The 57,621-nt window shown below is 38.7% G+C and overlaps 6 protein-coding genes across 16 annotated transcripts; 2 read left to right on the top strand and 4 right to left on the bottom strand.

Annotated features, from left to right (window-relative positions):
* The first annotated feature begins 11,522 nt into the window (after nt 1-11,522).
* LOC147848920 (deSI-like protein At4g17486) lies at nt 11,523-14,373 on the top strand. The gene is made up of 3 exons (XM_087337977.1): nt 11,523-11,937; nt 12,850-13,137; nt 13,724-14,373. Exons 1-3 carry the CDS (start codon nt 11,808-11,810, stop codon nt 13,981-13,983), a joined length of 678 nt encoding a protein of 225 aa, XP_087194103.1. The 5' UTR covers nt 11,523-11,807; the 3' UTR covers nt 13,984-14,373.
* Nucleotides 14,374-16,025: 1,652 nt separating this feature from the next.
* On the bottom strand, nt 16,026-25,006 carry LOC147848919 (uncharacterized). The gene is made up of 18 exons (XM_087337974.1): nt 24,655-25,006; nt 23,933-24,260; nt 23,627-23,782; nt 23,204-23,458; nt 23,019-23,105; nt 22,854-22,932; nt 22,665-22,771; nt 22,416-22,540; nt 22,220-22,322; nt 19,037-19,419; nt 18,289-18,610; nt 18,010-18,162; nt 17,605-17,856; nt 17,079-17,165; nt 16,915-16,993; nt 16,713-16,819; nt 16,475-16,599; nt 16,026-16,327 (listed from the first exon to the last, which is right to left on the bottom strand). Exons 1-18 carry the CDS (start codon nt 24,951-24,953, stop codon nt 16,222-16,224), a joined length of 3,153 nt encoding a protein of 1,050 aa, XP_087194100.1. The 5' UTR covers nt 24,954-25,006; the 3' UTR covers nt 16,026-16,221.
* Nucleotides 25,007-28,733: 3,727 nt separating this feature from the next.
* Nucleotides 28,734-37,768, bottom strand: LOC147848918 (uncharacterized). 11 transcript variants are annotated; one of them, XM_087337965.1, is made up of 17 exons: nt 37,583-37,768; nt 37,256-37,394; nt 35,902-36,053; nt 35,740-35,823; nt 35,597-35,659; nt 35,373-35,513; nt 34,175-34,381; nt 33,810-33,920; nt 32,071-32,126; nt 31,742-31,892; nt 31,495-31,632; nt 30,782-30,900; nt 30,606-30,714; nt 29,838-29,927; nt 29,671-29,755; nt 29,237-29,367; nt 28,734-29,167 (listed from the first exon to the last, which is right to left on the bottom strand). In XM_087337965.1, exons 1-17 carry the CDS (start codon nt 37,655-37,657, stop codon nt 29,036-29,038), a joined length of 1,983 nt encoding a protein of 660 aa, XP_087194091.1. In that variant the 5' UTR covers nt 37,658-37,768; the 3' UTR covers nt 28,734-29,035. The 11 variants fall into 11 exon arrangements, 8 of the variants coding, with proteins under 8 accessions (XP_087194091.1, XP_087194092.1, XP_087194093.1 ...); XM_087337966.1 differs by having other exon boundaries at nt 30,616-30,714; nt 30,793-30,900; XM_087337967.1 differs by having other exon boundaries at nt 30,821-30,900.
* Nucleotides 37,769-44,678: 6,910 nt separating this feature from the next.
* On the top strand, nt 44,679-46,710 carry LOC147848917 (Tetratricopeptide repeat (TPR)-like superfamily protein). The gene has a single exon (XM_087337978.1). The coding sequence runs from the start codon at nt 44,775-44,777 to the stop codon at nt 46,398-46,400; it is 1,626 nt and encodes a 541-aa protein (XP_087194104.1). The 5' UTR covers nt 44,679-44,774; the 3' UTR covers nt 46,401-46,710.
* Nucleotides 46,711-48,028: 1,318 nt separating this feature from the next.
* LOC147848916 (ATP/DNA binding protein) lies at nt 48,029-52,454 on the bottom strand. Its single transcript, XM_087337975.1, has 3 exons — nt 52,312-52,454; nt 51,843-52,056; nt 48,029-51,562 (listed from the first exon to the last, which is right to left on the bottom strand). Exons 1-3 carry the CDS (start codon nt 52,408-52,410, stop codon nt 48,042-48,044), a joined length of 3,834 nt encoding a protein of 1,277 aa, XP_087194101.1. The 5' UTR covers nt 52,411-52,454; the 3' UTR covers nt 48,029-48,041.
* Nucleotides 52,455-56,506: 4,052 nt separating this feature from the next.
* On the bottom strand, nt 56,507-57,615 carry LOC147848915 (DNA-binding protein). The gene is given in 2 exon segments (XM_087337976.1): nt 56,507-57,344; nt 57,347-57,615. Coding segments are annotated over 2 exon segments (861 nt in total). The 5' UTR covers nt 57,457-57,615; the 3' UTR covers nt 56,507-56,593.
* Nucleotides 57,616-57,621: the final 6 nt, after the last annotated feature.

Genomic DNA, 57,621 nt, shown 5'->3' with positions numbered 1-57,621 from the left:
GATGTTATCTTTATTCTTATGATAATTAGATGTTATAAAAACTTGTTAATGTTTGTGAAAGAAAGAGCATTCACCAAAATGAGTCACAAGGATATTCAGGATATGAAGTAGTTTAGCATACGAATGGACATGTAGAAGGGAAAAAATCCAAGCTCTCTTCCCAGTAGACGTATTGTTTGACTGCTCTCAAGAAAACACCTTCGTGGGGTGGAAGAAGTTTTTTGCTTTTGGGTTTTGTGAGGAGAGAAGAATATTCTATGTGTTTTAACATGAACTATATGCCTAATAATGATCTCAACAAGTCACAAAACTCATTTCCACGATCCCATGGTCTATTCGTAGGATATCCTCACTCCCTCTTCCAAATCCAAAATATTCGTTGTGCAGCGTGTCTATTAAGGCAAAAGAGAGGTTATGTATCAACAATATGATTGTTGAACACTTGCATTTGCTGAGAAGGAGAAGAAAACAAGAATAAGATTCCCCGATCTATGTATAAGCCTCCTTGTACAATCTCTTTGTAATAATCCTTCCTAACTAATGGGAAAGTAGCTTCATTTTGGGGGAAAAAAAAAGAATAAGATTGAGATATCATTGTGCTTTATTACCAACTTGTGTTGATCCGGTTGAAGGTGAAATTCTAGTCCTTTTATCATAAATTTAAGAAACCATTATGCTATTTTGAAAAGAACAATCAATTAAGAAAAATTAAACTTAAGGGTGTTTATACTAGAAAAGGCTCAGGTTTCAACAATTCATGAAGCATCCGAAGACATGTTGAAGATAAATGAACATTATGAAATTCATTTTTTTGTTCTAAAAAGAAGGAGAACATGAAATAATGAGAGTTGTGACGCTCATAAGGCATGTAATTATTCAACTATTATAAACAGGCTAGATGCTAAACCCGTAGATTTGTCGACACTGTAGTCCTAATATTCAATATTTCTCACAAATATATACTTCTAAATTATACACATATGACATTCGTTTTATTATTACAAAACATAAGACGTTAATTTTCAAGAGAAAAGCATAAACATAAATTTAGACATTGCTTAAAAAACAAAAGAGGACATTTTCAATTTTCAGAAAGGAGATCATTTAACAAATAAAATATGGTTATATATGTATATGTGCACATACATATGGACTATTTTGTGGGTTTATTATTTCAATTTGAGGTTTTTCATGTGTAATACAAGGTATTACTAAAACAAGCACGTATTTATGTCTCCTATGTGCATTCGTGTATATGCAAAGTATGTGCAAGAACGAAAGAGCTTATTATGCATGACAACATCATCATACCAGGTAGCACTAGTATGCTCCCGTCACATGGCCCCTTGTGTTGGGTAAAACATCCATATGTCTCTTGGTCTCCCTTTCTATGTTTCGCCTTTGTTTCTTTTAGTAATAAGCGTTTGTCTTTGTACTTTGTCATGACACCAATAAATCAAATGTTTCGCTATGATGCTAAGCTTCTCGAGTGTAACACCTATCACATATTCGACCTTATCCCCATGCTAATATAGTCGTCCATGCTTTCTTCAATTAAATTGTAACCTTATGAAAAGAGGCGTCGTGCCAATCTCTTCTGCATTCTATTACAAGCAAACTCATAATTTATTTTTCTTGAAGTGTGGAGTATATGTATATGTGTATAAAAGTAAGATACAAAAGTTCAAAGAGGTGGCAAGACGTTGATTTCTATTTGTTCAATAATGCATAACGTTGGGACTAATTTATACTAGAATGAGGCTTTAAACTTTTGGGATGGAAGATCGCCTTTGTGACCCATTCATTTCACATACGCTAGAAACAAATTCTGCACTCACTTCTATACTTGAGATCTCTTTATCATATATAATATAAATGTCCTCTTTCTACATTAATGAGCAACCTAGACAAGATCCAAGTGAAGTAGCACAATGTGTAGTTGTCACCTTTCAAATCATAAATAAGTTCACTTTTAATAGCACATAATGTTTTGAACTTGATTTATTCACTACATAAGGAGTGAGGATTATAAAACCCAAGAGTTATGTATGATATATGTAATGAGCCTTATTAGGTCCATTATGCCACCCATGGGCATGCAACTAGAATTTCAAATATTTGGAAACATTGTTCATAAGACCCTTACATTGTCTCTCAAATTAACTCCATGGACCACACCGCTATTGTAGAGCTTGAAATAATGAATGTTACACCCAATTAAGAGGTGAAATAATAATAATATATGTTGTGAAAAGTACAAATATTCGAAACTATTATGGGTGTGTGTGATGGGGAGCCCCTATACAAGGGAAAACAATAATGCATGTCTAAAAAGAATTCAAACATTGTTTTTAGTTTGTGACTTAGATCCTATGACAAAAGCGTGTGAAGTGCACTTATCCTAATGCAAAAGCATATGTCCTTTTCGTAACATGAAAGTTATTGACCTCAAATCAATTTCATGTTCAAATATATATCATATGCCACACATATACTTGCAATTAAAATTTAACCCTTGAAATTATCCTCAATGTCAAGAATGTTGATATATGTGAATGGTAAGGTGATTGGGTGGTTGAAAATTGTTACCCATGTAGCCCTCATAACTGTGACCAATGAGATTGGTTTTGCAAATACAATGTTACATTGACCTCACAATGACATAACATTGACTCTCTATGGTTACCATATATAGTCATGTCGTTCATTTGTTTCTTGAGTTTCGCACATGGTGATTGCATATAGATCCTTGAGCTTTGAAGTTTGTACACATGTACGCACACTAGTCATGCTTGGATTACATTAATTCTCACATTACTCCCCTGACTTGAAATGGTTCATGACTCAAAAAAATATTGTTGACCACCCAAATCCTCTAATCAAATATATGAATTCATTCATTCTTCAATTGAATTCACTCATCAAAATCATTCACCCTCTCATCCATCCACCCCATTGTGCGAGCTCTTGGCGTTTGACACCAATCCTTACATGTGAAATAGAATATTCCTTTTGCAAGTTTCTATATGTCATGTCTATGTTGCCAAATCTTGGTACAGACAAACCACAACCAAAAATCAATTTGCCAAAATCACTTCAATGGAATGCAAATTAGTTTTCACAGGTTCATCACACAACTTCGACTCATTATGAAATTCTGTCCTCGATTCTACCCTGATTTGTACTAGTTGTAGAGACTTTCTCACTTCTCCTCGAGGATTACCCTAATTTCATTACAAAATTGGAATATAGAGAAAGGAAAGGATTACAACAATGTCCACAATGCATAAAACTAAAGGCACAATGCACAATTACATTTGTTTTTTCAGTCTATTTTAGAACTTGGGCCTTGTAAATTGCGTTCCTTGATTCATAACTATAAACATGCTTATTTACTAAATTTGAACCCCACATTCTCTAAATCATCCAATGGAATAGCTTTAGCAAGATGAACTAATCTCGCATATGCATGATAGCTTAACATTAATGTTTTGACCTTCAAATGAAGGTCATTAGGTTAAATTACCTCTTGGTCAAATGTGGATATTTGAGTTCCTCTATCTTTTCCTAAATGCAAGCATATGAATGAATGCAAATTGGATGTGACCACCCACTAAGAATTGCCTAATGCAAGTGCTATGTTTATTGCTTCTTTGTTTGGAATTGCCCAATGAACATTTATTATGTTTGTTTGCGTTATAAGATATCCATTCATGAGTATAAACATATATACATAGAAATTTGCTTCTCAAGTGACTAGTGGAGGGAACAACCCACTTGGTGGTTGAAAACGTCAATAAGGGTACCACCTTTACAAGACAAATGCGGAGTATCTTTCCAAAGACTAATAAATTGGAGACATTGAGCAAATTTAGGATATGGATCCCCATTAAAATCATACCATTGTCCTTTTAATGTATGGACCATGTCAAACGAAATGTTACACACCACTTCAACTCGTGAGCCCCTAATTTGATGATAAATGGAGGAGTATCGAGCCTTCCAAATGTAGTAATTTGTGTACTACTCAGTAATTCATGTAAGGGTTGCATCTCCTTTGTTCTTCCAAATAACTACACAATCACAAACGGAATTGCCTGAATTGTTCTGAACCAAGCGCTAAAAGCATGGTCTAGAGACTCATCATCATAATGGAACATAGAGCAGACAACTGATGTCCAAACCACCATTCTCCATGTGAATAATGATTGTGATTGGTAGTTGGCAAAGATTCACAATTGACGTTTCCATACCAATTGAGACTCAAGGCAATCCCATAGACAATGTTCGTGTGATTCATTCAGCAAATAACACTAATCACACTTAAAGGATACAATCATTTTGTGTAGTCACATACTAACAAGCAAGGCTCGGTGCAAAATCATCCACCACACATGAAGTACTTTATGTGATTGTTTAATTTGTTTGTGGTCTATATGGCAGGATGCTTGATGGAAGGAAATCAAGGACATGACAAGCCAAATTTTGGTGCCGATTAGCGAGAAGGCGAGATGGTTGTTATGGATGTAAGAAGCAATTTCTTCTGAGCGATAAGGATGAGTGTAGATGGTGTGGGGGTTGATGAAACAATTATCATGAGTTGGAATTTGGCGGTAATCGGCGAGATGGTTGATGTGGACGTAAGAAGGATTTTTTGAGGGATAAGGATGAGCAAAGACGGTGTGGGGGGTGAAGCAGAATATTATGAGTAGGTATAGGAAATTGTTGAAAACGAGCAGTGATTGCCAAGATGGATGTTGTGGAAAAGGAAGCTGTTTATTTTTTTGAAAGGATGAGCGAGAATGTTGTTAACGTCATGAGTGGATTGGGACAGCTAAATTTTTCTTGGTTGTCTATGCAGGAATTTCAAGGAAAATGGAGAGATGGCTGATGTGGAAATATTTGAAGCACATTTTTGTTTATAGTTTATATAACGATGAGCAAAGATGGTGGCGGAGGCAGAAGCAAAGTTTAGTGAGGGTCTGAGGAGAGTGGATTTTAGTAGAGAACTAGTCTTTTCATATGCTTGAGGAAATTAAGATTCTTGCTCACATGAATCATGAAAATGTTCTTGCAGTGAGAGAATTTATACAACTTGCTCCGAGGATTAAAATACATTCATTCGGCAAATGTACTTCACCAAGATTTGAAGCCAGACAATCTGTTAGTGAATGAAGACTGTGATTTAAAGATTGCTGATTTCAGCTTAATTCGAATATGTGGTAATAACATGTTACAGATAATCAGAATTGCTTCTGAATGCGAGAGCTTACAGTGCGACTGTGGACATTTGGTTGGCTGCATCCCCTTTTTCCTGCCAAAGATTGTGTACATCAGTTCAACTCAATCACAGAGTTGCTGGGTACTCCAACGGATGCTGAATTATCATAGTTTTCTGCAGGCATTTTGAAAGCTTGTGGGTGCATTAGATCCACAAACAAGGGCGAGGAGATACATTTCAATTCAGAGAGGAAAGAGCTTTTCTGAAAAAGCCAACTTGTTGGAAATACACTAGTAGATATGATGTGAAATGTGGCATGAGCAAAAGGCAGTGCTTGACATGGAATACACTAACATGGAATACATTGTTTACAGGTTATGTGCACTAGGAGCTTGAAGAGCAGACTCTTAATGCTTTTGAGTAGATGCAAAAGAAGAAAATCTCTCTCCTAATTCTGTCACATTTGCAGGGTATGGCCAGATGAGAAGAAATGGAGTTTTAGCAAATCCGGTTGGAAAGCTTGTAGTCATACAACCATGGTAGATAAAGGTCAAACATATTGTGAAGCCTTGGTGATGACATGGAATACATTGACATGCTTGACATGGAATACACTGACATGGAATACATTGTTTACAGGTTATGTGCACTAGGAGCTTGAAGAGTAGACTCTTAATGCTTTTGAGTGGATGCAAAAGAAGAGAATCTCTCTCCTAATTCCGTCAAATTTGTAGGGTATGGCCAGATGAGAAGAAATGGAGTTTTAGCAAATCCGGTTGGAAAGCTTGTAGTCATACAACCATGGTAGATAAAGGTCAAACATATTGTGAAGCCATGGTGATGACATGGAATACATTGACATGCTTGACATGGAATACATTGACATGCTTGATATGGAATACATTGACATGCTTGACATGGAATACACTGACATGGAATACATTGTTTACAGATTATGTGCACTAGGAGCTTGAAGAGTAGTCTCTTAATGCTTTTGAGTGGATGCAAAAGAAGAGAATCTCTCTCCTAATTCTGTCACATTTGCAGGGTATGGCCAGATGAGAAGAAATGGAGTTTTAGCAAATCCGGTTGGAAAGCTTGTAGTCATACAACCATGGTAGATAAAGATCAAACATATTGTGAAGCCATGGTGATGAGCGTTTATTGGTATGCTGATCAGCATGCGAGAATGGAAGAAGATGGAGGAACATCGGGTCTTAGCCAATGATCACATGAGATGGGAAGAAGAGTCATGTATGTGTGTCCACCGTTCTTTGTAGTCTTCTACTTTGAGTCTTTGAGTTTTTTATTGGCCTATCACGGCCACAACTTCTACGATGTTGTCAGACTAATCATTTTCTCATGTATGAAGAATTTATACTAATGAAGAATATTGTTTTGGAAAAAAAAAAGTACTTTATGTGATTGTTTCATTTCTCATAGCTCACCCATAAACTTAGAAAGAAATTTTGGGGAACGACCTAGGTGAAAACGTCTCCTGAACTAGAAATTATATGTCTACCTAACAACACAAAAATATTGGAAAATATTGAATTTATTGCTAGTAAATGGATATGTCCATGAATAATTAGCTATGTCCCCATGCCAACATAAACAAAGGTTGCTTATTGTACACAACTACAAAATTTTATTAAGTTGTTGAAGGTTGCCTTATTATTAAAGCTTCATCTCCCTTTTTTTGGAAATAAATAAATAAATAAAAATAAATCCTCATCTCATATTCACTAACATAAGCTAATAGAGTATTAAGTGAGGGAAAGTAGTTGAGGATCCTAAAATATAAGGCATAAAATCTCTTTCTCATATAAATAAACATGCGTGCATACATACATAAAATTAGGTGTGTGCAATCCCTAGTAGTTGTTTTGAAGGTTCTCATATACAAGTTGTTTTTTAAGGTTCTCGTATACAAGCCATCAAGAAACCCTCATCTATTGTTATTGAAAATGCGAAGCATGCTCATCATGTTAGTATTTACGTTTTAGGAACAATGATTTTTTAAATGGGTTCAAAGCTTCACATTTAAGTGGTGGTGATGGGTCGATGTCATATTACTATTGTTTAACCTTGGGCTATATAATAGAAAATGAATACACCATTATCCAATTATGGTCTCTAGACAATATCTTACGTGTTCTTGGTACACTATTGTGAGTGTAAACTCTTTAAGTATAGTCCATGATTTAGCAATGACACTAGGTTTTACACTATAGTTCCACTTTAGGTTTAGAAATAAACAACGATATAGATGCACATTCATCTACATTGAATGTGAAAAAACATAGCATATGCAAATTGTTGGATGAGACAATGTTGGTTGAGTTTATTGATCCATCATAATGGAAGAATACAACCTCGGGAGTTACATCAAATCAACATACCATTAAGCACATGCTAGTTGATGAACAAAACTTCATTATCCTTCGAGTTTTCTTGAAAATATGATAGTCTAGATTTCCTTTCATTTTTCTATTATGAAAGTGGATATCATGTACCTCTCATTGGGCATTGCCATTAAATGCTATCCTGCTATTATTTATTTATTTTCTTGCCCCAGTGTCACGTGTGTAGGGTTTTACACTCTCCCCTTTCATTCAAGGGAAGTGGGCAATATAAATGAGGGGAGGGGCTAGACTACTTATCCTCTGATATTTGATCACCTTGAGATCAAGTGTGACATCATTTTCAATAGCTCCTAAAATCATACGTTGTTTAACCTTATGAGAGTAAATACATAGAGCATAATTTTGAGTACCCATCAAGGCCCTTTCTTGTCGATTGCATATTTAATTTAGTGCTTCTGCCCTCGACGAAACCAAGAAAAAGGGCCTTGTTTAGATAGGAGGGTACTATGAACCTTATGTCATCCATTGCAAATAAACAAACAAGATACCAACATTTTGTTTTCATCATGTAGATTGCAAAAAAAAACAATCATTGCAGGCACATAAGGGCCAAGCAAATTTGGTGTCACTTCTCTCTCAAACAAATGTTCGTAACAACATAAGGGAGGATTAGTATAACTTTGAGTGGCAATGTAAAACCACAAGATATACAATCAAGGAAGCAAACAAAGCCAAACCTTTAGACCATTAACTCATTTTGGTCCAAACCTTCCACAACTATGACCGTCACAATACTTGGGAGGAGGTAAGCCTCCAAGAGATGTGAAGGATGTATACCACTTATTAGCCAATCTAAGGTGAAGTTGACACTTGATGAATGCCAAGTAGAAAACAAGGGCATATGCATTCATTATGCGTGGAATTCAAATTAAATGAATAAGAAAAAGACGATCAAGTTCAATTAATTGAAAAGCCACTTTCCTTTTTGCAAGTTCTATGAGAGAGTGGCCAGAGGTCTTTAAGAAATCATAAATCATGTTTCCTAAGAAGGAAAGGAAAAGAGAAATCGTGCAGAAGTTTTTATCCCCTTACATTGGTCTCCAATGTTAAACAATGCCTAAATAAAGTGCAATTGGAGAGCATGTAATGGGAAACTATTTTGCATCATTTGGAGAACGTACTTACAATGGTTTCTCCTCAACAAAAGAACATGGGCAAAAAGCGTAGAGAGCACATATTGACTTCCCTACAGAATTCGTAAACATGATGATACTAATATCAAATTATCTTTTGATGGTGGCAAGTAACCATCTGTCGATTGTTGAAATTGCCTGTGATATCTTCCATAGATTCTTTCTCTTGCAAATTGAGTAGGATTTGTAAGTTTGCAACTTGCAAACTTTTGGAAATGGTTGTGGAGTATGCAGTTGTTGAAAAAAGTTAATTGCTTTCGTTGGTTGTTAATTCATTATGCTCTTCCTATTGGTGATTGGTTGAGGCAACATCAACAATATGCTTGTGGAATGCATTGCGGTGCACCAATTGAATCTATTTTGCATGTGTTTTGGTTATGTCCCAAGATCAAGCAATTTTGGAATAAGTTGTTTTTGCTGCTTAGACAACATTATTCTCGTTCAATTTTCTCTCGGGGTGCAATATTATGGGGTGTCCTCCATGGAGATGTTATGAGGTATGAAAGTACGCGTGCTTCTCATGTCTTTCTTTTCCTTTGGACACCTCTCTCTCAACTCATTTCCTTCTTTTATTCGATGGTTCAAGATTAAAATTTTGGTTATTTGGTGTACTATTATGTCGTTGTCTCTTTGGATAATATGGAAAGCAAGATGTGATTATGTTTTTAACGATGTTCACATACATCTCCACACTATGCTTATTGAATTTTGGATTTATTTGTCCACACACTAAGTGGTCAATATGATTATTTGCAAGATTCGGATGATGTTCAGTGGCAACGAGAAGTGGCCTTTAAGGACCGATGACAAGGACTTCACTTATTTTCGAATACAATTGTTGGTCTAAGGTGGAATTATGCCATACCTTCTTTTATGTTGCATAATTGATAGTATTGTTCTAATTGTTTGATATATGACATCGTTTGTTTGATCAGATTCTTATACAATAGAAGTGAGATGAAATGTCTCCAGTTTTCTCCATATACAATTTTCAAGTAATATACCAAGGTGCATCTTTCTTTAAAAAAGAAGAAGTTTGGCACTTTCATGGCATTTTTTGAAGTCTTTACCTTGAACCTTGAATTAAATAATTGTATATAGTTAAAGGTACCAATATACCCATGACTTTTGCAACCGTGGAGGGATGCCTATCGTTTAAAGTTATCAGTCACTTAAATATTTTATTAGGCACAAACTAAACAATCAACCTATTAATCACCATGAGTGAAACTAAATAATTAGAAAATAAGTAAATGATTTATTAGTATTGAGTCAACATAAACAAAAAAAATCAACCTAGTTGCTAATCTAAACAACCAACCAACATCTTGTTAATGTCAAAAAATTGAGGAATATCCTAGTAAGTATACAATTAGGGTGTATTTGTGTGATTAATGCAATTAGGGGTATATCAATGTTTCCATTGTCTCTTCTTTGAACTTGTTTATAATCCCTTTGAGTTTTACATCGTTCCCAAAAATACTAGTTTAATGATTTCTCTAAGCTCCTTTATTCCATATGTAAAATAATTATGTTGCTTGCAAATTTGCAATACCTCTAATACTATGAACTAATAAACCACTTGCATACTTAGTGCCTTCACACGAGCTTGCTTTGTTATTATGGAATTATTTCATGACTAACATGTATACTAGTGGGATAGAACTAAAACATAGACACAAGAAATGATAATCACGTTCAAATGTTTGGCCCTATACTTTGATTGTATGTATGGGCATTGCATAGGGACATTCCATATACGTACATAGATATGAATATATGATGCTATATTTACATTGCATTACATGTAAGCTTATATGGTCCTTTGATGAGACACAACACAAAAGAAGAAGAAATGTAGAAACAATGTCAATGTTTGCGAGGCCATGATTCGAGGCACAAACATGAGTTGATTTGATCAAAACAATAACGCACCTAAGAAAAATAAATATATAGTTGGATAGTAGTTAAGAATGACAAAAAATCTCATAGATATTGCGAGGAGTGGGGTCTCTCTTTCTTCTCTATTGGGCGTTGGGATACGACCAAAAGTTACTCTTTTCTTCACGTCAATTGAGTGATTGATAATTCTCATATTCCCAAGCGAGAGAACAAGTCATTAAGAATGGATGGATGTATTGTCTCGGTCTCAACAAGCTACACTGGCTTTGGTAGAGACGATGAGATGACACACGTTAATAAAATACACTTGTTCGCGGTTGATCCTTTTTATGAGCTATGTATATATACAGTGCAAAGGATATTATGTGTTCTGTCTCTTTTAATAAAGGCCATTGCATTGGGTTTCAAAGCCCCGAGATTCGTGCTTCCTTTATTACACTATAAGGTTTTCCCTATAGATTTACTAGGGGGTGCAATGTAGGGGTTGAATGCATGACCTTGCTACTACTACTACTACTACTACTACTACTACTACTAGTGCTGCGGAATGCATGGCTTGAACCCATGACCTTGTAGTCTCTGCCTCTGGACGACTCACCGGACAAGCTTACCGTCCGTCCGTCCGTCCGTCTTGTCTCTTCTTTTCTATTCTCATCTCATCTCATCTCTGCTAGACCAAAGCCAGTGTGTTTATCTCCTAATTATATATAACCTTTTTACCCTAAAAAACATTTCTCCTCCCTCCTTCTCTCTGTCTCTGTCTCTGTCTCTGTCTCTCTCATCGTCAACAGTTCATTCTATTTTTGAGGAGCCTAGCTTTAATGCCCCCCCCCCCCCCCCCCTCTCCACATTTAGTGTGGGTTCTTTCGCACAAGAGCAGAAGATGGATTGCATTGATCTCTCGTGAGCCTCTTCTTCTCAGCCTAACCCGCCTAACCTTGGGTGCTTTGTAGAGGTTAAGGAAATTACGGTTTTCTGTAGAGATCAAAAAGAGAAGTTGGGGTTTCCTTAGAGATAAAAAAAAGAATACAAGGATTTTCTGCAGAGGGTGAAAGATAATTAGGGTTTTCTGCAGGGAGTGAAAGAGAGTCAGGTTTTTTCGACAGAGAATTTGAAGAAAAAAAAATGTTGAGGAGATTAATAGGGAGGAAGAAGAAAGCAGGAGTTCCGATCTATCTCAATGTATACGATCTGACGCCCATGAACGGCTATCTCTACTGGTTTGGGATTGGCATATACCACTCTGCTGTTGAAGGTAAATCGCATATCTTCCTTCTGTATGATTCTACCCGTTCTCTCATTTTCTGTGATTTTATGCTATACTTTTTAATTATTTTCTCTCGAATGTTGATTTTTTCCATATTTCTGGGTTTTTTTCTTTTACATTGCGTCTTCTCTATGACTACGAATTTTCTATCTTCTTTATTGCGTTTTTTGGCGCTACCTTCTGGCATTTCCATATTTTCTATCTTCTTTTTACGTTTGCATTTTTTGGCGCTACATTCTGGCATTTTCGGCGTTTCGTTTCTTACTTACTCTCTGTTTCTTTCCTTATCACTGTGTTCTGTTTTACATTTTCTTTGTTTTCTTTTGGAATTTTCTAATCTACTTTTGCTTCTCATTTTTTGTATATCTTTCAAGAATATTAGTAGATTATGGCAGATTTCCTGTGTGTAAGAGATTTGCTTGTATGTTGATCTCACTTGAAGGACAGAGATATAGCACTACTATTTAAAATGCACAATTTTAAGCAAGATATGATGATGATATGGGTGAAAATATACTTGTATAGAGAATTGGGCGAGAAACTATTGCCTTAATGACACAGTTAATCCTTTATATCTCGGATAAAACAATGAACTGATGCACTGAGATTGTTACATACACAATCTCTTGTGTTGTGTAGCTTCTTGTTGTCTGGCGTCTATTATTGTGGATTCTGGTTTTTGTGATGGTATTCTATGCTCTAAAAGTTTCCAGGTGTCTTTATTTTAGGTTCTTTAGGGTTTTCATTCTATGCCCTAAAATTGGCCATGAGCCAATTGATATCTACTTGAATAACTAGGCTCTCAAGGGTTGCATTTTAATCTACTTGAATCGAGCAAAAACCTTGAATAAACAAATGCATGATGCTCTAATGCATATTATACTGTTGTTTTCATTTCAGCTCATGGTGTGGAGTATGCATTTGGAGCACATGATTTCTCTTCAAGTGGCGTGTTTGAGGTCGAACCTCGTAGCTGTCCCGGGTTCAGTTTTCGGAAGTCTATTCAACTAGGAACAATTGATCTTGATTCCAAGGAATTCCGAGAGTTTATGGTTCGTATAGCCAATGAATATAATGGTGACACCTATCATCTTATGGCGAAGAATTGCAACCATTTCTGCAACGATGTTTCAGTTAGGTTGACTGGTATTCCGATACCTGCTTGGGTCAATCGTCTGGCTACATTAGGTTAGTGGTAATTGGATACCTTTTTTTGGTCTCTTTATCACTTACCTTTATTATCTTGGAAGTAAACTTAAACCCACTACATTAGATTTTTGGCAATGTATATTTTGTTTTCTGTTTAAATTTGACCTCTAGATAAATTTAACTTCAAATGATCCTATACCCTAAACCTTACTACTGTTATGGGCAATGTAGATTTCGTTGGACTTTAAATACAGTCTCTGAACGCTTATACCTCTAAGTTAAACCTAAACCATGTGACATTAGGTTAATGGCAACAGAGTTTCATTTTTTTTACTCTATAAACACTTTCGGCTACAAACTACTAAACCTTCTCTTACCAGGGAATTAAGTTTTGTGTCTAAGCATATTCTGCTCTGAGAGGACCCTAAACCCTTGATCAGATTACATTTAAGTTAGTGACAATGGAGTTCTGGCCTCTAAACACTTTTAGCTCTGAACTAACCCAAAACAAATAGTGGTAAAGGATACAAGCTAAACCCTATTACATTAGATTAGTTTTATGGGGTTTTATTTTTTAAACATCTGTTTTAGCTTCAAATTAACCTGAAAGCCTAAACCATAACAGGTACATTATGCAGTTGCTTGCTCCCTGATAGTCTGGGTGCACCGACAATTCGGTATCCACGTGAAATTGAAGGCCATAAAAGAGGATGCAAAAGCAAAGTGTGCAAAGGATGTATACATTTCACAGATTCCTTGGCCATAGCATCACCCAAAAAACATCAGCTTTTGGTTTCCTCATTCTTACAACCTTTGAAAAGAAGAGTCTCACCATGGAATTCGAAACGGCCTGCCCCTGTTGAGTGCAAATTCATGCAACTATGATGTGTTGCGTGATGGTATCACTTTACTTCCCATCGTAAACACAACAAGAATATCAACAACAACAAGAATATCAACATGGAATCAGAGTAAATATTGAAGAAAAGTCACTTGGGAAGCCCTACACCATAAAATGCCCAATTCCCTAGATAACCAAAACACTAAGAAACCCAAAACCCCCCAAACCGTAAACATCTGTAGTAAAGAAAGAAGCCTTGGGCGTTCTTATGTTGCAAATCCTTGTTGATACTTGGAAGCAAATCTTATTGAGACTATTCCAAGTTATATATAACATTTATATGATTGTCATTGATGATTTGTGAAAGGTTAATATGTGGCGGGCCAAGTGGTCTATAAGGTGTTTTGAAGACAATGTAAGGGGATTTGGTCTTGGTTATGATTCTTATGAGGAAATACCAAAAAAATGTTTTGAGGGTAGCACTTCATTTTTTTATTTGATGGCTTACAAAATTGATAAGTATGTGGTATTTGATATATGTGATGAGATGTTTTGATATATGTTGATGGATAGGTACCACGCAATACTAATGTTTATCTTCTTTTGGCAATTTTATCATATTAAATAGTTCATCCTAAAGTGAGGAATTGTCTACATTTCTGCCTTTCATGGAAGCGTAGTGTAGCCAATGTGATTGCATGAGCCATGTAATTTGTGCATTCAAGAATGTGAGTGAGGTTTGCCCCCTTTCTTGACCATACTAGGTTTTTTGAGATTTTATTATTGTTATGGAGAAGATGTAAACCAAGGAGACACTGTCCCTAAGGTATTATTATACATGCCTTTAGCTTGTTCATAAGTATATTATCATTAGGTACCATTACTTAATTTGAGGAATTGTCTTGATTGTGGGCCCAAACGAAGTTAAGGTGATAACTTGACATGACAGTGGTGCTAATTGTTTGTAAACCTTTATGACTCTTACATCATTTGGAAAATGTATCACAATCGTACTGAGATGAACTTTTGCTAATCGAGACGAAAGATATTGATGTAAACCAAGAATAGCCTTGGACATTGTTCCTAAGGTATTATACATGCCTTTAGGCTTATTGATAAGTATATTATCATTAGATATCATTAATTAATTTGAGGAACTGTCTTGATTGTGGGCCCAAACGAACTTAAGGTGATAACTTGACATGACATGAATGCCAATTGTTTGTAGACCTTTAGGATCTCTTGCATGATTCGGAAAAAGGTTTCAGAATAGGTACTAAGATGACCTTTTGCTAATCAGGAGGAAAGATATTGATGATCCAAGGGCGTTAAAAAGAATTAACACACTTGTGACTATTAGAGAGAAATGAAGAGGCTTGAGGGCATCATGTGTTTGATTGTAAGGAATAGTACTTACAAAAACAAGTTAATTGAGAGGGGGTAAGATGCTCATTCTACAAATTGGATGTGCAAAACCCCTTACGTACACTTTAGAAATTAATTGTCAGTGATTTAAAAACTTACTACTTATGCATTTGATTTAAAAACGTACCACTAAAAATCTAATTGTAATTTGTAAGTATTAAGCAAAAGAAGCATTTACAGAGAAGCATAGCTAAAGCCTAAGATCCATTGTGACGTCTAATATTTGAGATATGAACCAAAATGTAAATCTTACAAAAAACGTAGCTTCCTGTTAAGGGTGTAGCAACTTAAAAACTATTGAGAGAAACATAAAGAAAATAAATCTCAAATTTGACAAAGCTCATCCATTGTAGTTTTAGCCTCCAACAATTTCTTTGATATCCAAGCACGCCCATTATGTTTCATGATGAATTGCATTTCTATTTCTTTGTCCTTTCTATAGCTATTGTAACAATTCCTATGAACTAAAATTATACACTATGAATGGACATAATTTGGCGTTGATATTTAATTGAGTTTCATATTTAAAAGTAAAGTAGACATTTACTTTAAATATGAAATATCATTTTTCCACGATTGGCTGTTAATATCATTTTTCTCATTGATATAGACATGAAATAACCAATGATCGTTCATTCTCATTGACATCAATCATATATACGAGATAAAACTGATTATTCTTTCATTGACATTAGACATATATGAAATTGTAATTGTAGACATTGCACATCAATACCAAATTGTTGTTTCATGATTGGATCAAAACAAATGGATTCAAGTATACCAGGGGTTTACAAATTACCGCCTAACTTTCGAATGATACAAAGGCATGCTGTATATATTGAAGATAGAAAAATTTAAGAGAGAGGTTCCATGCTCATTCGTAGGCCATTCCGCATTGTGGGAAATGTGAGTCCAGACACCTCATCAAGTTGTCCATCTTTGTTATCTATTCGTTCCCATCTGCAATGTGAAAACAAGACAAAGTGGGACATCAAATAAAAAGATATTGGTAAAGCATTACCAAGTAATGTAAGAAAATTGAAACTTTACATTTGCCCAATACATCAAATGAAAAGATCTTTGTAGAATTTCTTCTTCATCACTTACCTGTAATGTGTTATCAAGTAATGTAAGAAAACTGAAACTTTACATTTGGCCATTGCAGAACCAAGGCAGCTTCGAATTCCTCCACCAAAAGGCATTAACAAGTGAGGACTGTTATTGGCAATGTCCTGGGCCAATTGCAAAATTGAAACATAATGATGCATCCAGATAATTTGTGATGTGTCCATGTAACAAATCAATCTAGATATATTTGACATGTAGGTCTAGATTCTTCCTTCACCTTCCATCGCCATGGATCAAACTTGAGGGGATTAGGGTAGTAGTTGGGATTGAGATGCACCATAGAGAAATTAAGCAACACCATCCATCCCTTCGGAATGACCATATCTAATGCAAATTCTTACTGTTAACACCATCCTATATAACTGTCATACCAATGAAAAGAAAAATCGAGGAACATTGGAACAGTCGAAATTTTTTACCTTGAAATTGAATATCTTGGAGCGTTTCTCGTGTTACGTAGTGCACTATACTCGCAAGCCGTAGTGTCTCCTTCAATACCTATGATTCACATGTATTGAGTGCTTTGGTCTCTATCAATGAGTGATGATATGACAGACAATTGACCACATTACAATGTTCTTACCAGATCCGTGAAGTGCATTTGTTTGTAATCGTTCCATGTCAAAAGCTCCCCATCCTTTTTACACTCCCGAATGCCCAAGTGTTCTTTCTGCATGTGTAAGGAACCAATAATGCTTTTGTATAAGGAATCCACACACACACAGAGGCATGTGCACAAACTTTCTTGCCCTCATGAAAGACAAAGTGTTCCTTCTACATATTTATAGAACAAATAATCTTCTTTGAATATGCAATAATCATACACAAATGAAAGCATGCACCCAGGCACAAACAACTGTCGCCAGATCCGGCGTACTCACAAACACATAAATATATCGATACAGGCACACATGCATGCATTCATATACACATTCACACATAATCATCACTGCCTAGTACATTTCATTGATATGTGAAGAACTGTACATTAATTGTGGCAAATAGGGCAAATAAAACTCCAGAAATAGATACCATGTATGTATGTGAGCAAACACATTTATAGATGTAGCTATGCACATATACGGACAGTATGAAGATAATTTACTGACCCGGAGCTCATCAACAACATGTGGATTCTCTGAGAGGAATTTGAGTACATTTGTGAGAAAGACGCTGGTAGTTTCAAAAGCACCCAAGATGAGGAAGAAGAGGAAGTCCAAAATATCTTGATCATTCCAAGGTCTTCCACATTCGTCAGTTGTCTCGATTAAAGCATCTAGGAAATCGGAGCTGCATCGTCCAACACAGTTTCTTCTTTCTTTTAATATTTCCCGAAAGTGATCGATGATCCTATCCCGAGCCTATATTCAAGAAAGGGGTCAGTCAATGCGTGCACTCTTTTGAGGATACACATACACATTGTCGTGAAACTACATTAATTGAGCCAGTATACAGCAGACTTCATTAGATTGGCACCACATATGTATGGCTACAGTGTGGACATTATTTATTACCTTGAGAACCCTGTGATATGTGGTTCCTGGAAAATCTAGTGGAATTGCAGAGTATCCTTTCATAAGGAACATATAACCTTCCATGAGTTTCTTTGTTGTCTCGTTTGTGGCTTCCAAACTAATGAGTTGCTTCACAATGTGGTTGAAAATGAACTGGGTCCACAAAGGAAAAAGGAAATAAAGAGTGAAAAATAGAGATGAAAAAGGAAACCCCCCCCATGAATCATCACATAACACCATAAAGAGAGTTGAGCTTCAAACAAAATCTACATATTCTACCTGTTTGGCCTCATGTTGGGCATCGATCTCGAGCTTCCCATGACCCCATGAGTGAAGAACAGAGAGGGCCTGCTCTTGGATGGGCACCCAATGGTGTTGTTGAATCGCGGCCGGGCCCAATCGTGAAACCGCAATCTCCCGTAGGCGTTTGTGACGTGCCCCGTGCACTATCAGGATGGGCCCCACGATCTTGGTAATGAATATGGGGAAGTAGACATGGACCAGTTTCTCCTCATTCGAGAGTAGATATTTGTTCAGATTCGGATCCATGGATACGAGTGTTGGTCTACCCATCAAGTGTGTCTTGAACACTTGTCCATATCTGCATCAGCAACTCCTTAAGGCATGAATTTAATACTTGACAATACATACACACATTAGGGCCAAAATATAAAGAAATGTCTGATTTTCCCGGGCACATTCAGCTTCATCATTGTAGACCAGATTCCTTCTCGGACTGCATTATCATGGAATTGTGTTTTGTATCTAAAAATTCCAACAATGAAAAGATTTGTTTGGGGAAATGGTGGCCTCTTTGGGACATACATACATCGTAGGTACATACACACAAACGCATACATTTTCATTCATTTTCCATGGATATATACATACACCCTTACATTTTCCATACACACAGCTTGGCATGTATTTTGTATGTAGAAAGCAATGAAGAGAGCTTGTTTTAACCCAAATGTGGAACCAAACCATTGGAAAGAAACCACTGGTCTCAGTGGTTTTGTTATTGTACCTTTGTAGCCTTGAGGAGAGGAAAGGAGGAGGAGTGCCTATGGGGCAACTATTGAACAGAGCAAACTGAAGAGTTTCTCCAATCCATGGTAAACCAAGACTCCCAGGAGGAAGATGATCATCTGCCTTACTCTGTTTCTTTTTCTTCTTCTTGTCATGGGTCTCATAATTAGTCTCACCGTCTTTCTCATGGTTTTCTAATTGATGCACATCATTATTGTTTTCCCTCAATGGAGATCTAAACAAGCCATCAAACTTTGTGTTTGAATAGAAGGTGGGTATACAGAAATAGAGCAGAAATGCTACCATAGCTGCCACACCAAGGCTAAGGAGGGCATGGAGAAGGGAAAGGTTATCGACGAAGGGAAACATTTGGAATGTATTCTAACTCTAATTCTATGTAGAACATGTATGATAAATCTGCCCAAATATATGTACATATGTATTGAGATAAGCCATACCTACTCTCTCGACTTAGCTCTAAATAATTGCCTAGGTTTAGCAATAAATAGTCATCCAAAAACACTTTGTATCTGGTGTGTGTATAGCTACAGTAGCAAGTGGCAATCATTGAAAATGTGAGTGAGTGTGTGGGGGTATTGAATGCTCTGATTTACACACTTGGGAGCAAAGTCCTAGGCCCAATGTGAAAAGTGTGCCGTGGCATCCTATGAAGGGACGTTGGTCCGTCTTTAACTTCACATGGGGTAGTCGAGTTGTTAGATTATGACTCAAAATCTCCTTACATTCCCTTGTTGGTCCAAATTATGCCATGTACAGTAGTATCTACTTTAGGAAAATTGGGCGATAAAGAATTTTGAAAATCAGGTTAGGTTAACGAGAAAGCTTGATTGCCCATTCAATTTAACACTGCACTGCACTGATTGCTTAAAGAGTTGGGCTTAATCATCCCATCAACAATGGCGAGTCGACTACTCTCCTCCCCCCAAAGACTGTATGTGGGCACACAATCATGTCAATTAAATGCCACTCTAACTACTTTCTTGAATTGTCATAAGCCTGTCTCTTTAGCTCTTTCCCAAAGCATGTCAAATCCTCCTCGCCCATCCCTTCCCCCTCCTTAGAAACTCTTTCCTTCTCTGCATTCAAGCACTTCCTCAACCCATACTCTGTCAGATGTCAACTTCCACCACACATCTGATGTGTGTGAACAAAGAAAACACCCCCCCTTGGGGATGCCTCAATTAGGTGTGTATCAATCTATGCCAGAAAGTCCACCCTTCTAAGCAATTTACGAGACACATTTCTTGTATTGAATGTAGTCTGATAATCTGTCATATCCTACTCACTCTACCCATCTATCTATATAGATTGGTGCAAATTTGTAATACAATTGAATGTTTTGATATATCCCCCCCTCCCCCCTAATTAGGTGTTGATTTTTTTTTCAGTTGAGTTCCATAGTTAATTTGATTTTGACAATGAGTCCAGTTATATGAATTAATTGACTTTGATTGTTGAGCTATAAATGTAGTTTTATTGTGACTTTGATTATCAATTGAGCTATATGGTTTATTATGACGTTGATTATCAGGTGATCAATATAATACTTTATTATGGCTTTGATTATCATTTGAGAGGTGTGTAGGTTACTATGGCTTTGATTAGCAAGTGAGTTGTATGGTTTATTACTTAATTATCCCATTTTGCTAATGCATTTGCCTTTGGTAACTTTGTCTATTCTCTCTCTCTCTCTCTCTCTCTCTCTCACAGAATCTAACTTATCCTCAATGCAATTATTTTCAATAGTAGATACTATGGCCAAACAATACTATGCAAAAGTAATAAGCATGTCGTTTGCGAATCACCAACTCTTTAGGGTGGATTATAGAGGAAAACTTTTAATGAAGATGGCAATCCAAAGCCTAACTTATGTGCAGATTTTGGCGATTTTATCTTATTAACTAATTCGTCGTGGACTGAGGATTTGTCTACATTTCTCACTTTTTTGCAGCAGGCAATCTAATTTGTGGATTCAAGAATGGGAGCGTGAGGCCTCCCCCATTTACTGTTGTTATATATTGGAGAATTCAATGTAAAAACTGAGAATGGCCATGGCCATTGTCTCAGCTAAGGTATTATATAGCTTTAGCTTATTCATAAAAAATATATAATCATTAGATATCATGAATTGATTGAGTAAATGTCTCGATTGTGGATTAAAAGAACTTTAAGGTGAGAACGTTACATGGATATAATTGATGTCAAATATGGTTTGGTTTGGTTTGTAGATCTTCGGGCTCTGTTACATCATTAGGTAAAAGGTATCATATCGGAAAGATGCTCATGCTACAGGTTGGATGTGCCCAAACCCCGTACACTTTAGAAATCAACCAAAAGAAAAGGAACCTTGTTTATAATTTGACTTGCAAAACAAGTGCACGGACAATGTCCTGCAAGCCCACCAAATCCAAGATCCGATCCAATTAAGGCAATCTGGATGGATGAATCTACACAAGGTAGTGGCTCAAGTGAGTTTATATTAAAGATTGCGCAATAACTATTTTGGCGGGTTCAAAATTCCATTGTGACGTCTAATAATTGAGATATCAACCAAAATTTAACTCGGAGGGTCTAGTAGTGTCAACAACAACAAAGAGAAACATTTACAAATTTGATGCATGGACGACATAACTATCAGTACATATATATAAGATCCATTGTTGTCTTCCCCTATGAAATAAATCAGCATTGTCCTTAACTATCACTAATTTAATATTCAATAAATGTGTTTTATGATGAATTCAACATCTCTTTCTATAGTCAATGGAACAAATTTTGTGGTCTCAGTCATTAATTTAGTTAGATCATTATGCCAGTTGAATCGGCATGATTTGGCAGTGATATTGAATTGACTTAGATATTTCAACATAGATGTAGACCTTCATTGAGGTTATTATCAAATTTCTCATTGACATTAGGCATATACAAAGTAACCTTGATTGATCTTTCTCATTGTCATTAGATTGCCTATACGAGATCATAACCTTGATTGTTTGATTGTGAATTGTAATGATAGACGCAATGTATCCATATCGAATTGTTGTTCAGTTATTGGATCAAAACAGATGGATTAAAATTTATTGTTCTTTTTAACAAATTACGGCCTTAACTTTCAAAGGGTACACAAGCATGTTGAACATGCTAGAAACAAAAATTCTTAAGAGGTAGCTTCCACTGTCATTCGTAGGCCATTCCGAAGTGTGGGAAGCGTGAGTCCAGACACCACATCAAGTTCTCCATCTTTCTTACCTATTCGTTCCCATCTGCAATTTGAAGACAAGAGAAAGTAGGACACCACGAAATTGAATTCAAGACATGGGTAACTTTAGGTACAGAATTTCTTCTTCATTACTTACCTGTAACGCGTCACAAAGTAATGTAAGAACACTGAAGCTTCACATTTGGCCAATGCGTTACCAATGCAGCCTCGAATTCCTCCGCCAAAAGGCATTAACAATTGAGGACTGTTATTGGCAACATCCTGAGCCAAATCACATCATTGAGAGACATGAGGATATTGTCGAGAAAAATTGTGATGTGTCCATGTGACGAAATTCAATCTTGATATATTCAACATGTAAGGTCTGTCTAGGTTTGTACTTCACCTTCCATCGCCATGGATCAAACTTGAGGGGGTTGGGGTAGTACTTGGGATTGAGATGCACCATAGAGAAACTGAGCAACACCATCCATCCCTTTGGAATGACCATATCTATTGCAAATTCTTATTTTTAACACCTGCATCCCAATGAAAGCAAAATGCAGGAACATCCAAAACAGCTGAAAATTTTTACCTTGAAATTGAATATCTTGGAGTGTTTCTCGTGTTACATAGTGTGCTACACTCGCTAGCCGTAATGCCTCCTTGATTACCTATGATTCACATGAATGGAGTGCTTTAGCCTCTATCAACGACTAACGATACAACCATCGAAGACTTGCATTTTACATGGTCTTACCGAATCCGTGAAGTGCATCCGCTTGTAATCATCCCATGCCAAAAGCTCCCCGACCTTTTTACCCTCTAGAATGCCCAAGTGTTCTCTCTGCATATATAAGGACACAATTAATTCTTTTGCATAAGGATTACCCACATACACCTATGAGTAGAAGACACTGGGAGATATGAAGAGAACAAGCTCACCCGGAGCTCGTCAACAACATGTGGACTCTCCGAGAGGAATTTGAGTAGGTTTGTGAGAAAGATGCAGGTAGTTTCGAAACCACCGAAGACGAGGTAGAAGAGGAATTCCAAAATGTCGTAATCACTGAAAGCCCTTCCACATTCATCAGTTGTCTCGATTACAGTGTCCAAGAAATCCGCGTTACGTGGTGGTCCGACATAGCGTCTTCTTTCTTGTAATATTTCACGAAAGTGATCAATGATCCTATCCCGAGCCTATATTTAAGAAACGGGTCAACGATCACATGTACACTTTGAGTATGCACATATGCATTGTCAAACATACGCCACTTCGATGACTTCTCGGGAACATGCATCAAGACTCCATATAAGGTGGCACATACATATAAATTGGCTACTGTTTAGAAGTTATTCTTTACTTACCTTGAGAACTTCGTGATAAGTGGTTCCCGGAAAATCTAGCGGAATCGCGGAGTATCCTTTCTTAAGGAGCGAAAAGTCGTCCATGAGTTTCTTAATGGTAGTGTCATGTGTGACTTCCACACCCATGATGTGCTTCATAATGTGGCTGAAAGTGAACTGGTTGGTGGCCACAAAAAAGAGAGAGACAAAGAGTGATTAAAAGAGGACTGTACTAGAACCCATGAAGAATCATATGATAGAACACAATGAAAGGGGGAGAGTTGAGATCATGATTCCCTCAAAATTTAACATACATATATGATCTACCTTCTTGGCCTCATGTTGGGCATCGATCTCGAACTTCCCTTGGCCCCATGAACCAAATATAGAGAGGGCCTGCTCTTGGATGGCCACCCAATGATGATGTTGAATCGCGGCTGGGCCCACTCCCAATGGAGATGCCGCAATCTCCCGCAGGCGTTTGTGACGTGCCCCGTGCACCGTCAGGTTGGGCCCCACTATCTTTGTAATGAATATCGGGAAGTAGACACGAACGAGCGTTTCTTCGTTCAAGAGTAGGTATTTGTTGAGGCCCGGGTCCATGGACACCACTGTTGGTCTACCCATCAAGTGTGTCTTGAACACTTGCCCATATCTGCCATCATCAATTTATTCAGGCATGAATTCTTTCCTACAGTTTGAGAAATACATATAAAATGGGAAGAATTGATGGACTCTGATCTTCCCTGGAACTTTCAGGATTATGACAGGCAAATCAGATACTTTATCGAACCGCATTGTAGATGGAATTTTTTGAATCATCTAAAATTGGCCAACAATGACAAGTATTTGTTTCTGACTTCATAGGGAAGTGAGTATATGCATGCATTCATTTTCCATGCATTACATTTCACAATCATGTATACATAATACAACTTGCCATGTATTTTCCATCTAAAGAGCAATGAATAAAGTCTACTGTTTTCAGCCTAATCTGAAACCAAACCATGTGAAAGAAACCACTGGTCTCAGTGGGTTTATTATTGTACCTTTGTAACCTTGAGGAGAGGAAAGGAGAAGGGGTGCCTATAGGGCAACTATTGAACAGAGCAAACTGAAGACTCTCTCCAATCCATGGTAAACCAAGGCTCCCAGGAGGAAGATGATCATCTACCTTACTCTGTTTCTTCTTCTCATTGCTTTCATAACTAGTCACGTCATCCATCTCATGGTTTTCAACTTGATGCCATTTATTATTGTTTTCCATCAATGGAGACCTAGACAACCGACCAAACTTTGTGTATGAATACAAGGCAGGGATGAAGAAATAGATCAAATAAGCCACCATAGCTGCCACACCAAGGCTAAGGAGGTCATGGAGAAGGGGAAGGTTATTGACGTAGGGAAACATTTGGAATGTAACCTAACCCTAATTCTACGTAGAACGTGTATGATAAATCTCCAGATATGCATATGATATATATACATACATACATATATGTATGTATGTATGTATGTATGTATGTATGTATGTATCTGTATTGAGATCAGCCATACCTACCATCTGGATTTAGCACTAAATAGTCATCCAAAAACGGTCTTCCTCTGTCGCTACAGTCGTAATGGAGAATCATTGTATGGGTATGTGTGTTTGTGTGTGTGTGTGTGTGTGTGCATTGATTTATCTGATAATCAGGATTGTGCTCTTACAATTGGGGCCCAATTTGGCATGATGTTCTCCTAAAACTTATCCCCAACAGAACCACTACTTTGTCATAAACCCCAACTACTTTCAGGAATTGGCCACAAACATAATAAAACTGTCCCTTTTCGATCGTTTACCAGCATTGAATTCCTCACCATCTCGTCCCCCTGAATCATCTTATGAGCATTCAAGGACTACTTGAGCCCATACCCGGTGACATTGTCAACCTGAATCTCAACCACAAATCTATTGTCTGTACAAAAGACATCTTGGGTGTCTCATACAACAGGTATGGCTAAACTCTACCACTCTGGTGTGGAAAGCAAGGAGCAACGGACAACTTGCTGTTTTTCTGCAGAGAAAACGATGAACAGCACACAGAAAAAGGCAATCGCAAAATATTGTTTGGCGGGCACACACACAAAAAAAACAGGTCGTTTTATTAGCTTATATACCTAGTGATAAATACTAATAATTACCTTTTTGGCCTTTCTCACTATCTATCAATCTCCCACTAAAGGCCAAACAAGGGATCAACAAAGCTGACGGGAAGATTGCCCAAGATCTACACATCCTACTTGATGAATATGTTACACAATATACAATAAGTGTGTCACTTGCAGAGCTAAGTAATTCCCATCAAGTGACAGCAATGCTCCAATGCATCACGCGATAGAGCTTTAATCAATGCATATGCCGCATTTTCTTGAGAGACAACTTTCTCAAGACTGATGTAGCCAGCAGTTATGCATTCTCGGATGAAATGATATCACACTCCAATGTGCTTGGTTCTTTGCATGGTATACTGGGTTTTTCGCCCATGTAATGGCACTTTGACTATCACAAAACAATATGGGTACAAGTTTAGGTATGCCCATGTCACAAGCTAATCTGGACAGTTATACAACTTCTTTACATGCTTCACTAGCTACAACATACTCTGCTTTTGTAGTGGACAGAGCAGTACACTCTTGGAGACGAGATCTCCAAGGTATGGCACCTCCCATAAACTGAAAAATATACCCCGAAGTAGACTTTCTGCTATCAGAACAACCAGCATAATCAAGGTTTGTATATCCAGTAATGGATACATTTCCGCCACCTAAACATAGACACTTATTCTTGGTGCCACTCAGATATCTTAATATCATTTTATATGCCTCCCAATGTTTCTTACCAGGGTTTGACAAAAATCTGCTCATAACTCCCACTGCAAATGCAATGTCTGGCCTAGTCGCTATCATAGCGCACATAACACAACCAACAACAAACTGGTAAGGAATTTTACTCATGAACTCTTGTTCATTATCAAATTTGGGGCATTCATCTTTGCTCAATTTCACATGCATAGATAATGGAGTGCTCCAAGGTTTTGCACTCTCCATATTAAACCTCTTGAGTATTTTGCATACATATTCAGATTGAAACAAATAAATACATCCATTACTCCTATCCCGAGTAATACGCATTCCAAGGATATGTTTAACATTTCCTAAATTTTTCATATCGAAGGTTTGACTTAGACTTTCCTTTAGTTTGGACAACTCATATTTGTTCTTTCCGACGATGACCATGTCACCTACATAGAGTATCAAAATCACATATGAGTCATCTATATATTTCTTCGTATGTACGCATGAGTCTTCATTACTCCTAGCATAACTTTGGAACCTCATAAAAGCATCAAATTTTTTATACAATTTTCAAAGTGATTGCTTAAGATCATATAAACTTCTTGTTGAGAATCAAACTCAACTTCCCTAGTGTGGGAACACACCCTAGCATACTCAAGTGTGAACACTTCACCTCCTAATATAGTAACTAGTGTGTCATAGAACCTTAAAGTTCTACGACACATGTTTAGTGTAGTTAAGTCTCCACCTCTCTTTTGTAAGTGGTGGTTGTATAGAGAAGGTGACATAAGCACATCTCTCCTCCTCTTGTAAGGTTGATTATCTTATTCTTGTTAATATACAGTTTTCTTGTGTTAGATATACATTGTGTTTTCCCCCTCGACTGCACACACACACATACAAATACATTTCGCCACATAGAATCATTTCTGATTTTTTACATGGTAGAGCGCTTGGTAGCTTGATCCAAGCCTAACCACGTGTGTGGTGTCTTTGCCTACATTCACGAAGAACCAGTTGATCATTGTTGAAGCAATCTACACAGCTCGTATCAAGAGAAGAAGAAGATGAAAACTCACTCCATACAAATCGATTATCATGAATACTTAGATGGGAAGCGCTCTTCCCACCGAGAAACTTGATAGAAATAGCCTTGCATCTTGGGAGTACAAGAAACAGAACCCAACCCAACACATGCCAACTACCTTGCTTGGGAGTGAGCGGTGAGTCGTGTGTTGCACTGCCTTGCATCATGCATTCATGATCACATGCTCGGCTACATCCAAGAGGCCAAAACGCTAAAGGAGGTGTGGGGGAACCTCAACAACATTTTCACGGCCAACATGGCTACATGCAAGCTTCAACTTCGTCAAGAGTTTATCAGTATTCAATAGAGGGACATGTCAATCGACAACTATACCTTAAAGCTCAAGGAGTCGTGTGATGCCCTCGGGTCCATCAACGTCAACATCGACAATGATGAAATGTTGCAGATATACCTCGGTGGCTTAGCACCTCGGTTCGGTGCAATAAGGTTCATCGTCCTCACTAGGGAAAATCCTCCCACTGATCTCCATTCGAACAAAATCACTTTGATTTGACCAAGGAAGAGGAGAAGGTCGTGGAAGAAGAGGCTGATTTGACCAAGGCCGACTTTCCATGCTCAAACTAAGCACATTGAGGTGCACTATCATTACATCCGAGAACATGTCATGGCAGGAGACGTCGGCCTACAACACACAGCACGAAACTGCAAATGGCCGACATCTTCACAAGGCCCTAGGAGCTGACAAGCTACGACAATTCACAACAAACCTCGATCTCTTGGTCATGGACCAGCCAAGCTTGAGGGGGAGTATGGATAAGGAGCCATCCGCCGCAACATCAAACAGACTAGAGTGAACACACGGGTGAGCTAGCTATATGAAGCCGAAGCCGAAGCCGGAACCACATTGAGCAAGTAGTTGTGCAGTGCAACGAGTTTAATGGTGCTATCTTGCAATTAGGAAATTTCACATGAATGGTACCACAAATTCAAGTTACTACAAGTGTCAGCCCAATTGCAAAACCATTGTTCAAGTTCAAGTTCAAGCCAAAAATGTTACTCAATTAGTGTAAACAAGTCATTTAAAGTCTAGATGTTAATATGGATATATGTATATGGATGTATCTGAATGAATACATCCATGTCTGTATGTGTAGACTGAATTCTGCTCCAAAGGAACATTCTATAACAAAACTGAGAACAGAAGACAACACGACCAAGAAATGCTGAAAGACACCCCACAGAGAAAGAATTCTGTCGTGTGCAATTATAATATCATGGTCACTATACACCGAGATACATATTTGACCATTATGCTTCATCCTTTTTTGGCTTTGCATAATAATAAGAGCATACAACCAACATGAATGAGCACATCTCAAAATAGTGCATTCATTTCTGTGCCAACATCAGAGTGATGATACATATGATCCTTTTGCAAAAGGGAACTCAACACGTACATGTACAGCCTCCGAAGACAACCCAAGGCATGTTCCTTTCCCATTTAGGATTATAACCCAAAGCTAAACTTTGGCACAATGCATTTTTTATTCCTTCCTTTGCCCCATCTTCCGTTGCTCCTGAATAATCCTCTCTTTATACATGGGGAGATGCAATATCTCATTTATCTCATTAAGTAAAACATCTTCAGTAATGTTGTCGTTAATGCTCTCCATCACCTACACAGCAGATATTCTCATTATAATGTTTGGTCATTAATATCAAGACTCCGCATTTTTATAACTGACCTTCCGGTAGGTTCTAACAGCATTCGGGGTATCTTTATCGGTTCGAACACGCATGTATTCCCATTTCTTTTCTTCAGGAAGCCAGGAGCATTCGATTATCTTCCCAGAATAATCATTGGGATCTTCTCCATCTGATCAAACAAAGATGTTTCATCTATTTTCTCAAACAGCAAGCTCAAAATCAACTCTAGGAAAAAGAGAGACTCTGAAATACACAATTTTTCTTTATTTCCCTAAATGTCCCGAGGTTTTCATCACCATTCCCAAATGCTGTCAATAAACCCCCTGTTGAGCAATCATACATGCTATTTGAGTCATTTTACAGTTAATTCATCTAAACCAGCATTTGAGGAAATCATGAAATTTCAGGGGTATTTCAGAGTTTTTCCCTTAAAAAACATGAGCCAAAGTCTAGATCCAGAAGAAATGTTTACTTGGAAAAACTACCGATGCACCTTCCAGAGGCCACTGTTTATTTCTGTCAATAAGGAACAGTTGAGAGCTCCCATCTGGAGAAACCTAAGAATATGCTCAGAAAATGCCATTAGTATATTGCTATCGATATGTTTCAACATGGAAATTTAATCATTTGGAGATGTACCTGGAATTTGAAGTCCACAGAGTTCATATGGGCATACTTCCATTTCAGCAGTGATTCATTTGTACGGGTAATATATGGATCATCCCAGCCCTGTCAGAAAGGTTAGTAGTTGGTTCGTCACTAATAATAAACCAGAACAAACCCATCCACAACATGCCATTAACTGAAAATTCAGCCAAAGTTATAGCTTCGTGTCTGTTACCATGTTGAATGTCAATAATAGGTCATATCGTGTGCTGACCTTGTGCCATTCTCATATGCTGCCTAGTGAGATATTCTTCAATAATATAGCCATTCTCTATTTGGATGTTAGTTTATTATTTTAAGGAGAAAAATATAGTAAATTCTCATATGCTGCCTAGTGAGATATTCTTCAATAATATAGCCATTCTCTATTTGGATGTTAGTTTATTATTTTAAGGAGAAAAATATAGTAAATTCTCATATGCTGCCTAGTGAGATATTCTTCAATAATATAGCCATTCTCTATTTTAAGAAGAGGTCTAGTAAATTTGATGTATAGAAATGATGCATAAAATATAGGTTTCAGCTCACAATGAGATAAGAAACTATTTCACATTCAACATGCATTACAGTGGAAGTAAGATATTTTCACAAATTTTGGAAAAATACATGTAGTTATCACATCATCCCTGAATCAGGTAGTGCTGAAAAACTCACAGATGCTTCCCACGTCTGAATCTAAATCCATTCTATATTATATCATAGGAGCTCTTTAATTTCTTAATTTTTATCCACTTTCGTCACATTTCTGTACCTGAAAAATGAGACCATCAGCTTCATGTGATAATTTTTTAATAAATTTATGGAGCAGCTTTTCAGTTGTAGGCAGCATCCAAAAGTCTTTCCTTCTAACCTGGCATAAGATACTCACAGACATCATATACTCACATATTGTTTATTAAATAAAGAAAAGCATATACCTTAAACTAACCTTAAATGGCTCCATATCGTAACAGTACCAAGAATTAGTGCACACATCTTGAACACGAGGATCCACAACATCTGTTTTTATTCTTTTCCACCTTTCATGAAAAGGATGCTGATTCACAACATTGAAAACGGTAGAGTTTTAATCAAATGAACTCTTAAAACCACTAGATTTATATATTGAAAATAATACTTGTCATCACTTTCTTTGAAGTTTCATTAAGTGGTCCAGATCTGGGATTGAGGGTTTTCCTCTTTCCAACAATGCTTTTGATTTTTTCATTGTGCTCTTATATTATCACACCATGATAGGGGCTTGGAATATTTTTTCATTGCCACATTCAGAAGCTAATAAACCGTTTGAGATGATAAACATATGCAATTTTTCTTCATACGATATGTAAAATATATTGTGAGAAAAGTTAATTCAATTTGTGTTATGTTGTTGTCTTTTGCAACAATATACAGCATAATACATTTGTGGAAGATGTATAACTGAGACTCGATCAGCACTTGAGCGAGCACAGTCTCTACATTGTGGAAACTGTGAGGCAGTCAACTTCAAGATTTGCATAAAAAAAGAGCCAATATAAGACAGTTCAGCCAAATCCTGAGATTTTGACTGTAATGAAGACTAAAGCACTCTTAAAAATCTACATCCATATCGCAAAATACGATGCCATTATATGAAGAACAGAACATTTACCTGCACAAGAGACTCCTGATTCAGCATCATAATATCATATATCAGGTATCTTCTAGTTCGCTGTTGTGTTTCAGGAACTACATCAATGACCATCTCACCATCCAATAATGTCATATGGTGTGTCTCTGAAAGAGCATTCTTTTGGCACAGCATATGCAGACAAAACATTACACTTAGTTGATTAGGTTGGCAAAGATGACCATGAAAAATATAGACTATAAAGTTATAGATGGTTGTGTATACATACTTTAACAGGAAACCGCATCTGAACTCTCCGAAAGTGAAACTTTCTGTCTATTAGGTAACAACCTTCACGAGTAATAAACATCATGTAACGTGTACCATCTGCTTTCCATGTTGCATAATAGTATCTTTGTCTCAGCAGTTGAAGATTTACACTGCAAAACCAGAAGCATGAAGAAACAAAGTCAAATATGCTAGCATATTTTGGAAGCTCATGAGCAGCCTTTGAGATACTCAAAAGCCAGTATCCTATCCTACTCAAATTCATTACATTCACATTTATTATCTATATTTGTTGAATTATTCAAATGTGAAACATGGTTAATTACATGCCTGCTGAGTGATACAGGCTGTGATCCAGGAAACTGATAGTATCCATGGCTTGGAGGCTGCCTACGTCATAAAAATAGTAAAATTATGTTCCAGCATCGATTAAGTAAAATCTACATAGAAGGTCCAAATTGAGTTTAACCTGCCTAAAATGTTAATTAGACAGAACGTTAACATCTGCAAAAGGCAAAATGAAACCAAATTTGCAACCATCATCTGATGTATGATACAAATGTCAGATAAAAAGGCTAAAGAAACCAGCACAGGCTGTGATCCAGGAAACTGATAGTATCCATGGCTTGGAGGCTGCCTACGTCATAAAAATAGTAAAATTATGTTCCAGCATCGATTAAGTAAAATCTACATAGAAGGTCCAAATTGAGTTTAACCTGCCTAAAATGTTAATTAGACAGAACGTTAACATCTGCAAAAGGCAAAATGAAACCAAATTTGCAACCATCATCTGATGTATGATACAAATGTCAGATAAAAAGGCTAAAGAAACCAGCACGGATGTTGAAATGACCTCAAATACTCAGAAATGCAAGAGATAAATAAGAAGCTTTACAATTAGCTCCCCAAAAGGACTCACTCTGCCCTTAAACTATCAGCAAATAGATGTCTTTCAACCTTCATTTATCATAACATTCAACCATATTTCCAGTTAAGTATGAACATAAGCATTTAATCAAAACAATGAACCAACCAAAGTATACAATTAAAACACAAATAAATACGCAAGTTGCAAGGACAGAATACAATATATCATGGTAAATGGCAATTCTTCCCTTTTTCATTACAAGATCATGGTTGTATATTATCTGTACAAAAATCCTGACGAAAGCACAAAACACGGCATATAAAATGGTCATTGCCAAGAGTATCCACTATGACTACACCAGGGAAATTAGAAGATTACTACTACATTTCTCCATTCCAATTAAGATAGGAATTCTTCGTTTTTGGAGACAGAAATATTACATATACAATAGATAGACTACATTACATGATGATGATATGCTGACAACATGAGTGAAACATGGGGCAATAGATGGGTCAACATAGGGGACAGGACATTGAGAGCATGGCATGAAGAAGAAGAGAAATGAATAAATGGCAGAAAACTATCATAAACAGACTTTGCAAAACCACTTCTAGGAAACAAAATCGAACATTGTGCTTTTTGCCAAAAATTTAAGCATCTTTCCACACACCTGTTGAGGGGGAATTATACCAAATGCATGACACTATTAAATTGAGCAGGAACTTAAGCTTCCATTAGATAAACAGATATATACCATTAGAACATTGAGCTTTTGTCATAGTTTTAAAGCATTTTTCCACAAACATATTGAGGGGGAGTTCTACCAAATGCATGTCTATTAAATTGAGCCAGAAGAGTTGGAAGATATTCAGGATAAAACTTAAACTCCCATTAGATAAACAGGTCTCAGTTTGGAGAATCAATCAACACATATACCCTGGTGCTATTCAGGGCTTACAAGATATCTCATGACAGTAACTCAACTTATTATCCTTACTACTTGGACAATCAAACTCCAACATAAAATAATACCTTTAAGCTAGATTCTAGAAAATCAATCCAAATCAACAGTACGGGACTGATCCCTACGTAAGCAAACTCGTATATAAAGATCTAAACATCCAAAATGGTCACAGTCATTTAGGATTGAGAGGCAAGAATATTCATCGTGCAAAAAACAGTCAACTTTTGTCCATACCGTATTGATATGCAAACCATATATACACATCTTTTGCATCTCAAGTTGTTGCATGTCTGGGATGGCATCTCCGAGTACATCATCATTTGTCATGGTTTCTTCATTCACAGTCTGCAAATGCAAGCCAAGTTTCCATTATAAATGGATCCAAGTGTTTGATATTCAAACATGCTCAGTGAATGCTAACGAAACATCTGCAAAATGTGTCCCTTTCTTATTAACTGTGAACATTTGAACACATAAACCGTGCCTATTAATTCATACATACCTGGACCTTCTAATGCAAAAAAGTAGAACCTAACTAATATAAACTAAAATTTAACCACAGAGGGTACACCAGTTAATACATTTGTCGCACAACTCACCTGGAGGGCAGCCAAAATTTCTCCATCATTTTCACCATCATCATCATCTGCATTTGCATCACCATTCAAGTCAACACGCTTCCATTCAGGGGTAGATGGTGCTATAACTGATTCAGGTCTTCTCTCATTGTAGAAAGTAAAAAGTGACTCAATATAATGTTGCTTATATATTCCAGGAGGCCTTGCTGCTGCAAACTGCTCAAGAGCCTGTATGATAAAACGTCACTAGTTAGAATCCATATGATGAAAACATCATTTCATGAAAATATCACAAATTTAGGCAATGGATCGATAAGCGAAAACAAAACAAAAGTTATCTGCATAGAAAAATATGTTCATAGAAGGGGAAGTTGAAAGTGCTAAAAGCACACATACCACCTGAAAATGGAACTTTCTGAAGATTGGACAATTGGTGGCATTGAAATAATCTCTCAATCAATCACTATTGTCACTTTCAGCACTTGCATTGGAAAGGGAAGGTGTGCACTCTCTATAAACTTTAGTGTGCATATCAAAATAAAAATTACCAGTGTAACGTGATAATAACCTGCATCTAAAGTATCATCCTCTTAACTTGTATGCCACGACTTTCTTCCCCATGGACTCAACTACCATATAATTGTTGCCCAATCTTTTGCCATTTGTCTTCCAAGTTCCAATTTCTTTTCCATTAGGCTGAGAAACTCCTACAGGATATATGCAACTAACCATCTAGCCTAGAAGGAACTAACCATCTAACAATGCAACTAATCATTCACTAAATATGATTGACTGATCTATGATGATCTACATATAGTAACACATTCATCGCATGAGACTCTTGAACAATTACAAGTGAAGACATGGTATATCACAGAAACTGAAATTTTGGACTCTGAACGAGAGATATGACCTTCCATTATTATCATCTATTGCTACTGAGTCTAATTGTTCTTGTTTTATGAGAACAGAATATATTGGGGCTTAGAAATCTTAAATCCTAAGAAAGCCATGTTGCTCTGTTAAATACTGACATTAATGTTACTTTTCACATCATAGATAATCTCAACAGAGAGGTACTAAAAACTATCAACAAATACTCTAGAGTTTTAAAAAAGAGTAGCCAATAGTACAAATTTGAAACTTCAAATTAAATAAAGTGAGATGCACGCAATTAAAGTGCCAAGCAGTCAGGCGTTACACTTTCCACTTCAGCTACCTGTTCAACAGTGAGGCCTTGCTGTGTCCTCTTTAGATAGTTTACAATCATGTAGCCTGTTCGATTAAATCCATGAGTGCAGTGCACTAAAATGCACTTAGCTTTGGGACTTGTTCTCTGGGAACTAAGAAAATGCATAACCTGTTCCAGTCAAATAATATAAGAAACCATGGGGTGCATATCAAGACTTCGTTAGAAAAAAGAGGAACCAACAGATCACCTACTTCATAGACAAATTCATTGACTCTATCATTTTCTGGAACTTCATTGCGGCCTCTACATGGTATCTGCAATAGAAGACAAACTATCTCCAGATCAATGTAGAAGATATCAAAATCTTAATCATTGAGTTTAGGTCTTTAACAACCTTCAAATATTTATAGCCTTGGTCTTTCCATTCAGCAGGGGTGTAATATCGTGTGGTGTTTGTGAGGTCTACCACCATTCCCACCTATGAAAAAAAAGGTAAAGATTTATAGGAAGTAGAGACCAAACACATTGTACAATGACAAGAAAAAAAATAGCAAACCTCTCTACCCAAAGCCCGTGCTAGTCGGCCAACATGTTGTGGTGAGTATCTTTTTCCTGCCTCAACAACTTCATTAAATCGAGGTCCTAGTGGAACTTTAGAAGGTATTAAACCAGCGATTGGTTTCCCAATTTTTGGACACTCTATCCATCCTATAAAAATTGGATGAGCAGTTAGTCCACAAATTTTTAGCTGTTGAAGTTGCTTTACATGCTATGCATATGGACAATTAGCATAAAACAAGTAAAGTACAAATGGCTCTGCTTATAGAGAGAAGATATATTAGTAGAAACATGTTCCCAACCTACAAAGTCAAATTTTTAAGCAAAGGTTCCCAACCTACAAACATGTCAAGCCCCAGTTACTAAGACTCCTGACTGAATAGCATTTTAATAGAAGCACACGGTCATTATAAGTGATTTTCAGGAGACCACACATATAGCTGACGTCAGGAATGAATTAAAGAATATAAAACAAAATAACAACCTTGTAGTAAATCTTAGTTGTTCTGACGATGCATAAGAGTAGGGATATTCATATTCAAGCTGTGTGTCTAAATGATGGGGGCACAATTATTCCCACTATAAGACAACATTCTTGCTAAATTTTATGGCATTCCAATACAACTCGGTCACTGCTTTAGAGCATGCACTGTAAATAATTCTTTGGAGGCTCAGATGCATCATAGGAGATCCAATAATATAAAAAACTGAATCATTTTTGTGAGTTAACACACTCCAGCTACATCCTCAATAAATCTGTATCTTACCCAATAATGGTATTTTTAATGATTTGTCCAGTTGAAAGATATTTTTAGAGTGAATAACAAATCTTAACTCTAACTTGTTACAGTAATATCCATAAACCTGTCTACAGCACTCAAGAAGACCCACAGGTGATGCTTGAAGGGCTCATCAAAGCTTCATTACAGTCTGCTTCACAATCTATAGTTTGTGGGTTCCCACTGCATCATAGGAGAACCGAAAATATAGAAAATTGAATCATTTTACGAGTTAGAAAATCTATGTCTTACTGAATCATGTGTTCAGTTGAAATTTTGAGGGCTATATCGAATCTGAATTCCAACACATTACGGTAATACCCACAGCCCTATCTACTACCAAAACATTACTAGTCTACACCCTGCGAGGTAACCCTCACCCATGCTTGAAGGGCTCATGAAATATGCAATTTTGTGTGTGGAGAATATATTTGAAAGCTTCTTGATTGAAAAGAAGCAAATAAATTCGCTTCCACATAAAATTGGAAAGGCTATCGAATTAACTATAGGAACATAAACATAAGGAAAAATAAAAAATCTCCTTTAAAGAAAGAGACGAGACTGTATATATACCTTCAGGAAGGATTGGAATTGAAGTTTTGTATTTCCGCACTCGATCGATCTCTCTCTCCTTGCTGTAATCTTGGGCAGGGGTAGCAGGGGACTCTGCCATCCTCTTCTTCTCCATGCGTTGCCTCCTCTCCTCTCTCTCCTTCAAAAATTTAAAGGAAGAAAAAAAAAACGACATTTCATGAGAAAATAAGATTACAAGTTTTACCTTTTTCTTTTTCCTATTTCTTAAATTCCATGTGCTCGTTCTTACAATGGGACGTGTGTGTGTGTGTGTGTGTGTGTGTGTGTGTCTAGGTGTAGGTGTAGGTGTAGCGTATGTATGCATACTCTACGCATTATCTCCACAGCAGACTCGAATCGAGGGTCTTCTCGCTCCTCTGTGGGGAGCTCGTTCAAATCCATGGATAAATCTCTCTCTCTCTCTCTCTCTCTCTCTCTCTCTCTCTGGAGAGATGGACAGTTCTTCGTCACTGTTATCTCGGTCTCTGTCTCCTCTCTGTTGCGCTCTCGCTCTCAAAATACAGCCTCGCCTTCTTCCTTCTCTCACAGTGAAGAACGCTCTCTTTTTATTACTGTCCCATATATTGTATTTCGGAAAATACCCCCAAATTTATCTTAATTACATAAATGCCCCTATCTCAACATTTCTATGGGTTGCCCAAAATACCCCTCCCTTCTAACCCACCAAACTACCTCTCTCTCTTGTAATCACTAATCAAGTCATGTTACTTACTGCTCCTATCACCACCATTTGGTGATATCGTAGACTCTTAAATAACACTCTCAGTTGTATCATTGTGCATGACGATTCGAGCTCCTAACAATACCAATCCATTAGCTTTTTGAGGGTTACTTGCTTGGAGCCTATGTAATCCCACATATTATCAGTCATCTTCCATTATAGTGTTATTGATGTTAATTCCATCACAACTAACGCTTTCTAGCAAATTATATATAATATTAATACACAATGAAATAATTTTGAAATTTAGGCAGGCTTTCTCATTAGAGTAGAAGAAAAACGAAGACAGTATTTGTAGCATCGTGGGCACACATGGGCACTTTAGCAAATAGTGCACAATTAAGACACACGCACACATGTTCCCACGCCGAATTGATGCATACATCACACTCACTATTTGGTCTAACAAATATTACATTCTCTCCAACCCTCTTGCTAAGCCCAAACACAAGATTTCCCAAACAAACCACAATACATTTCGTAAATGCTCAAGTTCAAGCACAAGGGGAACATCCACCTTGTAATACATCTCAACATATGATGGTCTAGATGGCAAAAAATAAGACCGAGATCATTGTTGTGGCATAATTTGCTTACAATACGCCTAGAATAACAATTCTAAAAGTGTTCTACCTTCTTTTTCAAAATACTTAGAATATGTATATTATAAATAAAATACGTAGAATATGTCAAATACATAGAATAAATTAAAATATTATAAAATGGAAATATAGAATGAGTGTAAATTACTTAAAAATACTCTAAAACGTAGAATACATGTTTTTTCACAACTATGACCTCATACAATACCACTAGCATTAACAACGATGTTAACAATAATGATAACATCATAAACAACATACAAACCACATTAAGTCTCATTAACATGGCTAATAGTAACCCATGTTAGTGGTAAGACTAATCCTATTCACATATTAATCCAATTACTCGTATTTTGGCAACGAATCCACACCTACTTCAATACCCCTTCTTCTATTTTTGCACATTATTATCTATCTACATACTACAGTTGAGAACATAGGTCAAATAAAAATATATAAGATAAGTGTATCTATCTCTTCTTTGATGCAACAATCGATACTAAAAAGTCATTTCCAAAGTTGCAAACGACAACTACGACCATGTTGTTTTTCATTAAGAATGTACACATGTGTTAGGTCTCTACTCAAATCCAATTATCAAGCTTCATATGGTTTCCATAGGGTTGTCTTTAGTAAGGTTTTGGGCAAAACTAGCCAGCTTGATTGTTTGGTAAAGGGAATTGTCTATTTCATCTTCTAAATGTATTGTGAAATGCTCATAAGAGATCAAAACCAGCCTACTTAGCTTCTTACTTCTTACTCGATTTATATTTGATACAAAGGTACCCATTTGGGTTTGGCTTCGGTACATGCATGCTAAAAAGAGTGGGTTGGCTAAGGTACTTGCATGCTAAAAAGGGTGTGCTAAAAGGAACACATGCACACCACATTTCCCCCATGAGAGAAACAAGAGACTGAGGAGCAAGAACAGGAACATCAACAGGAACAGGAGTAGTGGCTTGTTGAAGGAGGGGGAGCATGTATTGGAGATAGAGCTCCCAAGTGACACTATCCATGTTGGTAGGTTTTGAATGGACATCAATGGACGATTCTGGTGGGAGGTGAGGATTACGCCCATACAATGCTCGATTTGATCTCAGGTTTTGTGGCATGGATCGATGTAAGCGACAATCTCTTTCTTGAGGATCTTGTTGAGGCGATGTCATGAAGATTTTCGCCAATGGTGTGAAAAATTGCGAGGAATGTCCAAAATCGAGTGTGGTTCTTTACACAAGATATGAAACAATGATAGTGAAGATACTATTTTAGATTACCTTAATATCTTGGTACGGGAAAATAGAGTTCTTTAAGAGCTTCCGAATGCATTTTACCACATGTGAAACAGACAAATTAGTGTCAAGTTATATCAATGTGAAGTTTGAGAAGAAGAAGAGAAAAAACAAAATTGTGAGATATCCCACATAAATAGGACAACATCAGGATGTAAGGGTATATAAGTAGAGCCATATCTCTTTATATTTTATCTAAGTGTTAGGAGCACAAAAGGGTTGGTTGTATAACTTGAACGACTGGATGTGGCCAAGTTATTCAAAATAGTGTTTTGGACGGAGTCGGACGGACAGAACCGATACTGGAACCAGATCGGCATCGGACGACGACGGAGCCGGAACCGGATTGGCACCGGACAACGACCGAGCCAGAACCGGACGACGACAGAACTAGAACCGGAACGGATAGACTAGATCGCTGGGTCAGAAGCGGACCGGATAGACGGATCAATCGGATAGGTTAATCGCGACGATTTCGGTGTGAAACGAACAAAATCATCTAAACTAAAAACCCTATTAGAACTTTGTAATCAAATGGATGCAAGCAAGGCTTGAACCTTACACCTCCAAGATAGGAGGCAATGGACTTACCACTAAGCTTAGTCATTTCCTTAGAAAGGTTTCTTCTATCATTATAGTTTTACATGTAAATTCTCATATTAGAGCTTGATTGAGTGACATGGTTATTATGCATCACATGTAATGCATAAGCGCCAAATGACAAACATGCATCACATGCATTGTATGCATGTCTTGAACCCTCACATGCATCATATGCATAGGGGCGTCTATAAAAGAGTGGATAAAGAAGAAAAACGCGGAGCGATGTATTAATCAAGAAATTTAAAGTAATAAATTTGTTATTCAATTGATGTATCAATCTTGTCTCTTAAATCTAAAGTCACGCGTTCAATCTTTATCTTAATCTCTCTCTCTCTTTCAATCTATCTTAAATACTTTCTCACTAAAGCTAGTGCAAACTTCGAGTCCTTCCGGTCCAGAACCCCAACAGTTCCGCCTCACGATCTACACGTAGTGACGGATCTTCACGACAACGTCCGATGAGGCCATTTGTCAGAGGATGGCATGGGGACATAAACACCTATTGGATACCTAGCTCAGCCTCAACGATGTTGAGGACATCCTTTTGGAACTGGTGGCCTTGATTAGATAATAGTTGGACGGGGCTAGTGACACAAAACGAGCTAACAATTGGCAAATAGAGATTAATTGCTCCTGTGGACTAAGGACCACCTAAACTTGGTTGAGGTGGGGGACATGAGGGCTACTATTGTGTAGGAGGGGGACTGGGGGAGCTCGTGCGACAAGAGGTTGATGAGCAATGAAATCAATTATAGCGTAATGCTTGAGGAACCAATCACAACCTAAGGTGAGGGGGAAGAGTTGGTGGGGCAAGACATAAAAGTGGAGTGAGAAAATTACATTGCCTAAGGTGACAGTGCAACAAGCTTGCGTGCGAGAGTGGTAAAGATGTTGGTGATCAACAAAAAGGACTTAGATGGAGGGAGCGATTGATGTCGGGAGACCTAATTGGTGAACTAAGGCGGCGCGAATGGAAGAGATACTATTACCAAAGACTAGGGTGGAGTGATTGATACTGGTGAAAGTGATCCATACTACAAAGCGGATGCTTAGACATGAGGGGTTGTTGCACGTCATCTCCACCAATATGTGAAATGCACATAAGCAATCAAAACCAACCTACTTAACTTCTTACTTTTTACTCAATTTTTAGTTGATATATAGGTACCCATTTGGGTTGGCTAAGCTACATGTGTGCTAAAAGGGCGGCACAAAGGAACACATGCACACCACAAAATGATCTCTCAAATTGGTTTAAGTTTTAGAAACTTAATCTATTTATTTTGAAACTAATGAAACAAACCAAATCAATCCGCTATTGATACATAACATTCATTGTTAACACAGTTCTCCTAGTCTCTCTACCCAATGCTTGGATGTGCTTTCATAGTTATAAGGCTACAAGATTTGACTTCGTCACTAACTTTACTAGGACATTTTGTATTCTACACCTTTCAGCCCTTTACTCCTCTCTATGTTGCCGTCAATCTTCTCTTGTTCTTTAAGACCCTCATAATTTAAGAGGTCAACCTCTTTCCATATCGTCAACTATCTTGTCATATTCCATGAAATCATCATAGTTTATGACACAACAAATTGTCCATTACCTAGAGTTTTAGTAATTTCCTTTGGATAACTAAGTGGCTCATTCGCTCATTACATACTAGGCTAAATTCTAACATCATATTTGGCAAAAACATGTATATTCTGTTCTTATGATCTAATACATTGTTAAGTGCATTACTCTTATCTCTCTCTCTCTCTCTATCATAATTACCTTACCCTAGTGGTAAGTTGTTTATACTAGGAAGCAGTATGTCCTGGGTTTGAAACCTGATTTTCTCCCCCCTTTATTAGATACTTTAGATATGAATTTCTCTTAATTCACTAGATGCCAGTGTGGAATGTAAGGGTTGAACCCATGACCTCCTGGTCTCTATTGGGCAACCTTACCAACTAAGCTACATCCATCTGGGCAAATATCTCTGTCTCTCTTTCTCTATGATATATCATATAAGGATGAATTAGGGCAAATAGTTATCATTTCACAAAGACTACTATTGCGCTACCGAAAACTAGAAACATGGAAATCAGTGGAATTTTGGACAAATCAATAACTACTAGTGTCAAAATCGAGATCCTCCCACTGACTGCCAAACGTGTTCTGCCTCCGAAATTTAGATTAGTACCACCAACCGTTGTAGCTTTCAATTCTCCTGACTTAGCAGAGAGATCGACGAAGAGCGAGAGAAAGAGCGCAATAATGATGAGAAGAAAAACACAAAAACTCAAGCCAGCAGGAAACGAATCTGCTGAATAACTCTACGGAGAGCGTAAGTAGATGTATAAGTCCTTGTTCAATCTGCTGATATCATTAGAACAGTCCCGCGCAATTGCGAGACAAATCACGCTGAACTTTAAAATTTTCTACTTAGGAGCGAGCGAATATATGCATTCTCCTATTCTTCGCGACAGATTAATCCTTATGTCTGCTCTTATGTCCCATCCGGAAAGGTCGATAACGCCATTTCAACAACGTCTGATATGTGTTTCCATTTAGCCGATTCTGAATTTAGAAGCAAACAAGATGGTTGTTTGTCATCCGATCAAAATCTGCTTTCAAAGAATGTACTGAAACCCAAATTAAGCCAAACCAAAAAAGAAAAGACCTGTCTTGCTTTTTTAGCTCGTCTTATTTGCTTGGCCAATTCCCTTAAAAGTTTATTTCGATTACTTCCAGCCCAGAATGCGGCACAGAAACAAATTAGAAAAAAGAGGATCAGAGAACAAAGGAGCGGAACGAGCATTTGATCCATTCAGCCAAAAGAGTGCAGACAGGCCTCAGTCAGTTTTAACGAAAGAAGATGGCATCACTGAAACAGTCAGCCATTGTCAGGTGTTAAATGATGTATCGCATCATCGGCCATGGAAAACAACGAAAGAAAGACACGCCAATTCTCTCAAGAGAAGTTAGAACAGGCGAGCGCTCTCTGAAACGTATCACAAAAACAGAGAATCCTGAACAGTGGCTATGCGTCCCCTTATTTAGTCCTGGCAAAGCCCTAATTTTGTTCGGTTTCACACCTGGGGTCCAGGAAGAAATCACGATGTAATTAGAAACCAAAACATTTCGTGTGCTCATGTGTTACTTGTCGACCATGCCTCGTTTCCAACATGTCCGGAATATCTACTCATATATATACATAGGTCATTCCGTGCCAACTTGGAAAGAAGCATCAAAACATTATTAACTTTTTGGTCCTTTCTGCTAGATTTTATCGAGTTAAGAAGACACATTGTCTCTGTATTCTTCTCCTCCGTTCATTTGCTACTCGCGCCTTGTTGAATCTTATGGATGACCAATACGAGGTCCATGTGGCATTAGATCTATTTTTAGATATGCATTTTTTGTGTTGCATGTGGTCTATATATGCAAGTCTCAAAATTTCCTTTGATATAGTCTATGTTGCCCATACATTTTGAGCTCTCAAGTGGGCTTGTTACTTGTAGTACACAAACACCATGGTATTATTCAACATAATAACAAGAAGTAGCCTTGAGCTACAAGAGAGCTCATTTCGGAGAATGAAACAACTTTGTTCGAGTGGTGTATCATAACTCGGGGACCAATGCCCCATTTTAATTTTGGTAGTGTTTATATTGTCGATTGTGTAACGAAGGTTGGATCTGTTGATATAACGACATCGCTGAAATTCAAGTAAACTGAATTCTCACAGAAGCAATTGAGTGGACTCCCAAACATTGAATATTTTCATTTTCAATCATACTATCATTCAAGCTCAATTTAAGAGAATTTGGATGCAAAACAAGCTAGAAACACATAGAATGATTCAAGAGAACTATGGAGGAAAATCCCCCCAAGTGATCGAAATAGATGGACAAATATGTGTATGTTAATCATTCGAGTCTAGCTAAAATTGACCATTGAGCATGCGTTGAAGGATGAACTAGAGACTTCTCATAGAACATATACATATACATAGATATATATACACGTTCACACACATGCTAATTGAAGTTTCCGCTAGGTGGTCCTCCAAATATAGTCAATGGAATGGTGAAAGGAACCTATATGCCTCTAACACTTACTCACTTCCTCCCATACATATTGATTTGAGGCTGGGTAGCACTGAGCACCTATCTATGTGTGTGCATGTAACATACATACATTATTCTGTCTCTGTCTTTCTCTCTCGCTATATATGACAGGACTGATTTGATTCACGAAGAGCCCCCGTTGACAAAATTTTAAGCAGCAGGCCATGGCTTTCTGTAGCAGAAGCCTGCCCAAGTTATGTCCTGCTCGGACATTCAGGGCGACCAAGGGAATCTCCATCGTAAATCTGAACCGTCCGAACCCAGATTCCGGTTCCGATTCAACGGGCTCCAGCCAAGTTCCGATGACGTGCCTTGGCATGATGAGTAAGAAGGGTTCAGGACGCTTCAGAGAGACCCCTACAGAATTGGGTCTTTTCAGAAGAAATGTTGTAGATGCACTCCTTGTGATGGGCTTCTCAGCAATTGCCTTATGGTTGGATGAAGAACGAAGAGTCCGTTGTCAAGAAGGAGCTAAAATTGAAGAGAAAGATGATGACAATGACGGTGGAAAAGAAGAGAAAGATCGTCAACAGCAACCACCTGAAGCCAAATCAAACATCCACACCGCCAAATGGAGGGTCTTTACAGACAAGGCCCGGAAGCTCTCTTCTCAGGGATTATATGATGATGCTGAGAAATACTTCTACAAGGCACTGGAAGAGGCTAAACTAGGGTTTGGTGACGGAGACCCACATGTGGCATCTTGCTATAACAACTTGGCCGAACTTTACCGGATGAAAAAAGAATATGAAAAAGCTGAGCCCTTCTATGTTGAGGCCATCTCTCAGCTCCTGGAGACCTCAGGTATTGAGGATGGAAGTGCCGGGTTCGCTTTACATAATCTTGCTGGGTTCTATTTGCTCCAAAGAAAGCTCGATCGAGCCCAGGAATGCTATGAAGAAGCTTTGAAGATTAAAGGCAGAGCTTTGGGCTTTGATCATCCTGAGTATGCGAACACTATGTTTCACTTAGGGGAGGTGATTCGGCTGCGTGGGGATGTGAACGGTGCTGTTGATCTCATGCGAGGTTCAATCATGATTCTTGAGCAAATTGGACTTGGTAGTACCGCCATCGCAATCAAAAGGAGGGGACGGCTTTCGGAAGTATTGCTCTTCTCTGGACACTTGAAAGAAGCAGAGGTGAATCAACGGAAGGCCGTGCAAATACTGGAATTCTCTAAAGATGCAAGTGCCCTAGATGTTGCTTCTGGTATCGAACTCTTGGTTACTATTCTTCTTAAACAGGGTAAGTTTGATGAATGTGAAGGATTGTTAGAACGGTGTATTTCTGTATTGAAAGACAATCATGACCCCAATGACATTCACTTAGCGGCATCTTTGTTGAAGCTTGGTGGCATACTTCTTCAGAAGGGAAGAAAATCGTTGGTTTCTTCGGGCAACAATTCTACGGCACACAAGTATTATGGGAAGGCGGAGGAGCTTCTCATGGAAGCAGCAAGGATAGGAGAGATGAAATGGAGAGAATCACATTTGGGGGCTGGGAATGGTTCTCTCGAGAATAAGAGATTATCATGTGTACGTGGTCTTCTTCTATCAATTCAATCGTTAGTGATGTTAGGCGAGCTCGGAATACACAAGCTTGATGTGGTGCCTGACAGTCAGGCTGCACTTTCAACGCATAAAAATGCCGAGGAGGCATTGCGACGTGCAATGGTGTTGCTCGATGATGCTCATGTGCAAGAAGTGCTCAAACCGTCTGAAGCCAATCGACTCCGCATGGAATGCTCAGAGAACATGTCTCGGTTACATGAAAGAGGCACAAACAAATGATTGAAAAGCAAAAGATTAAACATGTCAAAGCCTTTTGAATATGTTTCCCTACATTGCAGGTGTTAAAAGTCTCTCCTTTCTTCTTCCTTTGTCAACATGTATCCCATGGGACTATGTGAAGGTATACAACTTCGGATAAGTTCTTTTTCCACCTTTTTTGACTATTCCCCCACCCAAAATGAAATAACAGGTACTCTTGTGAATGTCACACTGGAAGGGCTGAAAAATTTGTAGGTTTCTGCTGCCCATGAAGATTTCTGGCCATATGGAACATAAAATTCAGCAATAATAAATCTATCATTTGAAATGATATATTTGTGAAGAACTGTCACATTGTTCAATTGGGATGAATGCAAATTTCCTAGACGAGATGTGTTGTTTTTTGTGCTTATACTGCATCAGTATCCTCTACACCTTCCATGTTGAAAATGGTGCCGGATGGGATGGGGTTATACTAAGGGCAATAAATTTGATTTACAAGTTCCATTACTACGTGCTTGGTAGCTTAAAATGTCCCCAATATCAATGTTATACAAAAGTGTGTGTGTTAAACTTTGAGATTATTCAAAAGTTTAGATGTTGTGAATGTGATAATCACCCACCATATAGTCATAATTCATCTGCATTGTTTGGTGGAGAAAATTCACAGAGAAAACTTTTGGACAGATGAATATAGATGACATGAAAAGTTTGATCATTCCCACAATACATTTGGAATCAAATGCACAATCATTTAAATTTCATATTCTATATCCTTTGACGTAATTTCATATTCTATATTCGTGGAACTACTTAGACTGGGGTTTGTTTATGCAATTGGATTTATACTAATTTGAATAGTCTCCATGGAAAAAAGCCGTGAAAGTAAAACAAATCCTGAGTATTAAGCATCACCATAAAAATTCACATTAGAAGAGAGCCTAAAGCTTGTATATGTTGGACAGTGTGAAACTGGGTTTAACTGCAGCAATGGCCTGTTCCAGCTTGTCACAATTTGTTTGAGGGGAAACTGTGTTGGAAATGACACGAGTATCCACCATAGTAATAAGGTACCAGATAAGTAACTGCACACAGATAATAATGTAGGCAGCTCTTGTCTATTACATTTCTACATAACCAACATAATTTTATGGCAAGACGTTGTCACTTCTCTTCCACATCACGAAACGCATGCATCGCATATAAGATTACACAAAGAAAGATACGCATGCATCGCATATAAGATTACACAAAGAAATATTATTACGCATGCGTTTAAAAAATGCTTTAATTGACACGATCTTTAGCCAAAAACAATAACGCATGGCGATTGTCAAATACTAATATTTTCATTGCAAACATGATATACATAATATTTGGCTAAATAATTTTTAACTGCCAAAAACAGAAGGACTGACCAAGTACTGTTAAATAGCCTTACTGCACCGGGATACAAGTACCAGCATCAGGGCAAAACAACCTCATCACAGAGGTCAAGCTAATCCAGGATAAAACCTCATCTCTAAGAATGAGGTGCCAGTTTCTTTTAAAAAGATGGTAATGCGAAACTGGAAGCAAAAATAAGTACAACTATATTCCGCTAAATACCTTTAGCACCTGCACAAAAACCATAATAATATAATACTCAAGCAGGAATCCATCCTAATAGTACGTTGAGATTACACCCTCTCCACAGATGTTAAGCTCCTGGAGGACTGCCTCATCTTCAAGACTGAGGTGCAAGTTGCTTCGGAGAAGAAGATACTGTACCTCCTCATCATCAAAGTGGAAAGATGCAGCTGAGAAGAGCATCTCTCGCAATCCTTCAACAAGCACAACTCTTTCTGCTCCCACTACCCCTTTGGCCACCTCATCTGCAAGCTCATGCACAATCTGAGATTTGCTGGAGATGCTTGGCGGTGCCCCAACGTAGATACACTTCTCAGCCTTCTCCCACCGCACATGCGCTGTTCTCTTGGCCACTAGTTGCTTGCCATCCACACGCACAGTATACTCCACCTCTCCAACTTGATCCACACGACATACCTCTACACCGCAAAGTTCCATCACCATCCTCTTCCGTGCCGGAGCAGACAACTTCAGCTTCGGATCACCCAAGTAACCAAGTATGGTTCTATACATTCCTTTCCCTATAATCTTCCTTTCCTGTACGTTTATCATCTGATTGCAACTAATTTTGCTGGAACCAGTGCTCACCACATCAGACAATAATTTCACGCCAAGGTCTGTATACGTTTTCACTAAATCCTCTATCCAAGACACTGATGCTGCAGTTCTCGGGTACCATGCAAACTTCAGTGAAGGGCAAGAGCTTGTAAAGATTTCCTTCAGAATAAGATTATCAGCATATAAAACTTCACTGGGACGAGCTACAATAATTGTATCAGCATTCTTAGAGTCGTCAACTGACCCACTGCACGGGATTCGGCTCTGCTTCAGAAATCTGCCCAATTCTGAGCTCGGTTTGCTCGCAAATGACTTCCATCCCTTTGCAATTATATACCACGCATCCTCGCAATTTTTCCTACCAACTTTACCTTCCTGTCCCATGCTCCAAGTCTGCCACAACGAGCAATACTTCTCCATCCCTGGGCTTGAAGCAACTCCCATGTTCTCCTTGAAAAATTTAAGTATATCTGGATCTTTGTAGTATCTCTCAAGGATGACCAGCCTATTATGAAAGAGACCTTCGCTATCGTTAACCACGCAATCCTCAGCACAGCTCCAGAAGCCTAGTGTTGCGTTCCCCTTTCCACTCGGCACCCATATGCTCCTCACCTGAGGATTATAGAGCCAACCAATCCAGTTCTGCTGTCGTAAATACGCATACCATCTCATGGCAGTGTCGCTATGAACTGACGTGAAGTCATTTCGTGATAATTCTTCTATGTGGGCAGCCACAGCTTTGGCCCCTTGCTCAACTTCCGTCACCATGCCAAGATGACTCAGAACAACAGAGAATGGGCTTAAATCCTCATAAAACGTCTTGTCCACAAAGGGTACATCCCGTGGTGTCAGTACATTGGTCCACTTCCCCATATCGAGGAACGTTGCTGAGGGCCTTTTGCTACCATGTTCCACAGTCCTCACCCATTCCACCTGCCGGAAAGTTGAGCTCAGCTGGTCTGGAATGCAGGCTAGGGTTTGCAGCCAACCCAGTAACGATTTCACATCATTTGCGGGAAGCTCTGAAGGACAAGGTATGACAAAGTGTGCATTCGGAGGATCTTTGACCTGGAAAATATCGGATGCATTCAGTACCTCCTTCAGGAACTGTATGATGGCACTCTCAGTGATCTGATCCGCGACGAAGGTTGGGGGCTTAAGATACAGTTCCGACAGGAAGACAGCTACTCCTTTCCACGAGCCGTTGACAAGAATCTTCGGCCATATGCAGACAGACCCTGGTAGGAGCACTGGGCCTTTGAAGTTTGCAAGGACGCCTGCCTTAGAGTCCACAACAGGAAGCTTTGGGGACATGACGCTGCAGACTATGGCCGAAAGATGTTCCTCCTTGCATGCATGCAGAAGGAAATGCGTGGCGCTCAAAACCAATCCTTCTTCTGCCCTCAGCCCACACAATTTCAGAATTTTATCGGCATATGTTTGAACGGTTAACGGGAAAATACCAGCGATTTCTTCAAGCCAGCGAAACAATTCTGAACTTTTGGATTCACCCAATTCCTTCATAGCCTGGATGGTGTCGCTGTGCATAAACCTCACATCTATCCATTTCTTGAAGACAGGTGTCCACTGAGATAAAATGGACACATCCTTGTTCCCCCATGTATAAAACACTGTAGTGCGATCTTTGTCTACCAATTTCAACATCTGCATAACCTTTCCATCGTCAAGATACTTAATGAAAGGAACATTACTTGGCATTTGATGCTTCTTCCGGGCTTCAAAGAGGAACACAAGAAGCTTCACGTACAAGGCCTCCGGTAAGTTCAGTACCCACTTCTGGTCACGTAGGCAATTAACGTAAAGATCCCATGTAAGAGATTGAACCCCAATTAGGGCAAGCACCTTATTACAACCCTGGGCGAGTTCAGCGTCCACAATGTAGAACTTTTGGGACGTTAGAGGTACAGGGGGTGGGATCCCATGTTTGTGTACTATCTGCAAGAATGTCCTAAAATCGGAGTAAATACAGAACGCCATAGAAGGTTTGCAAAAGAAGCTCATTTCTGAGCCTGAACCGCCGGTGGTGACATTTTCAAGCTTGGTCTTACAGGCCTGAACCCCAGGAAAGTGCTGCCCAATGTTCCTATCCAGCAGAACTGTGTTGTGACTCTTAATCTGCTGAATGATCTCCTCTCGGACGAAGGCGAGCTCCCGGACACGAAGATTCTCGTATGGAATGTAGCGGTATATATCCTTGATTGCAGTAGTACGTTTTACCGCAGTATTCGCGGATTGCAAAAGGAACAAGAAGGCAGAGATGAAGGCACGCGGCACACACGACAGGATGCCTTTATTCCATTTACTGTCATATCGGATGTTGTCACGGGAAGAGACAAGCAGGAAATCTGCATTGAGGATGAAGGGTAGGCCCACTGTCATCTTGGTGGGCAAGAAAGAGAACAGGTCGACGTCTTTATAGTCATCTTTCAGAGGGAAGGCCAAGCTCACCATCCATGAACGGACATGGCGACGCTGATCCAACTCGTGATCCTCCTTCACAGGGAACTCCTGCTTCCAAACGTGATACGCAGTTTCCTTATCCAATGAAGATAGGCGGACCAGGGAGTAAGTGCAGTCATTGTCGATGAGCGGAGCACATTCTCGAGGAAGAGGAGAGATGTGGCGCTCCACTGACATGTCTCGGGCAGATGCCTTTTGGCTCAGTTGACGGACGGAGAGCTTCTCGATCTTATTCAGGAAGAGCACCAGCTGAGGCGAAAGTTGGAATAGCTGCTCCCGCATGGCTTGCACCTTATCTTCACGGATGGGCAGCAATATGACAGTGGTTGGAAGCTCATCCTCGCTCATGTTCAGAAACTCGGCAAGCTCTGGATTTGTGGGGTGATCCGCCCACTCCGGCACAATGAAGCCCAGCTCCGAAGTCTTTGTGGGGGCATCGTGAAACCGGATGCGATACCCATTGCTGATCACCACTGGGTGGCGCGTTATCAGAAAGACGCTCTTGAATCCGATGCCTGACAAACCATACCAAACAACATTGTCTGATCAATCCTGCTGCATTGCTGCATTAAACAACGCTATATATACATACCCTCATTGATTATATATATTATTTCTAAAACATCACGTCAAAAACTGTTCAATCCACTCAATTACATAGACTCTACTCTCAATCCATGCCTATTTTCCTACCCAGAATTAAGAAAACATAAGCACATTTGTCGTTAAGATTATACCGCACATGTTAAGATGGTGCTGTGAGCATAATTATTAGTAGAAATAGCAGAATCATACCTTTCTCCCCGATGTAGCCATGGCTGTCTCGCTTGCCCTTCTTTGTAGACAGTCCGACACTGCAGAGACTCTCCACATTGGCTCTCGAGAACCCAACTTCATTATTTAGCACGGCGAGTGTCCACTCCACCCCTACACCCAAAACGTCGGCTTCCACAAGAACGAACTCCATCTTCGGCACCACTCCGTCCCCATACATGTTGTCATCCGCATTCTGTCAAAAAACCAGCAATATACATTTTGTTTCTCGAAAAAAAAACAAATCATGGCATGAATATACATATGTATATATATTCAGAGACGTAGAGTACCATTATAATTAGCATGGCTCGAGATAGGAGAATAGGACAATTGTATTGGGATGCATTCAGATGTGCATGAATAAGAAAGGAACTTAATAATGTGCCATGATACATATACATTGAGGGTCAACGATATGTCATTGAGAGAGGCAGAGAAGATTTCGTACCTGTACGAGCTCCATCACAAAATGGATATCCTTCTGATAAAGCTCCGCTGCGAGATGGCGTATGGATTCATGCATATCCCGAGCCAATGGGTTCTTCATCCCATCCACTCCAATTCCGAACTTGTTTGCCCTTAGTTCCTCCACAATCACTGAAATTTAAGTGAAATGAATTCCGGCACAAGCAACGGAGTTGATCCCCAACATTGAATATTTTCTCTTTCAATTTTACCATCATTGAAGCTCAAAAATAGGAGAATTTAGATGCACGAACGAGCTAGGAACGCAAAGATTGATTCAGATAACTAAAGAGGCAATCCTCCAAGCGATCAAAATAGGTGGACAAGTATGTGTATGTTAATCATCGAGCATGAGCTGAAGGATGAAGTGGAGACTTCTCAAAGGACATACACATATACATATACATAGCTACTAGCACCTATTTGTGTAGTAGTAACCTTCCATATTGAAAATGGTCCTGGTAACATTCCTCTTGTACGAAGGGCTCTAAATTTGCTTTACAAGTTCAGTTACCACTTGCTTGCTAGCTTAGAATTGTACCCAATATCAATGTTCTACAAACTTTTGTGTATTAAACTTTGAGATTATTCAAAATTTTAGATGTTGTGAATGTCATAATCATACACCCCATAGTCATAATTCCTGTGCATTGTTTGGTGGAGAAAATTCACGAAGAAAATATTTGGGACAGATGAAAGTAGACAACATAAAAAGTTTGATTACTGCTGACCACAGTTACTCTTCAACATCAGGATTTATGTTACTTAATATTTCCTACAGTACATTTGGAATCAAATGCACAAACATTTAAAATGTAATATTCCATATCCGTTGATGTAATTACCTCTGCATGTCAAGAACTATTGGTGGAACTACTTAGACTAGAGTTGGTTTATGCAATTGGATTTATACTAATTTGAATGAGTAATCGCCATGCAAGACAGCTGTGAAAGCAAAACAAATCCCAAGTATTAAGCATAACCATTCAAATTCCATGGAATTTAGCAACATGTTGATCACTGTGGAATCTCATTTCCCTCTGAGTTACCATGAAAACTGTGTTAGAAATAATTTTCCCTCCTATCCATACTAAGAAAATGGTTTTCACTGCAGCAAAGGTCTGTTCCACCTTCTTTCCTTGTCACATTTTGTTTCAGGAAAAACTTCGTTAGAAATGGCACGAGTATCCATCATATTAATAAGATAATAGATAACTAACTGCATACAGATAACAATGTAACCAGCTCTTGTCTGTTACACTTCTACATAACCAACATAATTTTATGGCCAGACGTTGTCACTTCTCTTCCACATCACGAAACGCATCCATTGCATATAGGATTACACAAAGAAAGATTACGCATGCGTTTAAAAAATGCTTTGATTGACACGATATTTAGCCATAAACAATAAGGCATGGCGATTGTCAAATACCAATATTTTCATTGCAAACATGAGATACATAATATTTGGCTAAATAATTTTTAACTGCCAAAACAGAAGGCATGACCAGGTACTGTTAAATACGCTTACTGCACCGGAATACAGGTACCAGCATGAGGGCAAACTAGATGTACATGCTACGATAACACCCTCATCACAGAGGTCAAGCTAATCCAGGATAAAACCTCATCTCTGAGAATGAGGTGCCAGTTGCTTTGAAAAAGAAGGTAATGCGAAACTGGAAGCAAAAATAAGTACAATTAGATTCGGCTAAATATCTTTAGCACCTGCACAAAAATCATAATAATATAATCATCAAGCACTCCGAAATGCTATTGAATCGATATACAGATATCTAGCAGGAATCCATGCTAATAGTACGTTGAGATAACACCCTCTCCACATATGTGAAGCTCTTCTAGGACGGCCTCATCTTCAAGACTGAGCTGTAAGTTGCTCCGGCGAAGAAGGTACTGTACCGCCTCATCTTCAAAGTGGAAAGATGCAGCTGAGAAGAGCATCTCTCGCAATCCTTCAACAAGCCCAACTCTTTCTGCTCCCACCACACCTTTGGCCACCTCATCTGCAAGCTCATGCAGAACCTGCAATTTGCTGGACACGCTTGGCATGGCCTGGAGGTGGAGGTAGTAGATCCGCTTCTCAGCCTTCTCCCACCTCACGTGAGCTGTTCTTCTGGCCACATGTTGCTTGCCATCCACATGCACACTATACACCACCTCTCCAAGTTGATTCACACGACATACCTCTACGCCACTAAGCTCCATCACAATCTTCTTCCGTACCGGAGCAGGCAGTTTCAGCTTGGGATTAGCCAAGAAACCCAGTATCGCCCTATACATTCCTTTCCCTATAACATTTCTTTCCCCTACTTCTATCATCGGATGACCGTTAGTTCTGCTGGGGCCATTATTCGATACATGCGACAATAATCGCACCCCAAGTTCAGAGTAGGTTTCTATTAGCTCATCTATCCAAGATGCAGATGCCGCAGTTTTCGGATACCAGGCAAACTTCAGTGAAGGGCAAGAGTTTGCGTAGATCTCCCTGAGAATGAGATCATCGGCATACAAGACCTCATTGGGTCTTGCTACAAAAATTCTATAAACATCTTCTGAGTCTCTGTCTGACTTAGTGCATGGGATTTTGCAGCGTTTCCGGAATCTGCTCAATTCTGAGCTCCGGTTTCTTGAGGAGGATTTCCATTCTTTTGCAATTGTACACCACACAACCTCACAGATCTCTCTACTTACTGTAAAATTTGATCTCCTGCACCATTCAAACCACAATGAACAGTAATCTTCTATTCCTGGGCTTGAAACAACTCCCATGTTTTCCTGGAAAAAGGCCAGAACGTCTGGAGCTTCGTAGTACTTTTCAAGGATGACCAGGAAATCATCAAAGAGACCACCGTTATCACTAATCATACATTCCTCAGCACAAACCCAGAAGCGTCTTGTTGACTTCCCTTTGCCAGTTGGAACCCATATGCCATTCAGCTGAGAATTAGAGCGCCAACCATTCCAGTTCTGCATTCGTAAATACGTATACCATCTGGCGGGACTGTCACTGCGAACTGAGGTGATCTGATTTCTTGATAATTCTTCTATGTGCGCAGCTAAAGCTTTGGCACCTTCATTGTCATGCTTCACCATGCCGAGATCACAGAGAATAGGAAAGAAAGGACTTAAATCCCCATAAAACCTGTTGTCCACAAAGGGTACATCGCTTTGTGTCAGCACATTGATGCAGTTTCCGCTCCCTAAGAATGCAGCCGAAGGCCTTTTGCTACCATGATCAACGGTTTTCACCCATTCAACCTGCTAAAAACTTGATCTCAGCCGGTAAGGAATGTAGGGTAGAGATTGTAACCAACCCAAAACCGATTTCACATCAGTTGCTGGCAGCCACCAAGGAGAAGGTATTTTGATCTGTGCATTCGGAGGATTTTTGACCTGGCAAATATCGACTGCATTCAGTACTTCCTTCAGGAACTGTACGATGACACTCCCCGTGATCTCATCAGCCATGAAGGATGGTGGTTTAAGGTAAAGTTCCGACAGGAACACAGCTTCCCCTTTCCACGAACCATTGACAAGAATCTGTGGCCATGTGCAAATAGAAGCTGGAAGAAGCACCGGGCCTTCAAAATTCGAAACCAGACCTGCATTACAATCAATTAGAGGAAGGTTTGCCAACATGTTCTTGCAGTCATTGGCTGATAGATAGCCCTCCTTGAATACATGCAGAAGGAAGTGGGTGACAATCAGAACAAATGATTGTTCTGGCTGGAGTCTACAGGATTTGAGAATTTTGTGAGCATACGATTGCACGGATAAATGGCAAATACCTGCAACCTCTTCAAGCCAGCAAAATAGTTCTGAACGTTTCTCGTTACTCAGTTCATGTATCGCCTGGACGGTGCTGTTAGGCATAAAACTTACAGGTATCCATTTCTTGAAGACCGGTGTCCACTGAGATAAGATGGAGACATCCTTGCTTTCCTAGGTTTACCAATGCCATCAGATGTGTGATGATGGAATGATCATCACGGTGTTTAATGAGAGGCACATCACTTGGAAAGTCATGATTCTTCTTTCGACATTCACAGAGGAACACAAGAAGCTTCACGTACAAGGAATCCGGTAAATTTTGTAGATAGCGTTCCATAGCAAAGGTTGAACCCCAATTACGGAAAGAACTCCATGGCGTTCCATTGCTATTTCGGCATCCACAATGAAAAATTCTTGGGATGTTAGAGGGCCAGGCGGTGGTATCCCTTCTTTGTGTGCTGCCTCCAAAACTACTCTAAACCCGGAGTCAATAGAGAACGCCATGGAAGGTTGCAAAAGAAGTTCATCTCTGCACCAGAACCGCTGGTGGTGACATTGTCAAGCCTGCCTTTACAGGACTGAATCCCACGAAACTGCTGCCCAATGTTCTTATCCAGTAGAACTGTGTTGTGACTCTTAATTTGCTGAATGATCTTATCTCGGATGAAGCCGAGCTCTCGCACGCGAAGCGTGGCGCATGGAATGTAGCAGTACACATACTTGGTTATAGCAGAGAATCCTGGCACAGTATTCGCAGATTGCAAAAGGAACAAGAAGGCAGAGATGAAGGCACGCGGTACGCATGACAGGATGCCTTTATTCCATTTGCTGTCGAATCGGATGGTGTCACGGGAAGAGACAAGCAGGAAATCTGCATTAATGATGAAGGGTAGGCCCACGGTCATCTTGGTGGGCAAGAAAGAGAACAGGTCGACGTCTTTATAGTCATGTTTCAGAGGGAAGGCCAAGCTCACCATCCATGAACGGACATGGCGACGCTGATCTAACTCGTGATCCTCCTTCACAGGGAACTTCTGCTTCCAAACGTGATACACCGTTTCCTTATTCAATGAAGATAGGCGGACCAGGGAGTAAGTGCAGTCATTGTCGATGAGCGGAGCACATTCTCGAGGAAGAGGAGAGATGTGGCGCTCCACTGACATGTCTCTGACAGATGCCTTTTGGCTCAGTTGACGGACGGAGAGCTTCTCGATCTTCTTCAGGAGAGCACCAGCTGAGGCGAGAGTTGGAATAACTGCTCCCGCATGGCTTGCACCTTATCTTCACGGATGGGCAGCAATATGACAGTGGTCGGAAGTTCATCCTCGCTCATGTTCAGAAACTCGGCAAGCTCTGGATTTGTGGGGTGATCTGCCCACTCCGGCACAATGAAGCCCAGCTCCGAAGTCTGTGTGGGGGCATCGTGAAACCGGATGCGATACCCATTGCTGATCACCACTGGGTGGCGCGTGATCAGAAAGACGCTCTTGAATCCGAT

Source organism: Azolla caroliniana, unplaced genomic scaffold, assembly GCF_043228905.1.
Source record: "Azolla caroliniana isolate FFs.n. ecotype wild unplaced genomic scaffold, voAzoCaro1.0.p SCAF_184, whole genome shotgun sequence".
In the NCBI taxonomy this organism is placed as follows: domain Eukaryota; kingdom Viridiplantae; phylum Streptophyta; class Polypodiopsida; order Salviniales; family Salviniaceae; genus Azolla; species Azolla caroliniana.
This window is presented reverse-complemented; position numbering and strand designations above follow the sequence as displayed.

Excerpts from the sequence above, each read along its gene's own strand:
- LOC147848920 (XM_087337977.1), top strand. The coding sequence starts at position 11,808 with ATGTTGAGGAGATTAATAGGGAGGAAGAAGAAAGCAGGAGTTCCGATC. Across the intron at positions 11,938-12,849 it reads ATACCACTCTGCTGTTGAAG|CTCATGGTGTGGAGTATGCA; the intron begins GTAAATCGCATA and ends TTTTCATTTCAG. Across the intron at positions 13,138-13,723 it reads CAATCGTCTGGCTACATTAG|GTACATTATGCAGTTGCTTG; the intron begins GTTAGTGGTAAT and ends AAACCATAACAG.
- LOC147848919 (XM_087337974.1), bottom strand. The coding sequence starts at position 24,953 with ATGGTGGCTTATTTGATCTATTTCTTCATCCCTGCCTTGTATTCATAC. Across the intron at positions 17,857-18,009 it reads CATATCACAGGGTTCTCAAG|GCTCGGGATAGGATCATCGA; the intron begins GTAATAAATAAT and ends TCTTGAATATAG. Across the intron at positions 17,166-17,604 it reads ATGTTGTTGATGAGCTCCGG|AAAGAACACTTGGGCATTCG; the intron begins GTCAGTAAATTA and ends TTACACATGCAG.
- LOC147848918 (XM_087337965.1), bottom strand. The coding sequence starts at position 37,657 with ATGGATTTGAACGAGCTCCCCACAGAGGAGCGAGAAGACCCTCGATTC. Across the intron at positions 29,928-30,605 it reads CATTTTTCAGGTACAGAAAT|GGCTGGGATGATCCATATAT; the intron begins GTGACGAAAGTG and ends CCTTTCTGACAG. Across the intron at positions 29,168-29,236 it reads CTGTTAGAACCTACCGGAAG|GTGATGGAGAGCATTAACGA; the intron begins GTCAGTTATAAA and ends TCTGCTGTGTAG.
- LOC147848917 (XM_087337978.1), top strand. The coding sequence starts at position 44,775 with ATGGCTTTCTGTAGCAGAAGCCTGCCCAAGTTATGTCCTGCTCGGACA.
- LOC147848916 (XM_087337975.1), bottom strand. The coding sequence starts at position 52,410 with ATGAAGAACCCATTGGCTCGGGATATGCATGAATCCATACGCCATCTC. Across the intron at positions 52,057-52,311 it reads TTGTGATGGAGCTCGTACAG|AATGCGGATGACAACATGTA; the intron begins GTACGAAATCTT and ends GTTTTTTGACAG. Across the intron at positions 51,563-51,842 it reads TGGCTACATCGGGGAGAAAG|GCATCGGATTCAAGAGCGTC; the intron begins GTATGATTCTGC and ends ATGGTTTGTCAG.